The sequence below is a fragment of the Lepidochelys olivacea genome, assembly GCF_965140295.1.
Source record: "Lepidochelys olivacea isolate rLepOli2 genome assembly, chromosome: 2".
Lineage (NCBI taxonomy): Eukaryota > Metazoa > Chordata > Testudines > Cheloniidae > Lepidochelys > Lepidochelys olivacea.
Window position 1 is genome coordinate 180,202,440 of NC_140412.1, and position 72,089 is coordinate 180,274,528.

General features: G+C 40.5%; 1 protein-coding gene and 1 gene segment (V, D, J or C); one reads left to right on the forward strand and one right to left on the reverse strand.

Moving 5' to 3' along the window:
- The first annotated feature begins 1,016 nt into the window (after window positions 1-1,016).
- LOC311517165 (T-cell receptor gamma chain C region C7.5-like) lies at window positions 1,017-7,817 on the forward strand. The segment is given in 4 exons: window positions 1,017-1,107; window positions 4,971-5,276; window positions 6,799-6,852; window positions 7,684-7,817.
- A 592-nt stretch (window positions 7,818-8,409) lies between these two features.
- On the reverse strand, window positions 8,410-51,124 carry STARD3NL (STARD3 N-terminal like). Of its 3 annotated transcripts, none has more exons than XM_084621551.1 (9): window positions 51,036-51,124; window positions 33,378-33,675; window positions 28,801-28,878; window positions 26,050-26,127; window positions 23,988-24,041; window positions 23,786-23,903; window positions 19,035-19,133; window positions 13,436-13,507; window positions 8,410-12,280 (listed from the first exon to the last, which is right to left on the reverse strand). In XM_084621551.1, exons 2-8 carry the CDS (start codon window positions 33,600-33,602, stop codon window positions 13,455-13,457), a joined length of 705 nt encoding a protein of 234 aa, XP_084477677.1. In that variant the 5' UTR covers window positions 33,603-33,675; window positions 51,036-51,124; the 3' UTR covers window positions 8,410-12,280; window positions 13,436-13,454. The 3 variants fall into 3 exon arrangements, with proteins under 3 accessions (XP_084477677.1, XP_084477678.1, XP_084477679.1); XM_084621552.1 differs by lacking the exon at window positions 51,036-51,124 and adding an exon at window positions 50,517-50,919; XM_084621553.1 differs by lacking the exon at window positions 51,036-51,124 and adding an exon at window positions 40,413-40,826.
- Window positions 51,125-72,089: the final 20,965 nt, after the last annotated feature.

Below are 72,089 nucleotides of genomic sequence, written 5' to 3' on the forward strand. Positions count from 1 at the left end.
AAGAATGAATGTCTTTACTATCTAAATATGAGGTTAATGTACAGAGTTGAGAGTAAAACAGATGAGTGATCACGTTGACAATTATTGATATAGAGGGGTATTTTACTCATCCTGAGTCAAAGCTGGGTTGTTCTCTTGCGTAGGGGTCAATGCCTCAGACCACGAGAACATCCAGTGCAGGGTGCAAGCCAAAGAGGCAATACTAGGGTACCCCTGTAAACCAAAGAACAGTGGGGATCGGGGGTAGGGGAGTGGTGAGGGCATGGAATGGCTAGTGGGTCTGACACTAGTGAAATCAACTGGCCAAAACACCTGCTCAGTGGGTGGCCAACTGCATGGACTTTACTGAAGCTCCTGGGCTATGATGCTCTAGCTAGGTTGGGGGAAAGATTTCATCTTCCCATCCATCACGTAGCTCTCCTAGAGAAACCCCCTTTACTCAGCTTAGTGCGGTGACCAGGATTTAGCATCTCATATCACAAGTACATATTAGTCAGCAGATGTAAGAAGTTAGTGGGTGGAAAGATGTCATGACAATGTCTTGAGAAAAGAAGATATTTTACAGTAGACTGTGACCTGAGTATTTTTGCTAATGATATGCTTATTTACATTGGCATTTTAAAAATGCACCCATTTGACCACTCTGGCAGTACAGGGACAAAAACACTGAGCATCCAGCAGAACTTAACTGAAATACCCTTTTCCATCAATCCACTAGGCAAGAGAAAATAGGTACAAGTCCAACATTAGGTCTCAAATGTCAAACAGATCCTCTCTGTCAGTGACATGAATGATTTTTGTTTAAACAGAATTTAAAAGCTACCAAATTAATATTAATATACAGTATTTGAAAACACCAATGTAAGCTCACCCGGTATTGATTAATATTAATATATAGTATTTGAAAATACCAGTGTAAGCTCAATGTATTGAAATTTCCACCATTTCCTTGCTTGAATTAACTGGCTCTCAGTTGTGCCTATTTAGCAATATCTGTTCAGATCTGACCCCTCGGAATGGACATGCCTTGGGCAGTTTTTGTTGTAAGTTGTAACACTGTGGGAGCTGCGAAAATCTTTGGAACTGGCACAAAACTTGTCGTAACTAGTAAGTTTTCAGACAAACTATTTTAAACGTTTCATAATGGCAAAATCCATCAAATTAAGCTCAATCATTTATCTCGATGCAAGAATGTACACTGGCTAAAATTTTATTATTAGTGTAATAATTTATTAACAACACTAATGTTAATGAAACCATAAGTCACTGGCTAGCAACAGAAATGTCGTAACAATCCTTTTCTCGTTTGGGTGTAAATAATACCAGGTGCTGAGCACCCTCAATGTCCGTTGGCTTCAGTGGGAAATGAGAAGCGTTCCGAACTTCATAGGAGCATTCAGCACTTTGCTGGACCAAGCACATAATGCAAAATTAAAATTACAAGCATGCCATTTACTTATTTTTTAATAAATTCTGACGGCATAAAGGACTTTGTTCTCAAACATCAGCGTTATTTACGTATGATAGTTTACCTGTAAGTGGCATGCAGATTGCAAACGCACACAAAAAGAGGTAGCACTGAGTCAATTACAACTTAACCCTGCAATTCTCCCTTTAGAAAACCTCCCATTGAAACTAATAGGAATTTCCTTTGAGCAAGGAGGGAAGCCAAAGGGCCCAAAGTAAATTGCCGTCTTAAAAAAAGAGAAGTGATACTTAAAGTAGTAAGAATATATCATGTATATTCTTTTACAGCATGCCTTCCTTGTTAAAAATTCCACTTAAATAAATTAGACAAGCGAGGTGTTTTGAAAAGTTAAATTGGACCAAAACAACAAGTAGCTCCACACTGGAAATTATAATTGACTTGGAAATTAAGAGTCTTATCTTCTTAAAGTGTCTTATTCAAAGGCCATTGAAGCCAAAGGAAAAAAGCCCTTTGGCCTTAAGGGGTTTTATATCTCGCCTAAAATGAGGCGAGATAGTTAAAACAGATTTTGCCCACTTATGCGCACACACATGCTGCTTATATATGTACAAAATTCAGATTTTATATTGGATAGACACCCATCTAACCATGTACAAATACAAAAAACTACGTGCTTGTAGAAGTATCAACATGTAAACGTGACTCCAATTTCTAAAAACATCTAATGAGAAATGCCAGAAATAATCATTCGTTTTTGCAAAGCACAACATCACTGGGCACGAAGCTATGTAAAGGTTTTTTGAATACAAACAAGACTTGAGTGAGTAAATCATTTGGTAAACCTACTGGTCAAGCCCAATCCTGTATTCCTGGGTGCTTATGGTTTATATGGAATGTAAGATTGAGCTCCAAATGTTGAACTAATTAGTGCTGGAGCATGAGGATCGAAATTGAAAAGAACAGAAAAATCAATTCCCAAAATTGGTGACAATTTCCAAAGTGAGGGAGCTCTTTAATGAAGAGATTTTTCTTGGTTAGGTAGTCTTACATTTCAGCTATTTCCTTCTAATTTCAAGATATTTTAAATCCTTTTTGACACAACCCTAATTACAAGGGTATAGTCTGGTTCAGTTCCAAGTAGTTTCAGAAAACTCTAGAATAGCCAGACAGCACAAAAATAAGCTGAAACCATTTTAGAAAAGGAACCTTCACAAGCGTTGACATCAGGGGGACTACTCACAAAGCATAAAATTAAGCACATGTGTAAGACTTTGTGGGAGAAGGGCCTAATCTATTTGTGTCTCAGTTGACTAAAGACAATGGCTGACATTATCAAAGGAGCCTGAATTTGAAAGGGATTTGGGCACCTAAATCCCTTCTTACTGCCTTTAAAAATTCCAACTAAATGTTTTGTGGAGTATAGGCCAACTATTTTGTTAAATGGCCTCTAATTTTTCACCTGCAGTTAAGTGTTGGAACAAATAGAAAACGCACAGAATACATGGTGCCCATTTGGGGACCTTTGACACTACTGAAATATCAACAACCTTCCGTTTCTTCTTTGTGGTGCACATTTATAACATGAGAACGTTGCCTTGTTCTGCAGAGAATATTTCTTTGGCAGTTAGCTGGGTTGGGAACCTTATTCTCTTGGTTGTATCCCACAGTGACAAATAGGTATTTGAAATTAGCAGCAGTAGATGTGTTTTCAACCTGCTCACTTCTTGTGATTACTAGTAAATTCAATATACTGTTTTAAAAAATGTATCGTTTACTGTCAGCCATATAACAGGAGCAGACAGATCATGATTTTGGTAGGGAAGTCTTTTCTGACCTGGTTCAGTCTTATTTCATGCACTTACACAAACTTGGGGATGAAATAAAATTCAACATTCCCTCTATTCCAGGGGTTCTCAAACCGGGGGTCGGGACCCCTCAGGGGGTGACGAGGTTATTACATGGGTGTGGGGGTCGCAAGCTGTCAACTTCCACCCCAAACCCTGATTTGCCTCCAGTATTTATAATGATGTTAAATATATAAAAAGTGTTTTTAATTGATAGGGGGGGGGTTTCATTCAGAGGCTTGCTATGTGAAAGGGGTCACCAGTTTGAGAGCCACAGCTCTATTCCTCAGCAAAGATTTGATCGCTGAGCTCTGTTGAGAGCTCCATTGTTAATAATGCTTCAGAATCAAGATTTTCAAAAGTGGTTGACTAAAGTTAGGCTCCTAAATACTTATTTGGGCATTTATGTTTCTTGATTTTCAGAGGTGTTGAGCATTATGCATAACACTCCATGACACTGGCCAAATACATGAACAAAGTCATTTCAGGATGTATCATCCTTGCTAATTTTGTAATTGATATTTGTCATTGAGGGATACAGGTTACTGTATTTACTTAATTTCCCAAAATGGCATTCAGCAACAGTTTCCCCGAAGTTGTATCGGCTGGGTCTGCACTAGAATATATCTTGTGTGTTCTTATATCATTTTAAGGTGAAAAATTGATAAAAAATGTTTTCACAAAGGTTCAGTTTCTTAGTGTGGATTACTTTTCTCTCTTTTTAAAGGTCCTAACCCAGGTTCTTAAATAGTAAATGCAGATAGTTCAGGGCAAATTTATCTCCTGATAGAATATTCTAGTGATTCTTAAAGAGAGGCCTTAAAGGTTTGTGGAATCTTTAATACCCTTCCTTCTGGTACATCTACACTGTAATAAAAATCCCGTTACACCAAGTCTCTGAGCCTGGGTCAATTGACTTGGGCTCGTGGGGCTCAGGCTTTGGTGCTAAAAACTGCAGCGCAGACATTCAGGCTCTGACTGGAGCCTGGGCTTAGGCCACCTCTGTTGTTGGGTTTCAGAGCTTGTGCTCCAGCTCAAGCCTAAACATCTACACTGCAATTTTTAGCAGCACAACCCCAGCCCTGCAAGGCAGAAACAGGAGACTTGGGCCAGTTGTGGTCATGCCGCGGGTCTTTTACTGTGGGGTAGCTGTACCCTTCCTCTCATTATTGTGGTGTCTTTTACATACACATTTTGGGTAAATAAAGGGGAGATTTTCAAAGTCACAAATGTTTTGAAATGAACCAGAACATAAAGCTGTACTCAGCATTCATTCAACAAGTGTTTAATATATTTTCAGTTTGGAAGCTAAGTTAGTTGGCAGTTTTCTGTTCCACAAAAACCTGCATTCAATTCTAGCACGTAAACTTCTGCAATTCCAGCTCCCTAAAGCTGTATCCCATAAGTGGATAATTTACTCCTACCTTCACAATTTAATATGCAGTAACAATATATTATAGACTTAAATAGTTCAAATACATTTGGCAACAATATCGTTCCCATGCTGAACTCAGAGTTAAGATTGTGGGCTTGAGTGCAAGTTGGAGGAATTGGATGCAAGAAATGAAATTGCCTCTCTTCCGCTTTCAAATCTGTGAATTCTTTATTGTTTCAAAAGCACAGCATACCATGTATACTGCAATTCTTAATTTACTTAATTTCTAACACATTCATTTCTCTCTCTAAAATGAATCCAGAGACAGAAGCAAAACTCGATCCCAAGAAGATCCAGGTCCTGCCTCCTTCTACTGAACAAGATGGGAAAGTAACACACATATGCCTTATTGAGGATTTTTACCCAAATGTCATTAAGGTGACTTGGGAAGACGACAAGAAGAATGCAGAGGAAAATGCAGTGCATGGGGAAATTTGGCCCCCTGATGACAATCAACTTTCATACTCAATAAGCAGCTGGCTGACCGTAGATAAAAATAGCGGCAAGAATTATCACTGCAAATATCAACATGAAAGCAAAGAAGATTCTCTCCCAATTGAATCTCCAGGTATATACTATATTATGAAAACTAGTGCTATATATATTTAAAGAGTTCACTGTTTCTTTACAATAAAACAGTAAAATGTATGACTGTTCCTGAAAGGGTTTGCGCTCTCCAGGCCACTATTAGTTTCCATCTCTCCATAAGCTGGCTGTCACTGAAGCTTCTCCGTCAAAAGCTCAGTTTTGGCTCCTCTCCCCCAATTTAAAATCTTTCTATAATGACTGAAAATGTTGGCTGAGCTCCTCAGCTAGTGTAAAGCAGCAAAACGCCACTGACGTCAATGGAGCTCTGTAGATTTACACCAGCCACGGACCCGGCCTACAGTGTTTGGTTTTGAACAAGTGATACATATTGCAACAAAAGTAATAACACACACAGCATCTAACTTGTTGCAGCAGACCAGAAGAATTACACAAACCAAAATGAAAAAGATAATGCAAGAGAAAGAGAAAATAAATTAAGAGATTTGTTTAGTTCTTATCTCTACCAGATCTCAGATCTTTAAGAACAAAATCTTTCTCCATTCTTTTGACTGGATAGGTATTTTTCCAACTTCTGTTCACAGATAGCTAGATTCTCAGATGGTGTAAACTGGCATAGCTCTAGTCAAGTTAATAGAACCAGGCCAATTGACATTAGCTCAGAATCTAGCCCATTATCCTTACATTTCAGTTCTCAAAGTGCCATCTGATAAAAATATATTTTAAGGTTATTTATTGATTTGCAGTATGTATCTTACCCCCAGGTCTCAGTCAGCATGGAGGCAATTAATAAGAGCATATACAAATTTATCTATTTCAAATACAATGGAAAAATAGGCTTATTGACCACCACCACCCACCACCCCTTTGCACATCCAAAATGCCTAAAACATGGGCCTTAGACTGTATGCTGATCAGGATTATTTTCTTCTATCTCTTGTACAGCTATTAAACAACATCACCCCTACCCAGAATGCCAACAATCTCAGGCTGCCTCAGGCGGCCAGGTTTTTATCCCCCAAGTATACGTACACATTCCAAAGGGGCAAACACAACTGAGTAATTTGGTGGGACAAAATGCATCTGGCTCGACATGAACAGAAACTTGCATACACAGAAGGGCCAACGTCCAGAACCTGCAATCAGATCGGCTAGTCCAGACCTCTGCACCCATGCAAATGCCAAAGACTTCAAGTGAGCTCCTAACAGGCACAGAGGTTTGCACTGACTGATCTGATTGCAACATCAGTACCTAAATCTCAATATAAGGCATACAAGTACTCACTTGCAGGAGCATATGCATTTTTCCAGTTTTATCTCTAGTTGGTTTTGTACATCAGCTACGTGCTACAGAGCATTTACTCTGGATGGAATCTCAGTGCTCATTTTTTATATTAACTTTCAATATTTGAGTCACTGTAGTTATAATACTTTTACCATCTTTTTTTTCTTTGAACTTCTGTCAAGAAATGGGTGTGTTAATTTTCAACAAGAAAATTTGACAATTAAAGCCCTCTTTACATGTTATGCTTCTATCCTTGCAGACACCTCCGTAGTGACTCAAACCACAGCAGGCTGTACCAACAGACTTTTCACAGGTAATTGTGTCCAATTCTCATTCTCTCTACAATATAGTTAAGAATTAAGCACTATTTCATATGGTTCAGACAAAAATGAAAATATTCTCTTGTAAATAGTCCACACAATTATTCTCGATGTGGAACACTGCCGAAAGTTAACATTTGCAGTGTGTCCAATAACTAATGCCCATGGGCAGCTCAGGTTAAATACTGTAGAGGTTCTGCTGAAATACATGTTTCGGTGGGATTTGTTGTGCTCTGTTAACATGCCACGTGTGTCATTCTTCTTTAGCCAACACATGCAACTGTTCTTTAATCTAATACGTAACATGTTAAATTATAAAAAGTATCCAAGGCCAAAATTTTCAAATGGTGTGTAAAGGTGCTGAATGCTTGATGACCCAACTGATTTCAGTATAATTTGTGGGTGATCAAGAAGTCTTAAAATCAAACCACTTTTATTTAGCTGCTTGAATATGGATTTAGAAGAAACTTAAGCATCCAGGTTTGAAAATTTTGGCCTAAAATCATGGCAACACCCTTCTGTAAACTGTCAGTGCCAGAAGCACTAGCATCATGCCTACTCCTTAGCAGACAGTAGCGATACCAGCATTGAGAGTGCCTCTTTTCTACCAGCTCTGCTGAATGAGCAGGTATATTCGGAATGTAGACCTGGTTAGCAGACACACTCATTTATGCATAGTCTCTTTAGCCAACGTAGTTACTGCAATTGATTACTGTATAGACCTTCCACTATCAGACACATGGTTTTATACTTTTTTTTCCCTTGAGGCTGTAGAATATGCACCATTAACTGGGTTTTTTTTAAATCTTGTGTTGCTATTACAGTGAGTTTCATGCACAGGACGGCGTATTTAATATACATTGTCTTACTCCTGAAAAGCACCATGTACTACATCATCGTACTCTTCTTCATGTACGGAACGCGAAGTCCAATCAAGCGCCAGGGAAAGAAACCTTAAACTTCTTACACCTTCCAATGTCAGCATTTGTGTCTGAAATTTACTTTGCTTTGCCATAAGCCTGTTCATATGAAACACCTTGCTCTAAATATTAAGACATGCATTTCAATTTGATTTTGTTGGTTATTTCTCTGCACAGATGGCTTCTTCTGCTTAAGAGCGCACAGTTTTACATGTTCATTTTTTCTATTTTATTATTTTAATTTTGAAACTGTGGAACTTAAAGGGCTCCTTGATTTCAATGGGAATTTTGCATCACAAAGCAGTGCAGGATCAGTTTCTTAGGCTCTTATCCTGCAAAAACACTTGTGCACACAAAGAACTTTTTGGATGTGGATAGGCCAACTGCATTCAGCAAAGTCAATGGGAAGACTCGTCCCATAAATATTTGCAGGGCTAGAGTCCCAATCTGTAATTTAAAATGATTTGTCATTTCATTTCTATTAATTTCATTTATTTCCTTTATAAAACAAAATAAGGCTTTGAAATATGAGTAATTGTTTTAAAAATGGAAAGATTAATGTATTTTAAATAAAATTCAGCATTACAAAATATTCTGTCCAGTTTATTTATTTAAAGGAAATCTAAACACTTTTTAAACAGTTTTTTCAAGGCAGACATACACAAGTCTGGAAGAGAATGGTAAAGCTAAACACACACACCTGCCTTATACATGGCAAACTTCCATATTGTATCTTTTAACAACATACAAGTTACAATGAATGAAATACAATCTTCACTGGATATACCCTCTTCAGTACATGCCTAAAGAATTTCAAAAAGTGAAATACTCTCTTTAATGCATACTTTAAGCTCAAACAGTTCATTTTAAACCAATAAATAAAGGCAAGAGTTCTCGGATATCACTCTGAACTTTTCCGTGTCTCCAAACTCTGCAAGTCCTTATTTTCATTAATATTAATCTGTTCTAAAATTTTTGTCCAAGTCTGGGCAAATTATTGGCATAAGTACAACCACATTGGGCCCTGAATGCTTGCAGTATCCATATAGGAAAAATCATATTAGCTGTATTTTACATATATACACAATTAGCAGTATATCTTTAATAGCCTGTGCAGCTATGTTCTTAGTATTCCCACATCCTGTATGAAGATTACACAGGTTCTGCATACTTGTATTTACTTCTGAAGAGGTTAAAATTCTTTAAAGAAAACAATTGTGTTATTTCCCGAATCATACATAGGATGTGTTTTCCATTACTTAACCAACAAAACAATTTAATAAAAAAGTTTCCTACGGAACAGGGAAGTGGGAAAAACATACTGTAACTAAAATACTTCTGTTTTCAAAGGATGACAACATTTGCAGGAAAACTAAGTACTTTGTACCAAATTCACCCATTCCCACTCATTTTAGAGTAATTTGTCCAATGAAATCAACAGGATTAGTTATAGATTAGGATACTATGTACTGTTCAATATAAGGGTGGAGCGTCTGGCCCTTATTCAGTAGGTAATGTCTTAGCCTTGAAACTTTTCAAACATACTGGTATTTAAATTGTCTAGCTTGGCCTGCTTAAGTGAAAATAAATACCTACAAAGCTATCTTTGGACCAAATACTTTACATACAATTACGATGGACTCTAGTACACATTTATATTTTGGAGAAAAACAAAACGAAACACACCCCTATTGCTGCTGTTGCAGTCCAGAACACAAGAAGACACAGCACAATCCACTAACATTAATAAGCCAAGTTTGCTCTGACCAGAGCAGATCCTCAGCTGACGTAAATTATCATAGCTCTTCAGCTCAGAATCAGGCCTGAGTTTTAAAGAAAAATATTTACCAAAAATACTTACCATTGAGACTTATTTTGTACTATGATTTCATTTTGTTTGCACAACACCCTGAACATGATAGCAGGAAGAGGGGAAACTTTTAAAAATTAATTAGATTGCAATAATTAGATTTGTAGTGCCGATTCTGCCCTCTCTGTTTGTTTTTATGGGAGCTATGTTCATAGCCATAAGCAGAACATATTTTTATGTTTTTAAGCTTCTTGTGGAAAGGCCTTTGCTTACCCCCAGCCCTGAGTGAAGTTACCTTGTAGCAATTACTGAGGTTTATCAAGTTTGCGGTAGCAAATTTCACAGCTGCAATGGCTCATGAGCACCGAACGTGACCTCCTGCTGCACTTTTACATGCTGAACATGGGAGCCGGGGGTTGTTTTAAGGCTTGTTTATTTTTGAGGCTTGAGTTATTTTGTTTGCTGGAAGATGTGGTTATTTAGTGGAAAATTCTATAAACTAAGCTAGTCACTGCTGTTTCAGAAAAGGTAGCTTGTGATTGGTGTGTGAGATAACATGAGGACAGTTAAACCACAGCCGGTCCTGCGCCCCACCACATACGTATTTACAAGCCACAGCTAATGGAAATACAAAGTAATCCAAAGACATGCCTGAGTTACATGTAGAGAGTACAGTAACACTTCATAGTCTATTACCATGGTATCTGTAGAAATAGTGCAGTTTAATCTACAGTGTGTTGGAGGCACATTAATGCACATAGACTACCATTGCAAGACTAGGAGGATTGCAGGAAAGCTACATGCACTGATGTTCCTCCTTCCTACTATGAAGTCATTACATGAAGTTAGATTTTGTCTAGTGAGGTTAATACCATTCAGGAGATAACCATCTTGTCAACTATGAGCGCAAGCGTCCTACCATACTATATCCACACACACGGTTGAATATCTATTTTCTACCGGTTATGATTTCATAGGTCACAAGTGCCAGAATGACAATCCACATTCAATTAGGGCAACAGTTACTAAGAAATATGAATAATGTACAAATTCCACCCACCGCACATTGATTATAAAACAGCAATTGTTGATAAAAATGCTAGAAAAATGACAAGGGATTCACAGTCTGAAGGAAGCATGCGGTACTTCTAGAAATAAACACCATACAGTGACGTCTGCCAGTAGAGCACAAGTAAGATTCTTACACAGAAAACCTGAATAATGTAACGTTCACTACCAAAACACCGATACATGTTATGGCAACTACCCATGGATTATTCTCCCCCTCAAGTAAATGCTTCATGCAACTCTGGATGAAATATGATCTGCTAATGGCTGTTATAGAGCTGTGAAAAAAGCTACGGTTTCACTGTTTTTCTACTTGGTAATGTATGGCTAGGTTTTGAAACTACTGCTATCATATCACAGGGCACCTGCTACTCATTAAACCCTGAGTAAAGCATGGACACCCACATAAGAAGGTATAGGAGCATGGCTGTTATGCACCTAGGTGTTAAAATTAACAAACGGCACAAGATTCTGAAGTAACTAGTAATTTGGGGTTATCCAATTTGTGACACCTTAAGTGCAGGTGCTCAGCACTTTCTGAAAATCAGGGCCCCTTTGAGGTGTCCCAAGTTGAGCACCCAAAAACTGAGACTCCCAAAAATCACACCCATAGGTTTAAAGTTTCCTATTTTCTCTGGCTAATGCTACTTAAAAAGGAGACTATCAATAAAAACTGAATAGCTTTTCTGTCTATGAATAGTTTTCATATCCTAGGCCTTAATTTCATTTTAAAGTAGGTTACAGTTTCCACCCTCCCACAATCCACATAATTATTGTAGAAGCTCATTTCCTGAAACCCTTCACCAAAACAGAGTTGTTTACTCTTTGCATTGAAAACTTTGTCCAAAACATTTATTAGAATAAATTCCACATTTGCCTCCTGCTTGAATAAACAGGATTCTACTGTTGCACAGGCTATATTTAGAGATTACACTCCACCACACGAGTCTGTCACAATAGGCAGGAATAAATTAACTTTACAGTGCTGTCCCATAAAATCTATACAAAAATGAAAGTCAACATAGACCATTTGTTTCCCAGTGAGAGACAAGGAGGTTGGAAAGGCAGGTCTTCATACTACGTGAAGGGACAGACAAACATGTCGTAATATGTCACATTGTTTTTATTAACATTTTTCTTTATTTTACAAAGAGTGCATAAGTCCATTAAAAAAAAGCATGGAGTTTAAAAAAAAAGAAAATGTAAAAATTAACAAGACAAATATTTAACAATGTAAAATAAATTTTATCTGGTGAATTCAAACAATCATTAAATATACTTCCATCATACAGAAGTGTTACTTCAATATATTACCAGGTCTACTGATTAGTTACACAAGCACAACACTTTCTAGTAGCTACCTAGTCGTCAGAAGATCAACTTCAAGAATCACTGAATACAAAATGGATGAGTAATTTTTCATAACAGCCATGAGGCAGTCTAATATATATATGTGAACAGAACAACTTTGTGAGGTATTACAGTACACGGGAATCACTCCTCTTTCCTCGCTAATAAATAAATTCTTTTGTTAGCAGTTCCACCAATAAGTCAACTGCAGACATTGTCATTACAGTTTCAAAATAGGCAATTCCCTAATGGCCTTTGATTCAGATTTTCACTCTGTAAGAGATAAAACAAGTCAAGATGAATAGAGTTTGATCCAAGACAATGGACATTAAGAGAGAGAGAGGCTCAAAAAGAGAGACCAATATCTCATTACTACTCACAAAAAAAAAAATCAGAAATAAGCTATGAAAAAAAGACAGGTAGGAACTTAAGCCTCTTAAGAGGATTAATTCCCCATCAATTAGAAACAACATCAGTTTTAGTACAGTGAGCACATTTGAGGGAAAGACTACTGTGAAATATTATAGAAAGAATTCTGTTTCTTCAATAGTTAATAAAATTGATAGGTAAGAAAATAATTTGTACTAAGAATTAAGAGAGGGTAACACATAAAACGTAAGGCATACACCAAGTAGCCAAACCCTTTCCTGACCCTGGTATGGTCTCCTGTCCCTCTTCTTTCTGTTGTTTAAAACACTTTAACACACAGAATCCCCCAACATTCTACACTACGGTCATGTCTACACTACAGATACAGCACCATAGCTATACCACTGTAGCACCGCAGCATGGATACTACAGCAATGGAAGGGGTTTTTCCCCTGGCTGTAGAAACTTGACCTCCCCAGAGGACAGCAGCATTCTTTTATTAACCTAGCTGTGTCTACGTTGGGGGAGGGGAGCGGAGGTGCTACACCACTCTAATGTGTGGATTTTTTCACAGCAACTATGTTGACCTAACTTTTCAGTGTAGGCCCGACCTAAGAGAAAGGACTCAAAGTAACTTCTGCTCCTTTCTCTCTTCTACTCAAGATCCTCTAACTTCTTGTTCTTCCCCATCTTCCAACGTGAGAAACGGGAGGAATGTCAGGGGGCCAACAGATGCACACACATGGCTAGCCCACTTCCTTTTATGTGCTCCATGACAGTTCATCTCAGACCCTACCAGAGTACCCAGTGTGCCTTGACCTCACCTGTTGCTGTCTCCAGGAAGAGGAAAAACGGGGATACTCAGAACTCATTGTAGGTGGGTCCTAATTCACCCTTTCAGCAATCAGATATATCTGCTTCTGCTCCCTAACAGCCATCTCAGACATTAGAAACAGGCCAGTTCCAACAGCATTAACCATTTGGATTGTGGCTAATTCCTAGGTGATTAATAAAAGAGACTTTTTATGCAAGAGACATTTTCCCTAAAGAAGGACTTGCCTGTTATCTCTCATAGTTGCTATACAATTGGTTTTTCACTATCCTGTTTTTCTTCAGATTCTTCATCAGATCCTAAACAGGAAAAGAATAACATTATTAGTTTGGTAAGAGAAACTCAGAGTCTTTATTAAACAACCAGTTCAAATTGTGAAGATAAGGTTTTTCTAATGTAACCCACACACTATGGTGGGTGTGGTGTTCTGTCCCAGCTAGTAGCACCGAGACCACTTGAGAGAGAGAGATTAATGAGTCTGCTCTGCAGCCTTAGCTAAGAGGCATACGGCTTTTAGCTCACGCAGTAGAGGCTCATGCACTAAGCTCCAGAGGTCCCGGGTTCGATGCCACCCGCCGACGACCTGACCGGGGTCTGTTGATGTTTAATCTAAAATAAGAGATTTTTGTGTAAAATGGAAATGCTAGTAAAGGCCTAAGTAAAGTATTTTATAAGCATCAGGTCATTAGTAATCCAAACACCATTACTGAAATAATGGTATCCATTTATATGACGTGAAGACTGAACTAATCAGAATGATCACAGCACAGTTGTGACCACCATTGGTTAATTATTAACCCCATTTTAGAGACAGGAATACGTACTCGAGATCACAGAATGCATTAGTATCAGAGATGGGGTTAGAATTCTGGAGAACTTCACTCCCAGTCTTAAGCTCGAACCACTGTACTACACACATCTATAATCAGTAAACCCTTTAGAGTGGAGGTGGACCCTTTCTATACCCCCGCCTAGAACCTCAACCTACTGTGCCACATTGGAGGGAGTGTCCCTTCAGAATCTAGTGCCAACTCAACAGGGATACTAAACTGGTCAGATGCGGACCAGCAAACAGAAGTTCTGTAGCTATGTTTTGAGTTATAGATTCCTTTGTTCCCACCACACCTGGCACTGAACACTGCTTGCGGTCAGTGAGAAATTTCTCAGCCTCTGAACCATTCCAGCTTTGAGTATGTGTCTTGGACAGTTATTTTTCCTGTGAGAATCTCATTTGATTGTAACTGTTTATGATGAAAAATGCCTGGGAAACTTACTCTGGAGATCTGTGCCACTATCTTTAAGCCAGATTGTGGACCACAAAAGTAATGTTATATTTTTCACATGAAATCTGTGGTAAAAAAGTCACAGAGCATGAAGGGATTTTTTTTTTAAACTAAACTACTTCAAATCATTAAAATTCTTTGTCGTGGCTTAACTGCCTCTATTAATTTTGAAGTTGAATTTTAAAAGAAACTGTAAAAATCTAACTGCTGCCTGGCTCAGTTAGCACCTGCTCTCACCACAATGGTTACTCAGCAACCATTAGCTGCTTATTGAAGATAAAGGGGCTGTAAGTACAGTAAACTGAAACTGAGCTATTCCTCTTAAAGGGACACAGCTTTACATTTTTGAAAGGACTAACTTAAAACTATTCCATGTTCCACTAGGGCTTGTCTACACAGTACACCAGAACGGTGTAAACTGTAAAGTGCTTCTATGTGTTGTACTCTAACTGCCCTGTTGACTTGCTCTAAAAGGTCCCTACTGTGTGTTGATATCGTCCCATATGACACAGTACTGTATTAACATGCATTAAGAGGCAGAGTGCAATATTTTAGAGCACTCTAGAGTTTACACCCCTCTGGTGCATGTGGCCATGCCATGTAGACAAGCCCTAAAAATTTAAAACAAAAAAGTGTAAAGGGTTTTTCTGCTCTCCTATTGGTCTTTTTACCATAGGAGAAGCCGATTAGCAAGGGGAGTGTTGAAAGTAACTCTACGTAAAGCTATCAGACACACAAAGGAAATGAACTGATAGAGAAATTTTTTTTTTACCATCTTTTAGTTACAATAATCACTGGTTTTACTTTTAGCAATAGTAGGTACAGAATTTTCAAACGTATGATTTTCAAGTTAAGAGTGTCCCTTAAATTTCTATCAGATGTTTATTTGCCAGCTTTCCCAATGGACTGCAAACTATTTTGTGACATTCTAGACCACCACCTAGATATATACTGAAACATTCTGATTTATTATCTCTTAAATTAATTATATCCCAATGTTGCTCATTCTCTTTTTAGTCTCTCCTCATTGACAATGAAAAAATATGGTCATCAATTTATATCTCCAGTGATATTGTCTATACTATTTCTGACTTTAAATTTATTGGCTGAGCTTGCAAAGGTCTTACACTCAACTTGATGGCATTTCTGTGTTCATAATTCAATATCTTTCAATTCTAAAATTCCAAGAAATATTCTAGGCCAGACCCCTATTTATTTTGAGGAAAACTGGAAAACCAGAATGGGGAAAACAAGGAATAACACTTTAAGCACCTCTATAATAGTCCACAGATCAAACAACTGGTTGCTGGCACCGAATAACACCTTCCAGCACGACAACACCCTATCCAACCTCTGCTTGTCTTTCCAATACAGTAACATATTGACACCCTGAATGATACACCTCCCACAAAAATAATAATGGTATGGGAGGAATGGAGGGCATGCAGGTGGGGGCATGCACACAACCCCTGGTGTGGAGGGGACAATGGAGGTTCACAGAAAGCCCCTGGGGGAACTTGCATAAGGGGAGGGAAGAATGGTGGGCACATCATTTTTGGAAGAGGGAAATTGGAGGGACTTTGGTATGGGATGCACACAGAGCTGTTGCTATGGAGAGAATGGTGGACACTGGCATGGAGGGATAGAGGAATGGGACACACAGAATCCCTGTCTGGAAGAGGTTGGGGGAGTCCCTAAAACAGAGAGGGATGGGAAGATGATAGACAGGGATGGAATGGATGGATGTGGGATGGAATGAAAGAATGCAAGGATCCCCTGGTGTGTGCAATAAACTTGGCCCACACAATCTAAGGAAGCTTTAATCCATCACAGCAGTAAGGATCATTTCTAGAATGAGTATACTCTTCAGCAGACCTTTAAAAATCCCAGTCTCAAAGGCTGCTATCAAACCCCAATTCTCTTGTCTGTAGCAGTAGACTGGACAGCATATCCCTAATTTTTTGTTTAAAACTCAGCTTTTGTGCCACTAGATTGGATTAGATCTGGCTGCTTACTTCTGCCATTATTCCTCAAAATCTACTGAAAACCAGATTAAACCAGTGGACATTATAATTTTCTAAAATATTTTCTGATTTAAAGTTACCTGTATGACTTATTTTTACTCTATGCATCTTCACATGATTCTACAGGCAAGAAATAATGCAGCATTGTGGATTTCAAAATAAGGTTACAAGGGTAACGATGCAATACTTCCGATACTCAGCCTGTATTCTTAATGTCTCAGAATTACAACCTACTAGATAGATATCATCATCTCTCAGATACAACAGGTGACTAAGCATATGGGTACAGGAGCAATTAGCTGTTTTATTCTGTGCTCTAAATTGTCCTAATGCCTCTTACCACCACTAGATGGAACTATACGACAGCTATCTTTATTATACTATGATGCTAAACAGTTTAACCTTATACTAAATTCAGCAGTTAATATCCCTTCTTCAGTAATAAATCATCATAACAAGATCATCCTTGATTATATTGCACTCTTGCTCCTGAGTGATACTTCTACATTAACTTCCACATAACATGCAAAATAACTGTCAATAGTAGCCTTATGGACATAAAATACTGAATTTATCACCAGTACAAAGTTATTAAAAAATGGATATGTGATCTTCCCATGTAAGTTTCTCCTTTGTACAGAGATTGCCAGTGTGACCTCTACGTTGTTGCTCCTTATTACGGGTACCTCCACCCCACAGCTGGTTATTGAAGCTTTTGTTACCATGTCTAAATCCTGTACAAGCCTCTCTCTCAGCCCAGTGAAAGATTTCCTAACCTGTAACACTTCCTCAAAGCACCTGAGAACTGAAGCATTCTATGTAGATTTCCTTACTGCAGCAATACAGCTATGAATAACTGCAAAGACTTTCTCCTCTTTGTTGCACTTTCAGTAACAAAAAACAAAGTTTGATTTCCAAAAATTCAGGGTTTAATTTTAATGGCTTGGGATACATCCAAGGAACACCGTAGGTGCCCTGGGGCAAGCATGGAAAAGGCCTGCCACCGGAAGGACCAGGCTCACTCCAGTCACTGGGGTGACCACTGCATTGCTCTGATCCTGCTGCAGCAGCAAGATAGCAGCAGAAGGACTGAGATGGGATCGCTTCCAGGAACTGTTTTGCTTGGTGCCAAAAGCCATTCAGCCAGCTATCTACAACACTGTAACAAGACCAGAAGTCCAGATTCCTGACAGATAAGCTCCTCACAGAAATCTGACACAATTGTTTTTGTTCCACCCCCCACATCTGACAGATCAGAGAGCTGTGAAGTGTCCCTAATGGAACTGTAAGGGTAGCAACTCAATTAACCTGTGAAAAATAATGCCAAAGTAGACATTTATAAAGCACACCTTGCAAGATTACAGGAAGATATTTATAATATTTTGCAGATAACAATATTTGATTTGATTTCATATTTTAAAAGGTATGAACAGACAGCATGACGGCATGAAAGTGCAATCCTATTCTGAAAAATGACTAGCGTGGTATTGTGGGGTTCCATATTTGTTTCTTAAAGAATTCAGGTGTAGTTCATTCTACAAGTAAACAGATGACAGTATCTGCACTCCCTGCAAACTCATCCTTGAATCAGATAGTAAAGCTGTTTCTTTCTGGCTTGTATCTAGTCACCTCTTACACTGACCCAATTGAGGTGCACCATAAGTGTAGTTAAGATGCAAGTGAAGTTTGCCTCAACAAAACTCAGCATGCTTACACTTTATCTATCTATAACACTTCGGGCTAGTCTACACTACAATGCTACATCGACGCAGCTGTGCCGCTGTAGCACATCTGGTGAAGATGCACTATGCCAACAGGAGAGCACTCTCCCATTGGAATAATTACTCCACCTCAATGAGAGGCGGAAGCTATGTTGGTGGGAAAGTGTCTCCTGCCGACATAAAGTGGTATAGACACTGCTTTAAGTGAAACTAACTTACGTTGCCCCTGAACGACGTAAATTACATCAACTTAAGCAGTAGTGTAGACAAGCCCTTATTTCTGTTCAGATTTTCTGATGACATGAGAGCAGGAAACCCCTTGATCTCAAGTTCTGATCTGTTTTAAATTTGTTGGCCTTTCAGTTTAATTGACTGTCATCTTGCTTTTGTATTATGTATGATAGGACTCAGACCTCTCTACTCCATTCATTAGGTTATTTTAGATTATTTTAGTGTCAAACTGACCAGCTGACAGATTTCAAAATAAATGTAACTTCATATTGTAAAGCTTTATAGCAATGGATAAGTCTTATTTCTGCAGTGTTAAAATGCTACATGGAATTTTACTTGCAACAAGTGTCTTATATATTGTAGCAAAAATTACAACTGGGAAGCGTAAATTGCAAATTGATCAAATCAGATCGAACTCTGATAAATTCAAATCACATTTTCTGGACCCAAACTATAAAATTACTGTGTCACTGCCCTTTAGATTAGATATACGCTCTGTGGGAATCTTCAGGAAACCTAACAGCAACAGAAAATTATTCTCTGCATACACACTCTGAACAAAATTACCTGCTGCAGATTCAGGAGGAGAATAAAACTGCCCATCAGAGAGGTGTCCTGGCTGAAGAAGAGCTGCTCGCTCAGACGCATCTTGCACCAGCAAGAGCCCTAAAAAAAAGCAGTAATTAGAAATGTGCATCATTGTTACCACTATCAGTCAGAATGTAAGGTACTATATTATAAAAATTTTGTTTCCATTGTGGTCTGTGTAAGTTGTGTTACTGCAAAACATTATTTCAATACAAAAGAACTCACAAAAAGTTAGGACTTACTCTTTGATGGGTGGGATTTGGGGAGGAGGGACTAAGCATCGCAAGAAAAGGGCTAATATAGTGCCCATCTTTCAAAAAAAAAAAAAAAGGAGGAGGATCCTGGGAACTACAGGCCAGTCAGCCTCACCTCAGTCCCTGAAAAAATCATGGAGCAGGTCCTCAAGAAATCCATTCTGAAACACTTAGAGGAGAAGACAGTGATCAGGAACAGTCAGCATGGATTCACCAAGGGCAAGTCATGCCTGACTAATCTAATTGCCTTCTATGATGAGATAACTGGTTCTGTGGATGAGGGGAAAGCAGTGGACGTGTTGTTCCTTGACTTTAGCAAAGCTTTTGACACGGTCTCCCACAGTATTCTTGCCAGCAAGTTAAAGAAGTATGGGTTGGATGAATACACGATAAGGTGGACAGAAAGCTGGCTAGAGTATTGGGCTCAACAGGTAGTGAGCAATGGCTCCATGTCTAGCTGGCAGCCGCTATCAAGTGGAGTGCCCCAAAGGTCGGTCCTCGAGCCGGTTTTGTTCAATATCTTCATTAATGAGGTGGAGGATGGTGTGGATTGCACCCTCAGCAAGTCTGCAGATGACACTAAATTGGGAGGAGAGGTAGATATGCTGGAGGGTAGGGATAGGATACAGAGGGACCTAGACAAATTGGAGGATTGGGCCAAAAGAAATCTGATGAGGTTCAACAAGGACAAGTGCAGAGTCCTGCACTTAGGACGGAAGAATCCCATGCACCGCTACAGACTAGGGACCGAATGGCTAGGCAGCAGTTCTGCAGAAAAGGACCTAGGGGTTACAGTGGACGAGAAGCTGGATAGGAGTCAACAGTGTGCCCTTGTTGCCAAGAAGGCCAATGGCATTTTGGGATGTATAAGTAGGGGCATTGCCAGCAGATCGAGAGACATGATTGTTCCCCTCTATTCAACATTGGTAAGGCCTCATCTGGAGTACTGTGTCCAGTTTTGGGCCCCACACTACAAGAAGGATGTGGAAAAATTGGAAAACGTCCAGCGGAGGGCAACAAAAATGATTAGGGGACTGGAACACATGACTTCTGAAGAGAGGCTGAGGGAACTGGGATTGTTTAGCCTGCGGGAAGAGAAGAATGAGGGGGGATTTGATAGCTGCTTTCAACTACCTGAAAGGGGGTTCCAAAGAGGATGGATCTAGACTGCTCTCAGTGGTAGCAGATGACAGAACGAGGAGTAAAGGTCTCAAATTGCAGTGGGGGAGGTTTAGGTTGGATATTAGGAAAAACTTTTTCACTAGGAGGGTGGTGAAACACTGGAACGCGTTACCTAGGGAGGTGGTGGAATCTCCTTCCTTAGAAGTTTTTAAGGTCAGGCTTGACAAAGCCCTGGCTGGGATGATTTAGTTGGGGATTGGTCCCGCTTTGAGCAGGGGGTTGGACTAGATGACCTCCTGAGGTCCCTTCCAACCCTGGTATTCTATGATTCTAAGAAGCAAAGAGTGCTGTGGAAAAGAAGTCTGAATCTCAGACAGTCCTATTTGTTTTGATGATGAGGATAGGTAATTCTGAGTAAAGCTGAAGGGAGGCTATGAATACCACCCAGTAAATAGGGAACACCTTCTAGTTATTAATTTGTGCCAATCATACCACTTTACTTTGGACAGTTTCTTTTTCCCCTAAAGTGTGAACTGTTCACTCCAGGCAATACAATATATCCTTGCTAACTAAGTTCTACTTATGGGAATGAATTCAAGCCCTGGGGTAGCAAAGAAAGGAAAATCATGCATAATGAGCCTGCGTGGATTAGTAATGCTACTTGTTCCATTTACATTCAGCCAGTCTCAGAATCGCAGGTGTTAGACATAGAAGACATACTAGGGCTTTTAATGCATTTCCATGCCAATGCAGGAATGCTCCCTACTTTTATTGGTACTTGAACAAATTCAATTTCCCCATCTTTTATTTACTGTGGACTGCCCTGTTTTCTTAAAATGTTACTGTCACTGAATCTGTACTAAACACTGAAATAACTAGTGGCAAATATAGTGTGATAATAGGTTATTTTCTAACCAGAGCTGAACCTTGTTTTCCATCTCAGCCACTTATTTGCAGATAGCAATTTATCCTGCCAACCAGTTCCTTGGGAGGCAACAATCTAAGAAACCAAATATTAGTGGCAAGTGGGAAAACGGAGACCAAAATGGCTATCACAAGTGATGAGTCAATAGGAGAATAAAAACAAAGGAGGAATTAAAAATGGCTCTACAATTTAAAACCTCACCTCATGGGTAAACCTCAAAATTAGGCAGCTCAGTGCAGGGAAGCACCAAACACCTGGATGTTTACCTGCACTTCTCGGCTTACAAGACTGTTCTGAAAGTCTTACAAGAAGCAGCTCCCATGAGGTTTCCAGTGCTTTTACTTCTAGCATGTCTGGAAATTCTCTCCATATTTTAGCAGGAACCACAAAATACAGACATATGTGAGAATCAAATACAATACATAGAGTTAATCTCTTTTTTCAAATCTCAAAATAAATGTGGGTTCTGTTCAAATGGCTCAAGGTAGTTTTATCCAGGTGGTTAGCCCACGTCTAGTTATAATAAATACATGCATATGCATGTTCCTATTTATGAAAATATTTAACTAGAATCATAGTATCCTACAGTCCATCTTTTTCTAAAATACAGAAAAAGAAGAAAACTATTGTACTTTCCATAATTCTTGCTTTAATTTGGAACACACGACTATTTTTCTTCACAGCAAAGGAGTTCTTAAAAATATCATTTTTCTTCCCCCAAGTGGTGTAATTATAGAGATTTTTTCAGCTGTCCAGATCAGAATTCCTATTGTAGCAAGATTTCATACGGTGTATTATACATAAAAACACAGAACATATACAACCACAAACTTGGGGAGAAATCCCAAGACATACTGAGCACTTGGAATTCTCAAATAGAAGGAAAGAGCTCTGTGGAGTGTCTGAAGTAACTGCACAACAATGCTCTACACCAGGGAACACAGCATTTTCTTTAAAAATCTTAGTAACTCAAACAAGAGCACACTGTACTTCAAAACAATAGACTTCTATAGAACAAAACTATAACTATCTCCTTTAACCCACCAAAAATGGAAAACACATTTAGGTTTTCAACAATTTCTATGAACTGAACCTCAAAAAGATGCAGGTTGCACATGTGAAGTCTTTTCTTCGCTTATGAGTATTCATTGTAAAAGACGTACTTAAAAATCCAGGCTGCTAATTTTAAAACAACGCTCGACTTTGAATTCACCAGGCTGCTTAGCTGCTGGGATCCTGTGTGATGTAAGTGACAGAATAAAAATAACTGGCTAATTAGCAAGGCAAAAAATGATGTGTTACATTTTCCTATTTAGTGTTTTGGGTTTTTTTAAATAAACAAACCCTCTAATTTAATTATCTTCTTTTTGATGGTAAGGGAGATTGAGAGGGTGAAAAAATTTGGTGCTCCAATGTGCTGGATTAACTGTAACGTGCTTTGGTGAGAAGACACTGAGCTCCACTGTTGATACCACGATCAAGATTTATTGACCTTAGAGGCAAAGATTCACTTACGGTCACTTGTTTCAGACCAGATTTAAATTGTTTATGTAAATACAAAAGGTTCACTGTATTATTACCCAGTCTGAATCTTCCAGTGGTTGAAACTAGAGGATGTTTCTTGTAGAAATACGTGCACTTTTTCAAGATCCTGCCCAATTAATGTTATCCCTTACTAAAAACATATAAAAATAAAATAAAGTCGAGTAATGTGAATCCCTCTACCTTTGCTCCATAAGTCTGTAGGAGGTCTTCATCCTCCAAGCTCCTCCTCTGCCCCTCACTTGCCTCTTCTTGAAGGAGCAGCAGTTTATAGGATGCCCTGGTCCCATACTCTGACAGATACAATAGCTCCAGGAGCACTATTCTCTCCTTTCTCCATCCTTTTTCAAAAACAACTAGAGGCACCTGGTCTATTCTGAACTCTTTCGCTCCCTTCAAGAGAAGGAGCCAGCAGCTCAGCTCCGCACTCCACCCACCCAAAAATTTTACTTGCCCCAGCTACATACAATGTTTTTCATTAAAAGATGTAAAGATATATGAAAATAAGACACACTATTGGGTTTATGGCAAGTTGCCAATGTAGCCCTCCCATGATGTGTAATTTTGGCATTCCTGAACTAGATAAAACACACTTCCTTCTGTATAGAAATTCCTCCTCCTTTTGAAGATGGGAGAAAAGATAAGGATAAGACATTCAGTGTTATCGCAGCTGTGTTGGCCCCAGGATATTAGAGAGACAAGGTGGTTGAGGTAACATCTTTTATTGGACTAATAAAAGATATTAGCTCCCCCACTTTGTCTCAAGGATCAGATCCACTCAAAATCTGCTAGTGTGACGGGGGGGAGAATACTCTTTTATTGTAAAAGGTAGAAAAAAGTATGAGGTGGACTGCAAAAACTGAGGTGACTATAACAAGTAAACTTACTGTTTTCTTCTTCTGCTTCTTGTGGTAACACTTTAAAATCCAGGAACCAGGTTTCTATCCAGGCAAGTATGAAGGATATAATGGGCAGCACATAGCCAAAAGCACCTTGGGAAAACAACTTGAAAAAACAAAACACCACATTTTTCCTCATAGAAAACCATGATATTAAATAAATAAATCAGAATTTGATCTGAATACGTACCTTTGAGAGAATTACTTTTGCTAATAAAAAGGCACTGGTCACTGCTGTTGTGAACTGAAAAAGACAGTGTTAAAAATAGTTAAAACTGCACTAATAACTGTGGATTTACTTTCTCAGCACAATACAGTAATTTATTAATCGCTAAGGCATGAAATCCAATATCACAGCAATATCATTAAAAGTTACCCAACAATTAACAAGGTCACAGATTAATAAGATTGAGGTGACAGGATGTTGAAACTTCAACTCAAATTTGAGGGTCCACGGGCATAGCCATTTTAATTTGGATGCCTCAAAACACCTATTTTGATACAGCAGAGATGGTAACTTAGAAACTGTGCAGATACTGAGTTATTATAAATTGTAATTTAACTGCATATTGATGATACCTTATTTTGTAAATCATCACCCATTTAAAGATATACCTAATTCAGAAAAAAATAAACACAGCTATTACTCCAAATACCAACCCACCTACCCTGCTATTCATTTTGCGAGCCATTTTACAGAATCAAACACTCAGATAGCTACTATATTTGGGTAAACAACTTAGAAAAATACTTCAAGTGGTATGAATAGTGAAGTCTTTTGGGGGAAGTTGGGGTGGGGGGTTGCTAAGTGCAATAGGAGAGAATAAAAATAAATTTGTGAATGAAATTTGTGATCATGAAAGCAAGGGGCTAATGGTATTCACTTGCCCTATACATACTGTGAACAGATACTATGCATCCTTCACTACATGGCTCTATTAATGCACAATGGTCCAACATCTCTCTTGCAATTTACAGCAAATCATGTGGTTCTCTTCTGATGAGAACACAAGAGATTTAAAAGAGATTCACTTCTTCCAGAAAAACTCCTAATCTGTTTTTGCATCTCCTCTAATGCTTACCACTTGTGATGGTCTGGCTTGCTATCTCCCAGCCCCTTGTGTAAAGATGGAAGATGCAATCTACAAGTCAAAACTATAGGCAAGGGGATTTTGAGATGCACACTTTAGAATAAAAAAATCACTAGTCCCTCAAATTCAGCAGCAATTTCTATTCGATGTACACCTGTAGCAAGAGAACACTTACTTTTACTGAATCAAGAGACTCAGGCTCAGAATCAGCCTAGTGCAAGACATATTGTATATTGCTCCTTTGAAAACATTCTACATAGAAATGCAAACACAACCAATGAAACAAATATAGCAGCACAATATAGAAAAAAATTGCTTTCTTGGATCTACAATATAATGAGCCAGCAGTAGGTGCTTTATTATATTACAGCCTGCAGTATTCACTGTAAACCACCATACGGACGGAAGTATGAGTCAGAGCCATTAAATGTGTTAAATTCCCTCTCCTCTTCATACCAGTTACAGAAATAGCTGTGTGTATTTTTACTCCAATACACTCAAAACACCTTAAGAATTTCCCATTTTACAGGGGGCCTATGGGCAGCACTTTGAATCAGAGTACAGAACAAGATGAGCACAGTGAAACATGCCTAAAATCTCCGGAAAGTGGAAGTGAGTACAACACATGAACTCAAGAGTTTGGGGCGGCAGCATGTAATTGAATGTCTGCACGCTAACTCTGGTATCAATATGGCATTCTCCTTTCCCACAACCCTCCCTGAATAAAGCTGCCTAGTTTCCAGTGATTAACTGGATTTTTCAAACTCTGGTCTCAAGAAACCAAGTCAGATGGAACAAGAGGTTGTGAAGTGGCATGGCAAATACAGCAACATGTGCTAAGAGCATTATAAGAAAGTGTAAGAAAAAAAGGCACATCTATCCCCTCCCATTTTCATTTCAAAAAGGAATTCATAGCTGGAATTCTTCAAAGAACGGAAATGGGTCTTCAGGAGTCTCTACCTTGTACTATTTGTATACCAAATAATGATCATAAAAATTTTCGAGACCAGGACTCATTTGTTTGGCATGCTACCTGTTGCACATTCTTACATTTATTTTAATATATATAGACGCTTCTCAATATACTGTTTGGAGGCATCTAAAATTTGCCAAAGTTTGACCCATTTCTCGTTAACTCTGTTGTGCTTGGCTACTACTCACAGCTATTGCCCACCAATGGCGCAGTCTGCACATTGCATATGCAAGTATTAACACGTTAAATCGAAAGACTGCCAGTAGCTGTAGAGAAAAGAAAAAAATTGTTGGTTAATTCCAAATGTATAAAAAACAGCAAGATATTCAGCTATCTGAAAATACCAACTGCTTGTAATGTAAATGAACAGGACACCACAAAGAAAGGAATTTGGTGATTAGGAAAAAGTTTTGAAAGTGGATTTGCTTATTAAGATATAAGCTCAACATTTTGGCTTCTCAGTTATAAAACACTGCTGTCAATGAGACTAAAATTAAGCATATGCCTAAATGTTTGCAAGATGAGGGCCTCCAAGCACGCACCAGTATGACACCCAGCTGAAGTACATTAAATCTGCATAGGTACATGGTACATTTGTGTATAGTTCAGGACCTGAACATTTAAGCTTTTCAGTTAGTTAATCTGCCAAATACCTAATGGGTTATTGTGTAAGTATATTTTAAATATTCTACCTTACAAATGATGGGATGGGAATGAACATATTTATACAATGATTTCTGTAACTGAAGAATTTAAAAGGTTTACTGAAATAAAGGTTTTACAACTATTCATATAGTCATCCTTATTTGTTTCCCTTTAGAGAATGCCTGCAATTTTTCATTTGTGTTTTACTCTTATTTTCTGTGTCCAAAAAATTAGTCTTGCGCATTGGACATTTTCAAAGATCTATGTGAATAATTTTTCCAGACACAGAGTTACCCACATTTTACAATGGAAGAATTTGACGCAGAGAGCTTATGGAACCTGCCCAAGGCCAAAGAATAAGTCAGTGGCATAGGTGTGATTAGAATTCTGAATTAGAGTTCCCAATCTTCCATTCCCTATCAAATCCACAATCCATTTTGATCAATTTCATGGCCAGAGGGTTTTTAATTGGCCAATTTCACATTTTCAGATGTTTACACCTGAAATTTCAGTGTTGAACCTGTGGGGGTCCCAACCCAAAAGGTACCCGGACATGGGTCAGATCTCATTCTTGCCTCCCCGCAAGAGCCGCCATGCAGGTGAGGAGGAAGTCCTGTCCATTTCCAGCCCAGCTGAGACTAGCAGCTAGGAGCCCCTGGCTGGGGCGTTCCCAGCACCAAGGGGGAGTTCAGACCCACTTCCACAAGCCGCCTCCGGCTGCAAGAACCTCCTGGGCTGTTGTCCAGCCCCGGAGCTTCCTGTAGCAGGGGAAGGCACCCAGAGGTGGCTCTGATCTCCCCCTGAGAGTGGCTGTGCAGGGGAAGGGCAAGTCCTGTCCCTCCTCAGCCCAGCCAGGACACGCAGCTATGAGCCCCAGGCTGGGGTGCTCCCAGCAGCACGGCAGAGATCAGATTTCACAGAAAAGGGCTTATTTCACAGTCTGTGCCATGTTTTTCATGGCTGTGAAATTGGTAGGGCCCTACTTGAGACCATGCTACCTGTAAAGCATCATCTGTTCAAACGAGTTTACAAAAAAAATTTCACAAAACTTGAAACAGGCAAACACTTCAATTTAAGAGAATTGTCTTTCCCTTGGCAATTAAAATATCAAAGCTGAGAATAGCTTCGGAAGTACAACCAAGTCTAAGTATAAAGTTGAATAAGATTAATTACATTTGTGCTAGAGGCAGAAGTAGTTTTACTTGTAAGTTCTAAATCATTTATGGATTTCAATGTCTCCTATCAAGAGTTTTCCATTCCAAGTTATATGTTTTTCTACATAAGCAGCTTTAACTATAGGCTGGATTTATTTGCAGGATTATCATAATGATCAGATAGCTATTTTAGCTTTATGAGATGGGAGATACTGCAGGGGCACTGCTGAAGGTGGCATGGTGGGAGGCACCAGAGGGGACAACTCTTGGCTGCTGGAGCAGTTGAACATAACAGCCATGTCATCCAAAGTGGTATAAGGCAGCACCAGTATGGAAATGCGAGCAACATTTTACACTAATTCCAGATAAGTAGTCTCGATGCACCCATCAGTGGTGGAACAACTGGTATATAACAAATGCAATGTCAACAGTTGTTCTCTCTAGGATAGACAAGGCCTAATATTACCTAAGAGGAATGAGGGTTATGAAAAAGAAAGGGGGCACAGCCTACAAATCCTGCTGATTGAAAGACAAAAAAAGCATTTATTTGCATGTGAATATCTGCATGGTTCATGCTGTGGAGAATACTGCTTCCTGACTTTCACACTGCCACAAAGCTGCAGTCTCAAAAAAAAGAGAGAGTGGAGGGCTTCTGTCCACCCATATGGAGAGTGAATGAGCAATGGCGGTGCTGCTCCCCCCCTCCTCCTTGTTCCTAGTGCCTGTGTGTAGAGGGAAGCAGCTGGGTCATTATGTCTATAGTCATCCATATTTAAAATAGAATCTAAACATAGATTTTAATAAAAATTTAAAATAATAATTTACTTTGGTTGAAATACAGAAATCTGCAACAAACCTGACATATACAGATGTCAGCTATTGTCCTGGGATCAATTCTTCCCTCACTACTGCTGGATCTATTTCTGGAATATTGCCCAAACATAAGATTATATATCCTAATTTAAAGAGAGATGTGATTTAGAGTACATTTTCCCTCTCTTTTAAGTTACAAGAAAATCTAACCCTGGCACAGGACTCAGACTATGGGATAATAAAAGATAAGGCCTCTCTGGATAAAAAAAACAATCCCAATTCTTGCATTAAGCATGTTTTAAAGAAATTCTAAAACAAAATACTTACAAATATATCAAAATATGAAGAATGGTAGTCATACTGCAGGACTTCCTTTTCTAAGGTAGTCTCAATGCCCCCATTTACCTATAAAAGAACAAATTAGTCTTAGCATTTACAGCTTCAGAAACTGGGAAATTACTGAAGTCAAAACACTTGCCATTTGTAACTGTACAAGTAACTGTTTCAAAGCATTTCTCTGCCTGACTCCAAGACAAGAAACATATAGGCCAGAAAAGTTACTATTCTAGAAACATCATTAGAGGAGTGGCATTGTTACAAATGTACTTTTTTCCATCAAAATGCATTTAGTATTTTCAAAAAGTCTAATGGATCTAAGATTATCACTATTTTTAATTACTCTATGACCTACTGAGGCTGCCTTCCCGATTCTCACCCTGAGATAACAGTGAAGAAACTGTTAGTGGAAGACTTAGTCAGGCCTAAGTATTTTGCCACATTTTGTGATCAAGAAACCAAAATTCCTTGCATGTCTAATAAGCTGAATAAGTTATTTAAATCTATCAACGTAAAACAAGAAACCAATAAAAAATTACCTCCTATATCTGTGTTGGGACAACAAGTTCTCTTTCCATCTTCCTGCTCTCGAGATGTATCCCTTTTTTTGTTAAAGACCTTGTGTTCAGATTATTTTCTCTACTACTCTTTAATGGCCTGCTGCTATTTCACTGTCCCTTTTTTCCTTCCCTTTCTTAAGGCTCCTTTTATCATCACCTCATTCAACATTCCCCTGCCAATCATAAGTTGGCTAGTCCAAAGAACTTTCTCATGTAAAAAAACATTATTTTAAATTCTCTCACAAAGAGCATCAGGACAGAGTAACTTGAAAAAAAAATTGTCTTCCTCTTTCTTTTTTAGTGGAGTGTTATCTGTTGTCTACTACCAGAACACAACAGTGCTCCCTCACAGCAGTGCAGTGACAGCAAATCCTCATCAATTTGCACTACTTCCTTACTCCACACAGGGAAGCACTCACTATCTGTGTTCACGAACACCAGTTCTAAATGACTGTTTCAGCAGATAGCGACTTGCAAGTTTCTCAAAAGCAGGGGTCAGCTCCCCAACTTCCCCCATTTTATGATGATCATGATGGAGCTACAGAAAGCAGCTCTAAGCCATCTCCATTTCTGGCCCCATTAAAAGTCAATTCATTTCTAAAAATTTACCTCATTTTTTTTTAAATCTTAGGAGTTTATCTGTTAAAATGAGATCAAGTATTAATATTAACTTCTTGGGCAAGTCACTTGAGCTCTACCTGTTTCCCTATCTTCTTACCTAACAGGGGTGTTGAAAGACTAAACACTCTAGTGTTATTAAATGGCTTGGTTTTTCAGTTTAAAATATGGTATCAATATTTTAGTATACTTACTTAGTATTTAGCTTTTCTGTTGACAGCACCTCTTTTTAGATTTGCAACAAAACAAACACCTTTTTTTGAAAGTTGGGGATGAAAAAGATTAAGAACCCAAATTCAATACAATACAACCTCGTGAAAATAGATCACTATTACTTATAGAATACAAATACTGAATTTAATGAGACTTGCACAGTAACAGCTAACTCATGTATCGGAGATGAGCAAGTTACATGGCTACCATTATTACACTGTTCACAGTGTAAAAAAATTGGTATGGATAAACATGAACAATTCAGAGTGGGTTCTAAATCCAAGATTTGGAAAACCTAAAGTCTGTGTTCCAGAGAGTTATATGTTTTAAGGCCAAAACGGCCCAGTATGATCATCTGGTCTGACCTCCTTGTGGGTTTGGAGAACAAGGCTCTTTTTGCCGGGAAGGACAACATGCCTGCCAATCCAGACACATGAGACTTTAGATGTTTGACAGCTGGAACAGGATGCTTCAATTCTCACCTGAACCATTCAAGTGCAACAGTAGGTTGTTGCAAAGCCAAAGAAAAGTCCACACAAAAGACAATTATGTTAACTGCTTAATTTCTAAAGTAGCACAACCTGAAATCACAGAGGTGGTGCTTGACTGACAGGAAGAGTGCATTGTTACACTCCTCACATAGCCACAGGACCAAAACTAAAGTAGGGAGAGTGCACAGATATTACAGACAAAGGAGGCTAAAGGGCATGGAACCGAGGGAGATTGGATGCTTCCCAATACTACGTCATTGACACCCATCCCCCCTCTATCCCTCACAGGGGCCAATGCAACCCTAAACACTTCCATCTCCTCTCAATTTGAGCTCCAAAATACTCTTCCAATTCTCAGAGACAACTTGCCAAAAATCCTTCCTTCTGCACGCTGTCCTCTTGCATCTATTTGCCTTTATGATAATTAATAAAGATGCCATGTTTATAACATAAAAAAACTTGGGGAATGCTACCCAGCCTGAACAAAAGCCTTTGGAAAACAGAACTGTGTAAAAGAAAAAAAAACAGTAAGAAAAACAAGAGATAACAAATATGCCATTTTAATCACTTGACATAACCACAGCACCGAAAGTTTAAAAATATCCTGATGTGTAAGCACTTCAGCCTCAGGAAACGAACATGTTAATAAGGTCAGGAGAAAAACAATTTTAGTGTGTCATACAGAAGTAAGCAAAAAACAAAAAAAACACTTCCTCTTCCTCCTCCCTCCTAGCACTCCTACAAAGCAATCCGCTCTGAGATTTATATTAAACTACCAAGTGTTCAACAACTTGTGATGCTAACCAGTTCGAGTCCAAAAGTGGCAGAGAAACATTTTCTGGTTTATGAAAAGACTGGTGTCTTCTCCAAACCACACTAGTTGTTCACCAGTGAGGAAGCCAGAACACAGCAGATTCTGTATCAATTGCACCAACACCCAGTGTTTAAAAATCCAAGAGTTGGACACACACACACCCCCGAGTCATGAGACTAGTTTAAAAATCATGATATTTTAAAACTTTTTAAAAAAATCATGTTCTTTTTATCTTGTGATGTTGGAGTGTTCATGGGTTCTTTACATTTTTACTAGAGGAAGAATTACAACAAAACATTACCATACTATATCATACATCACTTATTCAGGATCAGGTTAATATTCAAAGAACCTGGCTAAAGATTCGGGTCTTGCTGGCTAGGGAGCCCTCCTCCACTGAATACACTAGAAAGGGCTACAAAATTTCTAAATATCTATCCTCCTTTTGGTGCTTCTCTTGCATATGCACTTGGTGCGCAGGCTTATCCATTACAAGGATAGTCCACATTTTACTATACCACAATTCCATAGGAGGAGGGCTCACATGTTTCCAGTTATGTGCAGTACAAAGATTAGCTGCCAACAATTAAAAAAAATAATTTGACATTCTATTTAAAATGTAGATCCTTTACTGGAGCATTAAGTAAACAGGACAGGGGATCTCTAGAAAGCCAGCATTTTGTCATAAGATTAATCTCTTTAATAATTTCCTCCCAAAACCATCTAATTTGGGACACAACCACCACATGTGCAAGTATGTTCTCCTTTCCCTAAAACACGTCCAGCAGAGCACCTCCTTAGTTGCAAAAATATGATGATCTTAACTGGGTAAATCTATACAGTAATTTATTAAAAAAAAGATTCATAAGCTATACAAATTGAAGATTGTATATCCTCTTTCCCACAAAGAGCCACTCATCTAGATCTATCTTTTCATGTGAGTTGTTTTCTTATTGACATATTTTAAAATCAAAATTGTATATCTCTAAGAAATTAAATCTTTTGTTTCAGCTTGCTCTTGGGTCAAACTCCTCAAAAATGTGGTTAAAGGTCTAGATAGAGACACCTCATATCCAAATTTCACAATAAAATGTTTCACTTGTAAATACTAAAAATATGGGACTTTACATTATTACATACCTTTTGGTATGATTTCAAATCCAGGACCTAGGAACAGCTGTTTGAATTGAGTAATCTCAGTGCTTACCCACAACAAACAGCCACTTTGATATTTCTGGGGATACATTCCAGATTATTAATCAAAGTAGTTAAGGGAGAAGACCTCAGCAACAGCAAAACTAATATATTTTAAAAATCAATCATAGAGTAAACTTGGCACAAGGCAAATATTTTATTTGAAAAACCAAAACAAACTTTGGCCGAGAGCACCCCTGAGGGGAATATCTCTCACAAGTGATGAGCAATGCAGGAAAATATTGTTTTCAATGTGTCACGCGGTAACAAGCCTAAACCCTTGTTAGACTGAAATTCACACTTAATATCCAAATTCATGAAAGCTTGAATCTTTTTGATTCTTTGTTAAGTACACTGCACTTTCCTTGTTCTAGTTTGACATAGTTAATAATTACGATTAAGATTGAAGTGTTGTCAGAAAAGATCTAACAATACAAATGGATAATAATGAAGTGTAAACCCCAGCAATTAAAAACAGAGTTGCCACTGCTGAGCTAAATGAGTATCTGTTTTCACTGATGTTAGATGGCAAGACATTTGTTATAATGTAACATGTCAAACCCGGGTGACAGTACACACTTTGAGTTGGAGGGAATGGTGGCAATTAGCCATTTCTGAGCCCACCAACCCCTGATGGAAAACAACAAATCTAAAAAAAGTTTGAAAAACAAGACTCACATTTAGCTCTATTATCCACAGCAAGGTTACGAATAAAAGGTCAAAAGTAACAAACAAACAGAAAGTCCTTCTGACATCTGATATGCCTTTCTTCTCTCTTCCTTCATATGATTCAATCCTTGCCATCAGCTGCGCTGGGTTGATAGAATGGACATCCTGCAAGGAAGGACAGGAGCCCCGACTGCTGCTCTGAGCATTTTCTGCATCATCTGGCAGCCGATTCATCCTGGCTGTGGTTAGAGTAGCCTTTTCCCAGCTTCACCATCACTAGCAGGTTGATCCATATAGGAGGAGAGGTCTTTAGAAAGAACAAATCCAAAATGTTAATCATAGCAAACTGACTGCTACTAAGCAAACTTAATCTAATCAGACCTGAACTGTTTTCTGTAATCCAACAGTTGAGTTTCTTTGGCAACTGTGTGCTGAAAAATGCTTTTAGCACATTTTCTAAGTTCACTTATAAATCCCTTTTTGAGACAGGATATTAATATTTAAATATATAGCAATGTGAGCCTTATCTCAGGAAACATAGTCTAGAGTTGTAAACTTTCAAACTCTAATCTCAGGTTTGCTACTGATTGATTGGGTGGTCTTGCGCAAGTTACTTCAGCTTGTCTTGCTGTCTCCAACTGCAAAACTGTGGTTAATACCTCACATGGATGTTGTGCAGACTGATTAGTTAATGCTTGCATGGTACTTCAAATTTAGAAAGAACTCTATAAATGATTAGTAAAAGTAGATTCTCTAGCCAGGCCTACTCTTTCCATCACTTTCATCACTGCTTCATGGAATGATTACTTGACTTTCAAACACCAGCATACTGTATCTAAAACTTTTATGCAGTAAGTCAAAGTACTCAGGACCAGGTCAAGCTTCAGATAATTTGAAGAAAGGGAATGAGGGACTTGCTGTCTGCAAAGTGAGGTCTGGTCCACACAGAGAGTTGTACTGATATAACCAAAGATGTAATGTTAGATTGATTTAGCTAAACCGGTCTAAATGTACACAAAGATCCACTGGTTTAACTAAACTGAAGCAACATTACATCTTTAGTTAAACCAGTGTGACTTCTGTGTTTAGACAAGTTGTAAGAGAACAGAGGTCTATTTGGTACAACTTCTTAAACGTAGGGTGTCTGCCATCCACACTTATCACTGGTCAGGGTATGACTGACTTGGCTGGGAAAGAAACAGGAACAAGTCAAAGGGTCATTACAACTATTGACATCTCTACTACTGGGTATCCTGTTCTATTGAGCCGATATCTTAAATCTTGCCCCATAGTTTACACCATGTTACATTACCAGTGTGTATCTCTGTGAAGCTATAATACATAGAACTTAATGGTAACATATAAAGGTCAACAGATGCCTAAGTCTGTTCACTACGCTGCATTTGTATATTAAGTGCTCTTGGGTGTCTCAAACTGATACATTTATTCATATACCAAGCAGCTGCAGGGGGTTTTTTCTACCACTTGCTGTTGCATTTTTTTCCGGAAATGTCCTCAAAGACAGCTGACTAAGGTGGTCATATGTTTCAACAGATATAAAAAACAGATTAGTTTTCTCCAACAGTATTAATAAAAAATGTGTTATATTTATTCCAAAACAATGTCTGCAACTGAAGATTATGCATCTTCTGATACAAAACAGTTGTAGCCGACTTAGGAAGTAAAGTATGTTCCCAATTATCTGAATAGCATGGGGGAGACCGATTTTATTCAAATAATCGGGCAGCTCAGATAATCGAGAGGGCAGGAGCCATTCAGCAGCAGGGTTGCCACCCCTGTTACTGGGGGCTTCTCCTCCTCCTCACAGTCCTGGCCAGGGGTCTCTGCTCTGCTCTGTTCCATTATTTTTCATTTGACTGGGATTCTTGAATATAACATATATATAAAAAATAGGAAGTAACAGAATCCATAACTTTTGAAAGCCCAATGACAAACCATTTCTTAAAAGCCACCCAAGAAGAAATAAAACTAGTGCAAGTGAAAATTCCCAAGAGGAAATCAAATACTCTTGAGATCCTCAAATGTTGTATTCAAGAATCCCAGTCAAATGAGAAATAATGGAACTAATTAAGTTAGTTGAGTCAGGGTTGCAATATTTTTTCAGTGTCAGATACATAGTTGTTAAATGGTCTGTTATACAAACTCTAACTTGGAACTTCATAAACCCTCCTAAAACCCACTTAAAATAAAGAAAAATGTTCTCATCAACTGCTGCCTAGTGACTACAAATGAACTTTTGCTTATGCTCAAAAAAATGACATCTGGTAAAATCCACGAACAACTAATACTGAAGAAAAGAATCACAAAAACAAAAGCCAATTAATAGATAAACCATGCTTAGAAAAAAACCCAGGTCATATTTTTATATACTTGTTCCCCTACCAGTACACCTCTCCCCCCAGTTTTTTGTCCTATTCACTGTACATGCATGATGTCTCAAGTTGGGACCTATAGTACAACTTCTTATAATACTAAGACTCTAATCTTCTACCATTCTGTCTCTTACACAAAGTAAAGGACACAATATTAAAGTAAATTAAAAACAGCCAGGAAAATATGTTCAAGCGTTTTTCATCAAATAATAAAACTATTACTATTTTTAGAGAAAGAAGAGGTCAAAGGACATATCAGCAGTTCAGTCAAGTGAAAGTAAAATTAAGTAACTATTCTAGGAGAGAAAGGAAGTGGTATTTAAGTATCACATTTAGATTTATGCTAAAAATACAAAAGTAACAACACTGCACAGAAAGGATGTATATATACAGTAAGATATCCAGCACTCATACAACTATGCATGTGAGAGTTTTTCTACTGCACTCCATGTCAGAGCTGCAGAGTACTACCAGAAAACAGTATCTGGGACAGAATTAGCAGGAGGAACAATGTGCTTGAGAAGGCTCTCAGGGACTCTTTGTTAAAGTTCCACTAACCAAAATGAAGGAAGAATTACAGTAACTTCTATGACTCTATTTGGAGAGAAGGGTGAGCTCTCATTACAGTGTTTCTTCTCTGTCAGAGATGTTTGTCTATTGAGGCTCAAAAAATTCTAGAGGACCAATTTTGTCTTTTCAATGCCCAAAATTGCACTAGATGTCCAGTACCTTAAAAAATATGGAATGAGGAAAATATCACACCTGCCTACAAGATTTTCAAAACCAACCCCTTCCTCTTTTCAAACAAGAAAAGTTTAATGTTGTGGTATAGTAGCAATAGACTGTCTCATTGTCTCTCTCTCTCTCTCTCACCCTCCACCCCACATTTGCAAATCAAACTTATTGTAATATAAGTTTGATTGCCAAGATATTCTCTTTAGTTAAGGGAACGCTTTTGTTTAAATTGGGGGGGGGAGGAAAAAAAAAGAAAAGACTCTTACAATCCTTCAACCCTTCTCTAAGGACACAGATTCTAGTGTTTCTCAAATGTGGCCACCAGTGGCTTTTTGTGCAGCCACAACAGTCTCCTGAGTGGTGATGAAGGGAGTGGAGCAAAGCATTGGCCCCTCTCCCTTCCTCCCTGTTGCTCCTGGCTGTGCCTCCCTGCATAGCCTCTGGAGACAGGTGAGGCACAACGCTGCAGGAGCAAGGTGAGTTCTCAATCCACTGGAGTCAGTGGGGGCATGACAGGGCTCAGGCTTCAGCCCTAGGGTGGTTGGGCGGCGAGCTCCAGCGGCTGGACTTCAAGATATTGGCCTTGGGGCTTTGGGCACCGACCCCTGACTCCGGTTCCTGTGTCCAACCATGTGGCCCCAGCCTCCAGCTGTGGGGCTTTGGACGCCGGCCCCCAGCTTTGGCCATGCAGCAGCAGGCACTGGTCCCCAGCTCCAGTCCCAGGCTCCAAGGTGCTGACCCCTGGCCACGCAGTGGCAGGTGCTGACCCTTGGCTCCAGCCATACTGCCCCAGCCCTGTGGCAGCGGGTGCCAACCCCTGGTGGCAGGAGCTGACCCCAGGTGCCGACCTTTGAGACGCAGCAGCAAATGCCAGCTCCAGACACGTGGCAGCAGGCACTGACCCCCCACTCTGGCAATGCGGCCCTGGACTCTGTCCCCTAGCTCCGGACCCTGGCCACGCAGCAGTGAGCTCTAGCCCTGGGTGCAGGCCCCCAGCTCCAGCCATGCAGTGGCGGGCACCGGCCCAGCCCTCCAACTCCAGCTGTGCGGTGGCAGACGCCAGCCCCCAGCTCTAGCCACATGCTCTGGCTCCCGGACGCACAATGTCAGGGCTCACCCCCCTGCCGATCACCCCAAGCCCCGCTACCTCCTCCATGCTCCTCCATCATCCCACATCCATCCCCTCATCGTCTCCTGACCCCACATCCAGGGCTTAATTTGTCCTGGGGCTTTCTGAGAAAAGTGATATTAACAAACATACAAATATCATTTTTCATGTGTTTATTACTGAGTCTCCAAAAAACCTACATAAATAAATTACAATGATTTGGATATGTATATGTGCATATTAATTTGTTTTTTCTAAAGTTAATTAAGTATTTTAGGAAAATCCCTAGCTAAGTTTTATGGCAGAAAAAGGGGGAAAGTGCATGGGCAAGTTTCTTATTAAACATTGGGACCACATCATATGTGACAGCCAATATAAAAACAAAGTAGATACAAAAACTGAAATGAGTTAGTAGGCTATATTTAGACAGATTTACAGTTGGTTTTGGTGCTAAAAATGAAAAGGTGAATAACTTGAACGTACCATCCACTGATAATAGTCAGCTAGTACTTTGGCCTCCTGAACTTAAAAAAGAATATAATAAATAACAGGAAGCACTATGATTTTCAAATGTAAAACATCATTCACATCTGCATAACAAAAGATGACCTAGTTCAGTGGTTCTCAACTAGGGGTACATGTACCTCTGGGGGGCACGCAGAGATCTTCCAGGGGGCACATCAACTCATCTAGATATTTGCCTAGTTGTACAAAAGTCTACATAAAAAGCACTAGCGAAGTTAGTACAAACTAAAATTTCATAAAATGACTTGTTTATCCTGCTCTATATACACTATACCCTGAAATGTAAGTACCATATTTATATTCCAATTGACTTATTTTATAAATTATATGATAAAAATGAGAAAGCAAGCAATTTTTCAAAAATAGGGTGATGACACACACATTTTTATGTCTGATTCTGTAAACAAGTAGTTTTTAAGTGAAGTGAAACTTGAGGTATGTAAGACAAGTCACACGCCTGAAAGGGGTACACTAGTCTGGAAAGGTTGAGAGTCACTGACCTAGTTAATGTAAAGAGAATTACATACTACACTGAAGTCTTAAACAATCAGCTATTATCTTTATTGAGGAAAATAACAGTAAAAAAAAAAAAAAGTATATGCACCTTGATAAACTGGCAGAAAGCTACCCAAAATTCACTGAGTATACAAAATGTGGATACCAGAATCCTTAGATCGTAGTAGTCATATACGTGAAATTATACAGGATGCACTGGAACTAGACATAGAACTTGCTGGATCATTTATACAAAATGTCATCTGTTATATAGATGTTGCTATCTTCTCTTTCTCCCAAAGCCACTTACCTGTTTGGGAAGGCTGGGTAATACTTGGGAGGGTGGAAGTGTTGAGCTGCGGAGGAATGCACATTTGGGGCAGCTGGACCATCTACTCTTGCAGCCAAGAAACAGACTATCAGCTCATTTAATAGGAAATGATGGTGTGCTAGATAGATGATTTTGTTTTGTATTAAAGACAAGGAGAAGATGGAGCTTCTCCCCTGAGGGTAAAACATACTACCCACATAGAACATGACCCAAAAGACAAAAGAACCTCGTGACTTTAAATGAAGGGTCTTCTATCTGACTGAGGCAGAACAAATCCAGGTGAACCTCTGAACTGGTAAGTAATTAACAACATTGATTTCTCAATGGGAAATTTCATAACTAGGGCCCTACCAAATTCACAGTCCATTTTGATCAATTTAACAGCCAGAGGGTTTTTTAATTGGTCAATTTCACATTGTCAGATGTTTACATCTCAAATTTCACAGTGTTGTAACCATGGGAGCCCAAACCAAAAGGTAGCCGGAAGTGGGTCTGAGCTCTCCTCCCTTCCCTCCCCCACCCCCTGCCCCGAGCTGCCATGCAAGGGAAGGACAAGTCCTGTCTCTCCCCAGCCCAGCATGGACTCACAGCTAGGAGTCCCCTGCCTGGGGAGCTTCCAGGAGCAGGGGGAGATCAGACCCAATTCCATGAGTCTCCTCCAGCTGCAGGAACCTCCGGTGCTGGGCAGGGAGCTTCCTACAGCAGGAGAAGGCACTCCCAGGTGGGCCATTTCCCCACACACAGACCAGAGACCGGGAGTGGCCATGCAGGAGAAGGACAAGTCCTGTCCCTCCCCAGCCCAATGGGGACTTGCAGCTAGAAGCAGGAGCAAGGGGAAGATTAGATTTCATGGGGAAGGGTTTATTTCATGGTCCATAACAGATATTTCATGGCCCTATTCATAACTAAATAAGTTTGCATTTTGTTTCAAATTGAAGTTTTCATTGTGTTTATTTTTAAAAACACTTTCAAAATTAATATCATTGTTTTTGCTCCCTCTGCTTTTTTTGCCACTGAATTTAACAGACTAAAAATCTCCCCTCCCCATTCAACTTTTTAAAATTTCCCCAACTTTCAAAAAGACAGAGTGGTAAAAGGAAAAGTTAAACATTATAATGAAGGCTATGAGTCAGTCACAGATTCCATGATTTTACATGATCTCCACAACTTCAGCCCCGCGTGGTGAGACTTCAGCTCCTGCCCCATGCTGCAAGGCTCAAGTTTCCATGATTTATTGTTTATTGCCCACGTCTTGTCCATGACTTTTACTAAAAATACCTATGACAAAAATCTTTGCTTTAATAATAACTTCACCTTTCTCATTTTTTCAAAAGTTGAGGAAATTGTTCCATGCCAAACAATATTTTAAACATATCTATAGATTTTTTTTTGCAGAAGTTGTTTTCATTCTTCCCCATCACCTCTACTTCAATATTTTGTCCCTCAATTCTACTTACTAATACTTTGTCCAACTGGATCATCTTACAACAGGATATGCATCATCTAAGAAATTAAGAGCTGGAAAAGACTTGGTTGTGTCTTGCGTGTCTCCTGCTGTGCAGACATTTCTTGCAGGTAATTCTACAGTGTTTTGTTTAGTTTATGTTCAGGTGTCCAAAATAATGTGAGTTTCACCATTTCCCTTGAATGTTTCATGGACTAACAATGTAGGTCTCACCACCAACAAAATCTTCTTGATTTTGCTTCTGATTTTTTTTCTGATGTCATCCCTTTACTTGATTTCTCCATCCTTGATATTGTTAACCTTCAGCTACACTACTGCAATACACAGCTCTTAGGTATTCCTCAGAAATCAAACCCTAATCATTTCTGATCCTCTTCTCAAATAATTTCTGAGTAGTCATTGTGGAACTGAAGTGCCTAAAAATGATAATATTATGAGTTATTACATCTTGTTATTACAATGTCTATATTTACCTGCTTATGCCTTTAGACTAAGTGCTTCAGGACAGGAATTTTGGGATGGGTGCAGTGGGGAACACTGTAAAATGATGTACAGTCATAGCAAAGTAAAAATGCAGTCTCACTAATCATATAAAAAAGGACTACTACTTCCCTTCCCCATGACATGCTTGTAACAATACTACCTAAAGTCACACTGGCCAGTTTTACTGTTATACGGCATTAAATAATTCCACTAGGACCCCATTTTATGGGCTAACTGGGGATTGTTTCCATAAGATCAAAAAGTTGCATCAAAGTTATGAATGTGTTCATAAGATCAAAATTGAAAATCTCATAATTACAGTATATACAGTGAACAATTTAACTTCTTAATCATTCAATGATAGTGTATATAAAGAACAGTAACAAATTTATAGTGTGCCTGATTTCTTTCTTTGAGAGAACTACCTCTCTTCTTTGCCACCAAATCTGTCTTTTCAAACCTGTACAGCTGCTTCAACGTTGGCTGAAGGACCGAAGGCACATTCAGCAGAAAAATAGTTTATAACTGTTCATTCAAATGATCTATGTTAATAAAATTGGGATTCTACTCTAAATTACTGTCTATTATCACATCGCGGTCTCTAAGCATTACTACTTTTCAGCTTGCCAGTGAATCTGTACTCCAGCCTATTATCTGCTATACTATTAGTTTGTTGCTTTAATTTGAATTTCATTTTGGTTGTTTCATGCCCACATTTCTCACCTCTAATTTGTTCTGTGTCGTTTATCTTCACTGGTATGGAGAGCACCTCCAAAAGTAGTATCTGTAGTAACACCTGTAATATTAATGTTGTGCTTTTTACCCCCTTCCAAATTTTAATGAAGTTGTTGGGACTGAGCCTGTCACCAAGCTTTGCTGAATCCCACTGGACAAATTCCTCTACAGTTCTATTCACTATTATCTATCAATAAGCCATTCTATGTTGACAATATTTTTAGGATGAGTGAAGAACTCATTTTTAGAGAGATCAGCTTATAGTGAATGGTAGCTACTAGTACCATTACAATAGTCACTTCTGCCCACCCCAAACTACATCTAAATCACAAATATCCTCTTCAAGACTCTCACCCCTTCCCCACTCAATACATACCACTTTCCTAGGCTAGTCTTAATCTTTATGGAAGGTTTTGACACAGCACTAGTTATGTGCTAAGTATTGTTTTCTCTTCCCCAATAACTGTTACTTCCTCCAAATACTTGATTTGCTTGCAAAACAATTTTTAGAAACAGGCTTCCTAAACTTAGATTCAATTTCAGTTGGTTGGTATTATAGCTTGACCATCAAAACAGAGAATCTAGTGATAGGGATGACCAAATAATATAGCCTACTCTGCAAATTCAGGTTTTAGCCTACATATGGAGAATATAACTATTCAAGTAGGAACAGATACTACACAGCACTCATACTGATCCACCTGGAAAGCTCCATGAAAGAGCAATAGAAAAACCACTAGAAGTATACAAAATGAAGACAATTACTGATAACAGCCTAAACAGAAGAGGGAATGAAAGCTCAAGCCATGCAAACTCTTAACAGCACAAAGAAGTAAACAGGTAACAATTACAGAAAACGGAGATAATCACCACTTGATCTTTTGTCCAGCCATTGATTAAAAAAAACCAAACAACAAAAACAGCTCTGTTGCAGGCATTCTAACACCTCCCTGATGTTTTTAGCAAAATAAAACTCTACAGGATTATACTTTCCAACATGTATGTTAACTTTGAGTTCATCAGTATGTCGTTTCCAAAGTAGTTTTAAATGCATTGGTTAAAACTACATTCTTCTCTAGGCTCTTCCTTGTTTCTTCCTAGACTTCTGTCCACAGTACCAAAAATACCGCAACCCTGAAGTAGTTTAAGATTGGCCTTTGTCTCACATTACAGTTTTGCTAGCAGAGGGAGGCAAAACTTACAAAAGTGTTGAGAACCATGATTACAATAACCACTATTTTAATATATTTTGCCCTGTCCACCTAGGCCAGTACCTAATCAAGACTTGAAAAACATTTTAGGCTACCATATACGAGTCAAGGAAGACCTCAAAACAACCAACATATGTGCAGCATGCACTTAGTCAGTATTTGTAAAGGAGTAAGAACTGGACAAAATGTTAATTCCAATCAGATTTTTGTACTTGATCAGACAATACTCTATCATCAAACCATGACTAGAAACATGCAAATAATTTACATACAGTTAAATACAACAATAGTTTTGAATCAGAATCCACTGGGATGGGCTAGTGGTGGAAGACAGAGGTGTAAGAATCACCATCAAGGTTCAGAAGATGAATCTAGTACTAGAGATTTTTATACAGTAGATGCCACTCCTGACAAATACTTCAGTCTAATGAGATTTTTTTCCCTCTGAACAAAAAGGAAAGATTTTCTGTATTTTATGTAGTCACTCAGTACAGACAAAGTTGGATTGCCCAGATTTTTCTGCACATTTCCTCTCCTGTTGTGACATCCCTTCTGTCAGATCCCTCCAACAGATTACTAGAGTTTCCCTTCATGCTGACTACTTTAAGGGACAAATCTGAGGTTTTACACCATTCCAAGAACACTACTGTAGCAATTTCCACAGTCTCCATTGCCATGGCGCTTTTGACCAATGAAAAGGCATGGTGAGGGACATTCCCCAGCCTCACCCATGCCTTTATCTTCCTTTATTCCTCAGTTAGCTGTTTATCAGTGAAAAATCTTTTAGGTGCTGATGCCCATGGGCCTGTGCATGCTACTTACACAAATACCCACACCTACCTTACCCAAATGAATCCAAAAACAGGAGCAGAAAGAACAGGTTAATGGAATACAGCAGTGGTTCTCAAACTTCCTTGCACCATGACCCTCTTCTGACAACAAAAATTACTACACGACCCCAGGAGGGGGGACCGAAGCCCAAGCCTGCCCAAGCCCCGCCACCCTGGGTGCAGGGGCCAAAGCTGAAGCTCAAAGGCTTCTGCCCTGGATGGGGGGCATGTAATCTTACCCCTGGGCGGCAGGGCTTGGGCTTCAAACTTGCTTGGGCCCAGGGCCAACACCAGCCTTGGCGACCCCATTAAAATGGGATCCCGACCGACAGTTTAAGAACCACAGAATACAGCACTGCAGGACATTACATGTGTTTTACAGTGTAAAACACTACCTCTCCTCAATCTTTTACAACCGTTCAATAAAGGGGAAAGCGTGGGGATTATTGATTACATATATGAAAAATTTAAGGAGGGTTTTTAAAAAAAGAGGGTGCTTGGCAGATGATAACAGGGAGACTTTTCCAGGAACAGAGCACAGTATGAGATGTAGTAGACTTCAGAAGAGTCTAAGAAAAGTGGTGGAAGTCCTATCACTTGGAACACTTAACAGTGAACCAAAATAAGTTACAAGAGTTCCACATGGAATAATCCTGCTTTGGCAGGAAATATGACATGTCTTTTTTATCTGTAACATCCTATGATTTAAGAATATTCCTTATCCAACACACAAAGTTTAAGTACACCCCACTGTGAGAATACCTTGTAAGGGTATACAGACCTTATAAAATATTTGAAATTTTATCTTTCAGATGGATTTCATCTTGATGAGATTTAAAGAAATTTTTCTTTATCAACATGTAGCTTTCAGAAGATAAGCTGTCTGACCTATAGCCCAGTTCCAAAATAGAAAAGTTATTTTAATTGCCTTGATTGTCAGAAGAAAAAGATAATTTGTTTTTAGATCATATACAGTGGTTTTTGTAGCTGTGCTGGTCCAGGATATTGGAGAATCAAGGTAGGTGAGGTAATATCTTGTATAGGATGAACTTTTGTTGGTGAGAGAGAAGCTTTTGAGTGTTCACAGAGCTCTTCTTCAGGTCTGGAAAACGTACTCAGAGTGTAACAACTAAATTCAAGGTGCAACAGATTGTTTAGCATAAGTAGTTAATACATTCCAAGGGATCATCAAGGTCAAGTGGGTTAGCAAAGAAGAAACTGGAGCAAAGAAATTTGTCTTAAGACTCAATTTATTTTATTTTGCTGATGACTGAATGCTGAGAACCTGATTTTGCCGTGCTAGGGTTTTTCCTATTCATTATTTTCATAGGGTTTCATGTTGAATACTTTTGTAAACTTGTAACTTAATGTCTTAAGACCACATCAGCTTCCAGAATGTGATCTTATGTGTCTAGGTTTTTGACATTTTGGGGGTGATTGCAGATGCATTGTCTCTGATGTGGACCACAGTATTTTTTAAAATTGCTGCTTTAAGTAGGATTTTCCAACTTGATAAACAAATGATGACCTATTTTAAGCTGAACTAAACAGTTGAATGTCTCCATGGTAAACTTCACACTTGATTGGTCTGAAGACCTTGGAGGAAAGAGTTGCACGGTGAAGCAAGCAAAATTTGTAAACCATAAGCATCAGTGGTAAGACTGAGAAACCTTGACTATCAAATTAATAAGGCATCTAAGGGAAGATTGATATTCCAGAATCAACAAGGCTGAACATCTTGGGGAGAGAAAGTCACAACATCATCAAACAGCCTATACCAGCCTTTGACTAACCTTCCCTGCATCCAAAGGAAGCCCACAAGTGATAAGCTCTGAGCCAGGAGATCACTGTCTGGCTCCTCGTCTTCAGTTCCAGCTCCTGTTCTACAAGAATCTAGAAGAATGTGGGAGGTAAAGAGCTCACAAACCCGTTATCTTAATTATTTTTTTTCCTATTGTCAGCTTGTTTTTTATTCACTGGGAGTCATCCTTTCTATTTTTGAGGCGTGAGCATGGCTGTGTATGCATCTGTGAGAGTGCACCCATAAAGTCCACATGGGGAAAGAAGTTCCCCAGGTTAAACAGACCTCAATGCCATCACACAGATATGCATTAAAGCATGTTCCATGTTTACAAGTCCTTGGAGACTAAACTGTCATATGTAATTTCTGGTAAATAAGAGTTGTTAAACTTCTGTTTATCGGGAACGTTCTGTTGAAGTCTGTATTATAATATTTCTGTTAGGATGGGGGGAAGGAAAGATTAGCCACCACAATAAAACTTAAGTCTAAGAAGGCAGCTTTATCATTGGCATTGAGGTTCAGACAATTTATTTTCACTATTACAATATTTAACTCTTTTCAAAGTATAGATCTGATGGACTTTGATAAAATTCTTTAGCTGGGGCTTATTACCAAGAAGACAGCCACCTTCATCAACTCCTGAGAATTTACAAGGACTGGTTATTCTTGGTATTTATTTGATCCCAATCTAATACTGAGACTAACATGCTTGATTTTATCATGATTTGATTCTAATCTGATAGTGTTTTATTTTTTTAGGTTTGGTGATATGTTTGCTCAATTTTATTTTAGTTTGACTTTAAATAAAATTTATAAAATAGATACTGAGCACGGGTCAATATCTATTTTATAAATATTTTTATGAGCAGCATGGGCCAAGAACCATTGAAGGCTTGAGGTGGTTACCTGGCTAGCTCCCCCTTATAAGCCTATGGTTCTCAAAATATACAGACAACATAAGGCAATAACTACTCATGAAGCTCATAACAAGCACCGAACAAATCAGTCTATGCAGAAAAATGCCACAGACTTCATTCTAGTGAATAAGAAGGAATTCCAGAATCCTGTGTTTCCTGCAGTACCTCTCTCTCCTGTTCTTTCCCAAAACTTCCTTTTTGACTGACTATGATCAGTTTCAATCCATCCAATCACAGTTGAAACAGTTGGTCCTTTTAAGGAAAATGGTCCATTAAGGCTTTAAATGTTAAATATTAATTAGTAAAATCTTGACGTGCACACAATGAATTAGCAAAAATTAAAGTAGTAGTAGCTTTCCTCTCTATAACTAAAGCTATTTTTCTTTGCTATCACTACGCCCTGGTCTAAACTGGGGGTGGGGAGAGGGAAGTGATCTAAGTTACACAACTTCAGCTACGTGAATAACGTAGCTGAAGTCGACGTACTTAGATCGACTTACTGTGGTATCTTTACCGTGGTGAGTCAACTGCTGCCGCTCACCCGTCGACTCCGCCTGCGCCTCTCGTGGAGCTGGAGTACAGGAGTTGACGGGAGAACACTCGGGGTCAATTTATCATGTCTAGTCTAGACATGATAAATCGATCCCCACTGGATCATACCCTACCACATGCTGACCTGACAGGCTATATTCCTCAGAATGTAGATTAGCCACCAGTATTTTTTCCCCCAGTATTTTTTCCCCAAGTGAGCCAAGTTAGTTGTATTCCTACTTTCAGATATTCATGAGACTGTACTCATGAACTACTTCAAATTTAGGAGTCCCAGGCTATCATCCAAACACTGTGTGGGCATAAGAGGCTTTTATTGTATTTTCCTGAGTAGGATTAAGGGAGTCTTCAATACAGCAACTTTTACATTCACTAGGAATTACATTTTAGGGGCATAAGGAATCTCTCAGGCTCTGTCAGATGCATTTTCCAGGAAACCAAAGAATACCTGTGGATTCTTTAGAACCTTTAAAGAAATATTTGATTTTAGAAATTCGGAGTCATTTTAAAATGCGATATGCTTTTGCAAGCATTTTCACACTTAAAGTCATATTTTATAGCTATGAAAGAGATCCCTAACAATAACATAGCTGTAAGATAGCCCCTTTTATTTTCTGGCAACTTTAGCTTTACAACAGACTATTTGCCATGCCGGATAAGACTTATGGTACAAATTGAGTACACTGTGCCTGGCAGAGGATTATGCCTGATCTTTAGAGTAAGATATTACCACCATCACCACATCCCAAATAATAATGTACCTGGCTATTTTTGCAATGCTGCCATAGGGAAAAATCCTTCCTGACCTTGCAGTAATCAGCTGATGCACAGAAGCATGATGTTTGATTATGCAGTTTTACAACAAATTTATTGCTCAGATGATTTTTAAAACCTGCTAGAGTATCTCTTACATATTTAATTCACTTTTCAAAAATAATTTTAATTGTTCTTATTCCTAATTGTGAATTTAACATACTGCCACAGTAAAAGTCATGTCTAGGTCAGTGGTTCCCAAACTGGGATTCGTGAACCCCCGTGACAGGGGGTTCTCAGGAAAAAATTCCCTAATGGCGGACAGAGCCTAGGGCCAGCAGCCCGGGGCCCCTGGACTTCCAAGAGCTAAGCAGATCAAAGCAAGCATATCTATCACACTGTGGAGATTTAAACTTCAAGACTCCTTATAAGAAATGGAAAGGGAGGTGGATATATTTTGCTGTTTTTAAAATTAAATAGGCATCTAGTATTGTTTTTAAAATTATCATGAAGAACAAGTTTAAGCTTTGTTGTAATGTGCGTTGTTTGCCTGGACTGATCAAGAGCTGAATGCTTGTGTAGGAGGAACTCTTTGAGTTGGCTTCTTAAATACCTTCATGCTGTTTCACATTTGATACTCCTTGATGAAACATAGGAGCCTTGTCTTATAACAGGCTTATTCAAAGTGTCCAAGCTACAAAAGTGAGATCTTGGAAGAGTGTTGCCGTTTTCATAATGTAATAAAAATTCTGTAATGCTAAATAATAATTCATAATAAATAGTGTGTAATAAACATGTCATAAAAACAAATTTTATAGTTCCAAGATCACTGCTTTTATAATTTATACTCAGGTAAAGGAGAAAATCCACGGAAATATTAATTTTTAGGAGGGGGTTCGCGAAACTTGACATTTTAGTGAAAGGGGTTCACAGGTTGTTAAAGTTTGGGAACCACTGGTCTAGGTTCTCTCACTCACTAGAAACCAAATCTGGTTATATAGAACGTTTCAACAAATAAAGTTGTTAAATCACACATCAAACTTCCAGGCAGACCACTAGAATTCACCTGGGAAAGTCAAGTCTAAAAAGTTATTAGTATCCAAATTAGCTTATGGCCCTAGATAATGATAGAGAATGGACTTCAGAAAGTTGGGACAAGAACTTCCATGAGATTTAATCTAGTTAGAATACATCACCAAGTTAAGGAGACGACATTTAATTCCAATGCACTGATAAATGAATTCCAAGTCCATGTAAGACTAGTTCAAAGCTACAGAAGTTACACAGTTCAGCTATCTTGACTTACTCCTAAAGAAGTCAAGAGGCTTATTTTTCAAACACTAACCTATCAGCAAGCTAAGGAACAGTAATACCAGGACAGACCACTCGTCCATCTAGTCAAGCATTCTACCTCCAGCACTACCAATACATATGTTTCAGTGTTCCAGTAAGAGTAAAAAAAGATTGTTTTTAATATTGATTAAATCTTGGCATTATGTCTGCTCCCCACCTCCAAAGTGAAAAAGTTAAATACAAAGAGACATTTATGATGGAAAATGAAAGCAAAGATATAATATATAAATACTAAAATGGATGGCAACTCAAATGCTTAACCACCATTCAATGCACAGACAGTGCATTAATCTATGCTTCTAGCTCAGTAATACTTTATTTTAAATTTTCTTCAAGGATAAAGGTTACCAACCATCCACACTCAATTCAATCAGTGTATTCACTTGAACATGGCTGTCAGAAAGTAGACAGTTGACAAATGTTGCTGATAAAAAAAAAAAAACCCGAACATACAGACCTCCTCTTTTTTCGATTCACTGGTATAAGTTAATTGAAATTTATGTTCAGCTCTGTATAGCTCAACTGACAACCTACTTCTGAATCAATTTTGAACTTTCCTGATGTTGAGATGAGAAAGCATCTCTCAGCAATTCACATAACTATTAAATGGGTGTAGTTTGACATTAGAATTATTCACTTTATATGATCACACTGTATGGAAAATCAAAGAGTTGCCCACATTAATTTGTTTTCGCTGTTTTCAGAGACAATACACTGAGACACAGAATTCCTGTGGCATTGTATATCAGGCCAGTTGTTAAACCAGTGGTTCTCAACCGATTTACCATTGTGGGCCACAAATGCAGCTCTCTATCGCATCCACACAATAAATATACTACCTATATGAGCCTGAGGATGTCACATGGTCTGCAGCTGCGTGCTGATTGGGCTGCAAGTGGCCAGCGGGTTGAGAACCACCTGACACCGGCCCCTCGCTAGAACGCACATCTATATAGCACAAATTCGCATATAATGCAGTCATGGCCATGGATCCCAAATTTAATTACTTTAATTGCAATTCATTTTAACACGGTACTGCACATGGATCCCAAATCCCATGTTCTAGTGAGGCTTGGGTGGTGTTAAATTGACATCCAGGGGCGACGGAACATGGGGGGGGGTGGGGTGCAAGGGCCCTCCCACTTTTTACTGTCTGTGAGGGTGACCGGAGCCACAGGGGGGAAGGGGCAGCACAGAAGCGGGGCCTTGGATGGGAAGGGGCAGTTCAGGCACTGGTGGCCCCACCAATTTTAGGAAGTTTCCACCGCCCCGGCTGACATCCCCTGGAAAAAAAAAAAGCCCCGTAAGCTTTAGTTGTACAGCACGAAAACCAGCTATGACCGATCTGCACATATTACAGATGTTTCAGCGAATGCAGGGCACAGCGCTGGAGGTTTCTAGAGGAACCAATACTTTGATGAGCGGACTGGCCCCTCCTTTATTCAACGCTGATTCAAAGCCTACCTGCTCTCCCATAGAAACGCCCCGAGGCAAAAAGCAGGGGGTGGGTCACTGGCACTTCAATGACACTTTCTTAACGCTGCTGCTGCTGCTGCTGCACCCCCCGCCGCCAGCCTGACTTTGAACGGACACAAAAATGAAACAGCCCCAACCAAGCTACCCAACCACCCAGGCCCCAGAAGTGGCGGACCCCCGCCCCCGCCTGTCACAGCTTCCCTTGCAGGCAGCCGGGCGGAGTGGGCCAAGGCCCGGGAGCGGCCGGGGGCTAGGACCCGATCCAGCCCCACCGCACAGCCGGGCCCGGGCCTGCCCGGCCCTCACAGCCTAAGGGGCCTCCGCTCCTGGATAGGCGGCGGCGCGTCCCCGGGGCCTGGAGGGGGCGGGTAAGACAGGCCGAGGGCCCCGGGGGGCGGAGCGGGGGCAGATCAGTGAGGGGCGCGGAGGGATCTAGTCACCCGGGGGGGGGGGCGCGGGAGCAGGCCAGCGGTGCGGGGAGGGGGGCGGAAGAGCGGGGGGGCTTACCTCAGCCGGGCGGGGGCGGGGCCGCTGTGGCAAGGAGCGGCCCCGGCTGAGGGGGGGGGGGGCGGCTGTACGGGGCCGCGCACTCCCAGACGCCGCCGCGGGGCCTGGCAACTGCCACACACACAGTGACGAGAGCGGCAGGGGGCGGAGCCCGCGTCGGCAGCGCATGGGGAGGGGGAGGGCCCCCGAGCGGAGCATGGGCGGGGCTTCCTCCTCCCTTGGCCGCGTCGGGCCGGGTGGGCGGTTGGGGGCAGGTCGCTGAGGAGGCGTTCCTGGCTCAGAGCGGGCGGGCGGGCGGGGCGGGGCGAGTGGGTCATCACGTCCCTGCTGTGGCCGGCAACCCAGCCACGAGAGCCGCCTCCCACAGGGACCAAGCTCCATTTTAGAAGGAGATGGGTTATCAGCGCCCCATCGACGGCTGAAACTGAACATATCCGGAGCCCAGCAGCTAATTGCCACCATTGAGGCCCCTTGCTCTGCTGCGCGAGTGCGGTCGCTTACACAACCCTTAAGTGTCGCTGTCTGCCCCTTTCCTTGCCCCCCCCCCCCCCAATTACCAGATTTTTGAAAAACCAAGTCATCAGATTTTAACCTGAAGTTGGCAAGTGCAGGAACGCCCCAGACCTAGGGTTGCCAATCCTCCAGTATTTGCTCTGGAGTCTCCAGGAATTAAAAATGAATCTTTAATTAAAGATTACGTCATTTGCTGAAACCTCCAAGGATGCGTCCTACCAAAATTGGCAAACCAACCCAGACCTCCATCAGCCTCACAAAGGCCCTGCCCGCCAGCACAGCACGCCTGAGCAGAGGAGGGTCACTGCCAGTGGGTGGCTGCTGGGTGTGGGGGAATGAGAGGAGCAGAGAGGCAGGTGATTGCCACCATCTGCTTTCCCTGCCTGACAGATGCCTCTCCTGACCCCAGCCCTTCAGCACAGCTGTTTCGGCTTTCCCCAGTGCAGTGAGGGGAGGGAGATGAGTCCCAGTAGCCAAGATCACCCGGCCACTGCAGCAATAGGCTTGTAGGCAATGGAAGGCTCCCTCATGCCACCTCCCATGAGTAGCAGACATCCCTAACACACCCCAAACACTGGCCCTTCATTTTCAGTTTTTACTGATTTTTCACCTCTTTTTTAAAAACTGACATCCCCAGGACACAAAATAAAAACCAAAAATGAAGGGCCTTAAATTATGTATAATCCAAGACACAAAGGTGCCCCACAAGTTGCTGATACACCACCCCAATTCTACTCCTCATGCTGCCAAAGTGGCCCCTCCCTATGCCACATACAGTGCCATAGCATCACCTTCCAGATCTGCTGTAACCAATGAGAAGACCATCCCATGCCCCTCCACTACCTCGCACTGTACAAATTCCTGATTTGATTTGAATAGGGAACTAAGAATTGAGTATGTATAAATAAAGTAGTTCTCAGGTGTCTCCAAGTCTAGTGGCCACTCATCCTATATCTATAGCTGTATATTAGTTAACATCTCTTATTAGTGTCTAATAGTCTGCGACTTGTCTAATAAGAAGCATTTGCTCAGATAATTTTGTTTTCAGGAACTGGTTAGGCAAAGTGATACACATAGTTGTTCAAATGTATGATTTTTGCAACATAAATAAAAGATTGTAAAGTGGAATTCCATTTAAAAAAAGTCAGGCTGGTCTATTTTTTTCATGTAGTTACATTTCAGTCTTTGAAATATATAAGAGGTGTTCGCTCGAACCTTAAGAAACGTGTCTACAAATTTTTAAGTTAGCCCAATTGTCTAAGAATCAGCTAAGAAATGACACTCCTGCCAATGCTATTTTTCTGTACAAAATACTGTTCTTTAACAGCCCCATCCTTCTTTATGCAATTGCTTTGTTATTTGAACAACTGGGATTTGAAAATCAATATATATCTAAATGTCTCTTGGGTCACCTCAGTAATTCATCTTCTGAAATCCTTAAAAGGTTCCTGTCCTGACCTATATTGCGTTCTCTCACTCCACATTCGATTACTGTGCAGCATATACCTCCACAGTTCAAAGGCTTACTGAATAAGTAACTGGGGTTTGAATATATCAGTGCCAAAATCACTCCTGCAGCACTGCAACTAGTACATGTAAAATAGGGATAATGATACTGACATTCGTAGTAAAGCACTTTGAGATCTACCGATAAGCACGATATAGGTATTATTATATCTATGCAATCCTTAGACAGCTAAGTCCTCGCATAAAATGATGTGTCTGTAAGCAAAAGCCTAATTGGAAAAAAACTGTCTCAAGTAAAATTGTACTCAGTTTTGCTTATTTTGCTTTATACTCCATTTTGCTAGCTTTGAATTAGTAAGAAGAAATTGTAAGAAGAAGTGGAAGAATTCTACCGAGAGCTCAAAAGAGCCCTCGTGCAAAAGTCCATTTACACTGTCACGATGGGAGATTTCAATGCCAAGGTCGGGCGAGGGAAAGCTGGCGAAAAGTTCATAGGGAGATATGGCAGGGGTGAAAGGAATGAAAGAGGAGTAAGGCTGGTAGCGATGGTAGAAACGAAAGAACTTTACGTGGCAAACACCTGGTACGAAAAGAAGACCGCAAGAAGGTGGACATGGATCGCGCCAAACGCGAAGAGCAAGAATGAAATCACTATATTTTAGTCAATAAAAGGCGCATCGTTCAAGACGTCTCTGTGGTGCAGCCTTTTAACACTACCAGTGACCATCGCCTGCTTAGAGCAAAGTTGATTTTCAACTAAGCGGTGGAAAAGAAGGCGTTACAGATGGTAAACAGGAAACAGCGGCCGAAGATATACAATGAAGCAACGCTGAAGAAAGCGATTTCTGGGTTTGACTGGAGCCAGACGGAAAAGTGTGACGAGGACTATAGTATCTTTGCTGACAAGCTGAGAAGTTGCATAAAAGCAGCTGAAATTGAAAAGCTGAAGAAGGTGAAAGGAAGAATCTTGAAGAAACAAAAAACTTGTTGGAGAAGCGGAGAAACATGAAAAGGAGCTCGGATAACAACCTCGAGTACTCCATTCTGTGCACGCTTATATGGTGAAAACTGAAGGACAACTTTGAGAACTTCCAGAAAGAAAAGCTCCTCAAAACAGCTGAATCACACAAGAGCCTCAGGATATGCAAGTGGGAATTGACACAGTATAGATTGAGCATAACAGCACTGAAGAACAAGGACGGAGAGACAGTAATCAACAGAGCAGGGATAGAGGAGGTCTGCAAGGACTTCTATACAGAACTGTTCAAATCAAGAATCAACGTCCCTTTCCCAATGCTCCAAGAGTCAGAAGAACGCGTCGCCCAAATAATCATCAGCGAAATCTGAAGTGCACTAGATCAGATGAAGAAGGGAAAAGCTCCAGGCAAAGATGGAATAACGTCAGAAATTATTTCTGCAGGAGGCGAAAAACTTTGGAAGGCCCTTGCTTTAAGATTTAGTAGATATCTTGAAGAAGGAAAAATACCATCAAGCTGGAAGGAGTCGAATCCCATCTTGCTGCACAAGAAGGGTGATCGAGAAAATCTTAAGATCTACCGCCCTATATGCCTGCTCTCTCACATCTACAAGTTCTTTACAAAGGTGATAACGAACGACTCTCACAGATTCTGGATGAACAACAGCCGAAAGAGCAGGCAGGGTTTCGAAGAAATTTCAGCATAATCGACCATATATTTACCCTTAGCCAGCTATTAGAAAGAGCGATGGAATACAAATTCCCACTGTGCGTTTCTTTCATTGACTATGAAAAGGCCTTCGATAGCGTCGAGTTTAACGCAATATTAAAGGCGCTCGCAGAGCAGGGCATTAACATGCAGTACATCAGTTTGTTGAAGGAAGCGAATACTGGATGTACAACAGACATTACTCTCCTCATAACTCCCCTCCGCATCCCAAATCGAGAAAGGTGTAAAGCAAGGAGATACAATTTCACCAAAACTATTCACCGCCTGCCTCAAAATGGTTATGAACAAGATCAGCTGGAGGAGCGGTGTCAACATAAAATGGAGAACGATTATCCCATCTAAGATTTGCGGATGACATCGTACTAATTGCCGAAAGCACCAACCAACTGCAGAGCATGCCACGAAGACTCGACAAGAAAAGCAGTCAGTTCGGCCTGAAAATGAACTGCTGCAAAACGAAATACATGCAATCAGACATCTTACGAAAAGCCCAAATAACGGTAACAGGAAAAGAAATCAAAGAAGTGGAACAGTACATATATTTGGGCCAAGAAGTTAATATGCACCAAGACCTGAATGGAGAACTCTCGCGAAGGATTCGGGCAGGATGGTGTGCATTTAATTCCATCAAGGATGTCCTTAAAGGAAAAATCAACAAGACCACACGTACAAATATCTTCAATTCAACAGTGCTGCCAGCCATGCTGTATGGCAGTGAAACATGGCCACTGACGAAGAGAGAACAGCAGCTGTCGGTAGCTGAAAGGGCAATGGACCGAGGTATGTTGGGAATTTCCCTTCTGGATCACTTCCCAAATGAAATGATCAGAGAACACAGTGGTGTGAAAGATGTTGTCATGGAAAGCAGACATAACAAGATGCGATGCGCGGGCCACACAGCACAGCTCACGGACAATAGGTGGATCGCAATCATTGCTAAGTGGTACCCATGAGAACAGAAAAGACCACCCGGTCGGCCTCCAAGAAGATGGGAAGATGACATCGTTAAGTGTTTCGAACGAATGTGGAGAAGAAAGGCAAGAGTGTGAGAAGAACGGTGGACTTTTTGTGATCAGCGCAGTCTTAACAACAGCTGAAGACCGTTCGGTCCAGGTGATCCAGGTGAAGAAGAAATTGTAGCCTTGAATTAGTAAGAAGAAATTGTTCTGAGTTTATTGTTTACTGATTGTGTTAATGATTGTTTTTAGAAGGATACAAGTTTTATGGCTGTCATTGCCTTATTTACTGTTTGGTGTGAGTGAAGAATGTATGGTAATTAATTGAGAAAGGACAGCTAGGCCAGATGGCCAAGAAGGGAGTGGAAGAGTGGAGAGGCGCCAACTTTCACCCGGATGGCAGACTGATGACCCTAAAGCAAAGGCATACACCCCAAGGACAAGATAAAGAGTGGAGCCAGAGGGATGAGATAAGAAACAGCTGCGGATAACTCCCAGTAACAACCCAAATAACGCTGATTGGAGCAACCTTGAACAGCTCCAGTGTAACACAGCAAGCTCCAGAGACTTGTATGGGAATTTATCACTATAAAAGAAAGGTGTAATGCCCTGGGACTTTGGGTTCGTTCTGCATCAACATCGGAGCTTCAAATATGTTCAACAGAGGCCCAGCTCCCCTTTCTCCTGTTCAGTTTCAGCTGGCCACTGAAACTGACCGAACAACACTAAGGACTGTTAACTATAAAATCCAGCTGCAGAACCTTTTGGGGGGGGTGTGTGTGTGAATAGAAGCATGCTTAAATTTTACAGATGCTTCCAGGGTTACGCAAACCAGACTTACGCAAATCCAAGTTTACAGAAAAACTTTGGTAAGCTAGAAATAGGAGGGGGGGGGGGTTATTTAATTTATTTATTTATTTGCGTAATGGCCGGAGATATTTTTCCGACTTACGCAAATTTTGACTTACGCAAGGCATTCTGGACAGTACGCTTGCATAAGTCGGGGGCGCCTGTACTCTCAATAAAAGTGGTGTATTGCCTTATCCCCTTTAAAAGATTCCGTGTGCTTTTTATAAGAATAACATGTCAACTCTATCAATAACCTGCAGTATATACACATGATAAAGCATATTAACTCTACCTTTGTCTGACAGACATATGTTTGTACAACCCAACCCAGTCCAGTGAACTCTAATCCCAACTGGGGACTTTAGCTGCTACCATATGTGATGCTGGCAAACCAGGTGCCAGGTCATGCCAAAGCTCCAGGACTCACTGAACACTTACAAATACATAGTGGGAAGCCAGGCTGTTTGACTTGTGTATTAGTATAGATCAAAATGATTGTTAAATGTCTAAAAATATATTTGGTTTTAAAACTTCATGAAAAGTAATGGGATGTTACATGAATTGTTTTCACTTATCTGTATTCTGTTAGAATGTAATAGCAAACATTTACATTGTGTAGTCCTCTGTAACTAAATAACCCATCAAACAAGAAAGAGGCCTTGTGTAACACAAATGAAGAACTTTAACAGGAAAGTACTAATACTTGTGCATTTGAAGGCAAGTGATCATCGTGTGTGATGATCTATTCCTCTCTCTGCCAATCAAAGAAAGAGCCTATGTAGATGGTCACCCCGTCAGCTTGTTTTCTGTGAGAAGAAACTGTAAGTATGGACTCAGCGAAATACCCTTCATCTCTGGACTTTTTGGATTCTAATAGGCCAGAATAACTGAACAAGAAGATGGAGCTCCCCAGCCCTGAGAGACTTTTGGGAAACTGGCAGATTACTACATCACTGCTACCATTTGGAATTACAGACTGTGACTCACCTGTACATATATTTTCACCTGCTTTAACCTCTCAATAACTCTCATTCCCTTTTCTTAGCTAATACACTTTTACTTAGTTTAGTACAAAATTGGCTACCAGCATTGTCTTTGGTGCAAGATATAGCACGCAAATCGACCTGCGTGAGTGACTGGTCTCTTGGGAGAGGGCGTAACCTGGAATACTTGTGATTTTTTGTGTAAATGACCATTTATTACATAGTCCAGCTTGCCTGAGTGACAAGATGTCTAAGGGGACTGTCTGTGACTCCATTATAAGACTATCATAATATTTCAGGAGTTCACATTTGTTACTGGTTTGTTGAAATCGAACGATAGAACATACCACCAGTTTGAGGTATCTGCCCTGCTTTTGACAGTCTCCCTAAGGTAGAAATTCTCAGTCACGAGCCACTCCAGACAGTATGATACCATAATATAAATATTTACTACTACTATCAATCCAGTTACACTAAACATTGTTCTGTTTGTAGTGTAGACAGGACCTTTTTCACAGCTCTTCTTTTTATTTGTATATACTGTACATATGTCCATAACCTGAGCCATACACATGTAGTTTCAAAAGTATCAATAGGAGAACATTAAACTCTGCCAGGCCTTTACTTGTCTGTTATCAGTACTATCACAAAAGCTAACAGAATTTACTAAAAACAATGACGTTTATTAAGCACATCTAAACATATTTACCCCCTCCAATAAAACAAATGGTTTTCTGCACATTTTCATTAGAAAACAACAAATCCAATCAACAATAATGTAGCATTAGCAAAATGGTAACATAAAACAAAATCTTAAATATTGTTTTTAATCTTTTACCAGTAAAAGTGCATTCTAATGGAGAAAAATAGTTCCAAGAACATTTGCCAATTATGATTATTTGATTGTTGGTTGGAGAATAACTGATTTCTTGGCTGCAGTCTTCTCTATGCAATAAGTGAAGAAACAAGTTCTCACTATTCAGAGTTGAATACATTTGTTAATGTTTATATGCCTGCAAATGTATGAGTAACAAAGTGAGCTGGTACTCTTGCTCTATGAGTAAATTCCAAGACAATCTCTTGTATTATTAGGCTAACTCCACCATCCTCTCCTTTTGCATCCTAAGATGTCATTTCAGAAAATAAGCCCACGTTCACTGTAATCATGCCTATAGAAACAGGCAAAACTATTTCCAGCAATGCAGATGAATCCAACAACTTCATACCTGTATAGGACCTTTAAAAAGGTAAAACAATATACAAATATGTTAATATCCTCCAGTGAACAACTCAGTATTAGCACAGAGATTATTTGGGGAGGAAGCAAAACTCTAAATTAATGGGGCACCATCAATTTATAATTTTTCAGATTAATTTATTTCAAATTATGAATTATTCTATCAGAAAACCCTTGCAATTATATGGCCTGATTTTTCCAGTACTGTTTAAAGGGTATTTGGGTAGGACCAAGAGCAAACATGTTTGGGTCCACTCCTCCAGCCCTCTCCCTTTCAATCTAGGCACTCACCTGCCTGCTGACCCTTCTGTTTCATGTTTGCTACTACTATTACTGGTAAGCATTTTCTTGCAGGGCCCAGGCTAAAAGGTTCATGAGAACTTTACCCTGGCCCAGCACAATGCACAAAACAGGAATTACAATGGACCATCAACAAAACAGTGAAAATGACTAAACACAAAGTGTAAAATCCAGGCCCTACTGAAGACAACGAGAGCTTTGCCAATAACATCAAGTAGGGCCAAGATTTCCCCCAAAGTGCTGTCAAGTGTACAATGTAAGCAAACTGGAAAAACAGAGACTATATGTAACAATATTATGTACAAAATTTTGAAATGGAAATACAATTTTCAAAGTGATGGTTTGCAACTAATAGGAACAGTTGAAAGGTTTTTTGAGGAGTTGGGATAGAAGGTGGGGAAAGAATTCACTTCTCTGTCCAGGGGCTACGTTATCTGAAAGGAAATTTTTCCTGAAAATTAAGCATTTTGAAATAGAAAGTACATTTTAGTTATTTACTTGTTATTTATGCAAACCTATGATAAAATTGCCACTAGGTGAACTTATCCCATGGCCAGACTTAATTGCAAATGTAATTAGTATGATCCATGGTTGCTGCCACCAATGCAATATACTCATCAACAAACTCCATTGTACTTATTCCTTTTGACTCTGGAACTGCAAAACAAACACAAAAGGCCAAATTCAGAGGTGAACGTAAATTACTTCAAAAGGAATCTGTCAATATTTATTATGTTACAACTTCTAGCCCCTTTATGTGTATTTTATATTGACTTACACTCCCTCGTACTTGCAACTGCCAAAGCACACCTTCTGAAAAGTCAGTGTTGGACTGCACCATGGTTAACTGAGAAGATGTTTGAGCTAACAGAAGAAACTATGCAGGGTGAAACAGAATGGCCTGGAGATGGAAGAACGTAGGATAGAATATAATGAAATTAGCAGACAGATTCATAGGCAGACTAGATGAGACAAGAGCAAATATATGAGGGCCAAAGTATATGGAACTTGAGAATTATAAAGAGAGTAAAAATACAAAAGATATATTCACAGTGGTCAGACTTCTTACCGAAAGGTTTTCCCCACAATCAAACATTATAAAAGATCACAAGGGCAGAGTTCCCACAGAGGGCGATGATATTAAACACACAGAGAGATTATTGTGCCATTCTGTGTGCCTCGCCAAAGCCACTCATAATGACAAAAGCATATAGAATCTGAGCCATCAATCCTGTGAGAAGTAGGGCACACTATTATGAAAATGAAGGGTGTGAAAGCACCAGAAGTAGATAATATACCTTCAGAATTGTTAAAAGCAATTGATGAACACGGTACTGCTCTTATGTGGAAAATTTGTAGTGATATATGGCTGACTAGAAATTGGCTGGAGGACTGGATAAAGGGATTTTTCTGCCCTTATTAAAGAAGGGAGTGTAGCCAGACAGACAGCCCCCCCCCCCTCAGACCAGCATTGCTGGAAACACAGGAGGAAGCAGGAACAGGGCACTTAACATATATTCCAGCACAGCCTTTGAAGCTGTGAAAGCACAGGTGTGCTGCTACAATGTGCCTCTGGGAACAGATACCACGATTAAGCTCACAGCAGGCAGAGGCCCTGTGACAGACATGGCTCTTAGCCCCAACTAAATAGCGTGATGCACACACACCAACATCCTAGGTGGGAAAATATTTACCCTGATAAAAGAAATGTCCAGTAGTCGAAACTTATTGTTTCTCTCCTTTGCAAGTGTAAACTACTCTTGTGAAAGCTGGCGTCACCCCGACAGACCAGCCTCAATTTGGCATAAGAAAGGAGAAAGAGAATAAAGGAGTACAGAGGTATAAGTAGGGGACCTACAGCACCATGATTTTTGAGTGCTTTTCACTATCTATCTGCTGGTCAGATAAGTGACAGCCTCCCAAGGCTTCTGCAGCTAAGAGGGTCCCTACGCCTTGTCCCTTATTCGTCTTTCCGCGGAATTGAGTGACCGATCCTGGCTTGGCACCGCTGGAATCGAGAGATGCAAGGAGGGTAAGAAGCACCCACACCTGATCTCCTATCTTTAGTGTACACATATTTTGAAATAGAGCTCTATACTTTGTTTTCTTTCTTTGGGATTGTGGCTTCAGTTTTGTAACTTGTTTGTGTGTGTAACATCTCTACATTTAAATAAGTAGGCACTAGCAATTTTGTAACCACATGATTAGAATCTAGCTTAATAAATTTTGGTAACCATTTATGCATAAGCCTGACTTGTTTTCTCTGGTTTACTGTAAAGCAGCCAACACAATTAAAGAACCACAGCCGTTTTGGCTCTAAAGCCTGGCCATTAGGTGAGAGTACTAAGAGCCTAGCGTTGAGTTGTGCCGCCTCCACGGGACAAACTCTTGGGGCACCTGTCAGTCAATCCTGGCTGCCCGCTGCGAAGGAGCTCTGAGCTCTAGCAGTTAAAGTCACGGGTGTGGAGAGGCTCTTAGTGCTGCCATTGGGGCACCTGTCAGTCAGTATTGACTGCCCGCTGCGAAGGAGCTCTGAGCTCTAGCAGTTAAAGTCACGGGTGGTTAGGACCTTGGGGCATCCATCAGCCTAGCCCGGGCTGCCCGCCGCGAAGGGACAGTGCGTCCTAGCGGTTAAAGTCACAGATGGTATAAACGGGCATAGCTGGCACCTCACCAAACATCCTTGGCCGTTGGCTAACAGGGAGACAGAGTAAGTAATTACTGTACTATCTCCCTGATATTGCATGGCAGCAAATTTCTGCTCTACATAATCCAGGATTGCATGAAATAAAGTTTAAAAGCAGAACTACCACCACAGCAAGCTGGTTTTAGGGAGGGCCAATCACATATGACCAAATCACAACTGTTACATCATTGAAAAATACATTGATCATGTGCTTCATTGACAACTCAAAAGCATTCAACATCATCTGACATGACCATCTTGGAGGATTCTAGAAAATATGGGGATTGCAAAGCATCTCATTGAATCCATTGCAAGTCTGCTACCACCAGACCACGATGTGAGCAAACAATGAGTGGTTTTCCACTGGGCAGGGTGAGACACAAGGATGTATTTTGTCCTCCAGACCTCTTTAATATATACAGAGAAATTATTCTGAGACAAGCCTTGGAAGGTTTTGACAAAGTGGAAGGAGCTGGGATCTCCATTGGTGGATACCTCTTAACTGACCACAGATATGCTGATGACACAACACTCTTGCTACAACTGCCAAGGAAATGTAACAAACGTTGGAGTCTGTAAAAACAGTTAGTGAGAAATATGAACTGTTCTTGCATGCAACGAAAAAAATGCATGTACATTTATAAGAAAAACAGAATGTTAGTGGACATTATGATTATTGGACAAGCTGTAGAAGTAGCAGATGAATTTAATTATCTGAGATCATATATATACAACCAAGGAGGCTGCTCCAAAGAAATCGTAAGAACACTAGAGTTGGCTAACTTAGCTATGGCCTCTCAAAATGTACAAAAGTGTGACTGGTGAAAAGCCTAATTTTTTCTATAGTGATTTATGGATGGGAGTCATGGGACATTAATGCTGCCAACAATAATAAAATTGAAGTTTTTGAAAGGTGGTGCTGGTGAAGATTCTTGCATATTTCCTGGATTGAAAAAAAAAAAAGACAAATGCCTACATTAGAAATAGTATTGAAGAGAAGCAAACCTTGATGCTGGAGAAAAACAGATACAAATTTATGTACTTTGGCCACATTAGGCATAGAGATGGAAATAACCTTGAGAAAGTTATTGTGCAGGAATGGTGGATGTTCATCGTAGTAGAAGACAACCAGAGAGGAGATGGATGTATGGTGGTGGCAGATCACTGGAAGGTCAGCTGCAGCATGCTCAAAGTGAGCGATGGATCATGAAAGCTTCTAAAATTTCTGCTATGCTATCACCGATATTCAGTCATGAATACATGGATTTATTTCCTTAAGGCTCACTCAGACACTTACTAACACACAGTTTATACCTGCTGTGATAAACTCAGGACAGACAGCTGTAAGGGTGGGGTAGAAAACAGTCCCAGAAGGGTAAAAGGCCCTCCTCCCTATCAACTGAGGAGGGGTGACTATAGGTCAAGCAGGTTCATCTGAGAAGGGGTTACCAGAGATCAGTTAGGATCAGATGAGAGGAAGTTACCTGAGGGCAATTAGGATCAGCTGATTTCAACTAAGGGCTGCATGAGAGCTTTTTAAACCCTGCGCAGTGGGGGAGTCAAGCTGCCAGTAGATGAGGAACAGCAACATAGCAAGCCTCACCAGGAAGGGAGGCTGCATTCCCTCCTATAAGGGAGAAAAAACAACCTAAAAGACTGGCTGAGAGAAGGAGCGGACTGCCCCGTGCAGCCAAGAGGGACTGTTTTACCCCAAGCCCGTCTTACTAAGGCTAAAAACAGCTGAGGCTGGTGAGACCGAGAAGGTGCCTTGCCACACTGCTTTTACACAACTTAATATTTGGACTGCAAAAAAGTTTAACTGAAAACAATAGTCTAATCCGATGTAACCCAAATACAGAGGCAACACAAAGGAACATGGAAAAAAAGAAGCTAACAGAAGGGTGTAACAATGTGTAAGTTAATGGAGGTCAGTCTCCACTTTGACTTCTTACACTTTCTTGTTAACACCAATATACTTTCTTCTGTATAAATTACACCCCAGCTTAGACTCTTACACATGAGTAAGTAAGTTGTAACACACACCACCCTACATGCCTTTGAATGGGCCTTCGTTTCTGCCTATCAAATATTGAAACAATGATCAGTCTGGAGAGTGTGTTTTAACATACTAAAAACAAACACAGACACAGTATGCTTGGCCTAAACAAAATTCATGATAGAATCACACGGTCTAACATGAATATGCAACCTCTTCAGCTGTATTCTTACATCAATTTGCAAATATATTAACTGTCTTTTCAATTCTCATCCTATCATAGAAAAATGGATACAAGTACGCAAGCAATATGATTAGCTAGAGGGGGCTAATACAGTTTGGCACACAGGTTACTAATTGCATCCCCTAGCAAGCAGGATGACATTACTGCATTGACATTTTTATTGGTTCACAGCCCAGATTCAATGTCAATGTGGATGTCAACTGAGCCTTATCCACATCAAAGAACTTCCCTCTACACACAGAAGTTCAGAAGTCATACAGACTTCAGAATCCAGTAGTAGTTAAAAACATTAATTTATGACAACCTTTCTAAATTTAGCAACAAGCTCCCCAAAATGATAGGATGGCCAAAGAACAAACTATTCACTACTTGGGAATAAAATCTGTTCAAGCTGTTAATACATTGGTCTTCAGCCTCGTGTCTTCTTAACACTCACTCAGTTGTAATATTCTCCACTAATGCAGCATCATGTCTTTTTACTCAATTACCAGTTTATGTATTCTGTCTGTATAAGATGTCTAGTGATTTGTCCAGCTCACATTATGAGATCACAAAGGAGCAGGCAGCCTGACAAAGCTAGGCACTCCAGCACTCAGGGAGCCCACTGCTCTGAGTATGCTGCCAACACCACCCATGATCACACTTACTCTCCCATGCTCCCCTCTCATACACATATACCTTGGAGAAAGTGAGTGGGTCAGGCAGGCCCTCCAATACCGGCCCCTGCGGCCTGTTCTGAGTACTGTGTGCTGGATCTCCCTGGAAGCATTCCAGCGATGTTTCCCTCCTGCTCTTCCCCGTCTCTGAGCAAAACACATTAGAAGACTTTACAAATTTTAAAAACAGTTCATAGAATGAGGGCTGTCTTAAGAGAACTTCTTAATCAAATGAGCAGATATTTGCACCTCATACCCTGCCTGGGCTCCTAACTGGCATACCAGTATTCAAGGTGCTCCAACCTTATATATTGATTTTACACAGGTTTGAAGATTCAGCTTTAAACAGGAACTGTGTTGTAACCTTAATGATGGGGCTGCAAGTACATTCTTCTCATAAAATGGGCAGGGTAGTGTTGTACAGTGGAGAGACTCCAGGACTTGGAATCAGGGGACTTGGGTTATATTCTAAAAACTCCGGCACTGACCTGCTGAGTGACTTGTACGTCTGTCTGTTTCCCCAGCTGTAAAACGGGGAGCACTGATCCTTTTTTCTCCTTTGCAAAGTGCTTTGATATTGATGGATGAACAATGCTATCAAAGAGCTAAAAAATGTGTATAACATAAGTATTCGCACACCAAGTGATAAGAGAGTGACAAAGTGGAACTGCAATGCAACACTCTAATAATCCATTGAGGAGTTAGATAGAAATAAGACTGTCATCTTGAAGAAACATTCACAAGGATCACAGCAATGATAGCTACTTAATATTCAATGCTGTATCTGCGTAGCACTGCTCAGCATGTTTTATAGTAGTGCAATGTTTAAACAGTTAACTAACATGCTATTTTTGCCATTTAATAGGATTCACCTGGATGCCATGAAATCAGAGACTTCTACATAAAGTAACAGAGATAATGAAATTTAGAGGCTATCATCTGGCCCCTGCACCATCTAGTGGCTGGTGTTATTTGAACAACAGAAAATGAAGGTAGTAATTGTTACACTTCTAACAATGAATGAGAGAAACAGGATTAATACAGAATTTTTGAAGAACTGGTTATTGTTACATCTTAGAATGTTTGCATATGTCCATTCCACTGTAGGTGCCTACACACCTTGTACACAGTTGGAGAAATTTTTCCCTCAGCAGTGTCCTTGGACCTGTTTGCAGCAAAGACCAACAGAAAATGCCCTCAGTTTTGTTCCTGGAGAGGTCTCAGCCCAGGCACACTGACAAATGTTTTTTTTTATCCTGAAAGAAGCTCCTCCTGTTGACCTTCCCGCCGATTCCTTTCCTAATTACAGTCTTGTTCAAAGCAAACAAGACCATGCTCGCCTCATCCTTCTAGTACCAACGTGGCCTCATCATCACTGGTACTCAACCCTACTAGCCTTCTCAATCAAGCCTCTGCTATCTCTCTTGTTGGATCCAGATGTCATTTCCCAGGACCACAGTCGCCTGCTCCTCAGACCCCTCCATCTGACAGCATGGATGCTTCATGGTTAACACCATTTGAGAGATCCTGTACAAAGGACATTCAGAAAGTGCTTCTGAATGACAGAAAACCCTCAATGAGGAGCACTTACCTGACTAAGTGGAAGCGTTTCTCCATTTGGTCCCATCAGAAAGGCATATTTCCGGAGTGCATCCCTGGAGCTCATACTGGCTATTTTCTATATTAAAAAAAAAAAGACTTTGGCTTTTAGCACTTTGAGAGTGAATCTGGCAGCTATTTTGGTCTTCCACATCTTGGTGGATAGTAGATCATCATCAGATTCCTAAAGGGTTTGGTCAGATTGTATTCACACATGCAAGATCCCATCCCTCCTGGGATTCTGAACTTGGTCCTGGCAAAACTGATGGGACCACCTTTTGAACCCCTTGCAACTTGCCCTCTGCTGCAGCTCTCTTCAAAGGTAGCATATCTAGTGGCCACTACTTCAGCCAGAAGGGTGGGAGAGTTAAAAGCCCTAGTATCTGACCCTCCCTATACAGTTTTCCATAAGGATAAGGTTTATCTTTTCCCTCACCCAAAATTTCTTACTAAGATAGTCTCTAATTTTCATGTTAATGAGGCACTCTATTTGCCAACTTTTTTTCTGAAACCTCATGCTCATAGAGATGAGGAGAGACCGCATTTGCAAGATGTGAGAAGAGCTCTAGCTTTCCATCAAGTTTATGCTAAGTCACTTAGGCCCTTTACTCCACTGTTTTTGCAATTGCAGATCAGTGTTTACCCAAAGGATTTAATCCTAGCTCTCTTTGTGCATTTGTTTATGCAGCCAGTTGGCTAATACAACCCCACCAACTAGGGCATTGTTGCATTCTACTAGAGTGCCGGCAACATCAGCGGCTTTCTTGGTGCAAGTACCTATTATAGACATTTGTAAAGCAGCATCTGTCCACGCTTTTGCTTCACATTATGCCATTTCCTATCAGTCCAGGGATGATGCCAGTTTTGGATGGGTTGTCTTACAATCACTGTTCATGCAGACTCTGAGTCTATCTCCATATTTGTCTGCTTCTGAATCACCTACAGTGGAATGGACATGTTAAGCACTCAGAGAAGAAAAACAGTTACCTACCTTCCTGTTACTGTCATTCTTTGAGATGTGTTGCTCATGTCAACTCCACAACCCACTCACGTTCCCTTCTCTATTGAAGTCTATCCAGAACAAAGGAACTAAGAGGGGTCAGGGATGGCTCCACCCTCTTCTACCAGCACACAGTGGCACATGGCAACAGAGAGCACTCAGACCACCCCGATGGGCACTGCACGAGGCACGCACACACCTACAGTGGAATGGACGTGGGCAACTCATCTTTAAAAACAATACTTACAGAAAGGTAGGTAACCAATTTTTGTTGTTGTTGTTCTCACTTTGAAACAGTGAATATTGCACAGTTTGGATGACAGTTAATGTCTAGAAGTCTCCGGGAACATGAGAAACCTTCAGAAAAGCAGAGTGGTTGAGAAATTGCAGGGAGCTCACTTAAGTTTAACTTAAGAATGGCCATACTGGGTCAGACCAATGGTCCATCAAGCCCAGTAACATATCTTCCAGCAGTGGCCAATACCAGATGCTTCACAGGGAATGAACAGAACAGGCAATCATCAAGTGATCCATCCCCTGTCACCCATTCCCAGCATCTGGCAGTCAGAGGTGCAGGGTCACCCAGAGCATGAGATTGCATCTCTGACTATCTTGGCTAGTGGTCATAGAATCATAGAATATCAGGGTTGGAAGGGACCCCTGAAGGTCATCTAGTCCAACCCCCTGTTCAAAGCAGGACCAATCCCCAATTAAATCATCCCAGCCAGGGCTTTGTCAAGCCTGACCTTAAAAACTTCTAAGGAAGGAGATTCTACCACCTCCCTAGGTAACGCATTCCAGTGTTTCACCACCCTCCTAGTGAAAAAGTTTTTCCTAATATCCAACCTAAACCTCCCCCACTGCAACTTGAGACCATTACTCCTTGTCCTGTCCTCTTCTACCACTGAGAATAGTCTAGAACCATCCTCTCTGGAACCACCTCTCAGGTAGTTGAAAGCAGCTATCAAATCCCCCTTCATTCTTCTCTTCTACAGACTAAACAATCCCAGCTCCCTCAGCCTCTCCTCATAAGTCATGTGTTCCAGACCCCTAATCATTTTTGTTGCCCTTCGCTGGACTCTCTCCAATTTATCCACATCCTTCTTGTAGTGTGGGGCCCAAAACTGGACACAGTACTCCAGATGAGGCCTCACCAATGTCGAATAGAGGGGGACGATCACGTCCCTCGATCTGCTTGCTATGCCCCTACTTATACATCCCAAAATGCCATTGGCCTTCTTGGCAACAAGGGCACACTGCTGGCTCATATCCAGCTTCTCGTTCACTGTCACCCCTAGGTCCTTTTCCGCAGAACTGCTGCCTAGCCATTCGGTCCCTAGTCTGTAGCTGTGCATTGGGTTCTTCCGTCCTAAGTGCAGGACCCTGCACTTATCCTTATTGAACCTCATCAGATTTCTTTTGGCCCAATCCTCCAATTTGTCTAGGTCCCTCTGTATCCTATCCCTGCCCTCCAGCGTATCTACCACTCCTCCCCGTTTAGTATCATCCGCAAATTTGCTGAGAGTGCAATCCACACCATCCTCCAGATCATTTATGAAGATATTGAACAAAACCGGCCCCAGGACCGACCTCTGGGGCACTCCACTTGACACCGGCTGCCAACTAGACATGGAGCCATTGATCACTACCCGTTGAGCCCAACAATCTAGCCAACTTTCTACCCACCTTATAGTGCATTCATCCAGCCCATACTTCTTTAACTTGCTGACAAGAATACTGTGGGAGACCGTGTCAAAAGCTTTGCTAAAGTCAAGAAATAATACATCCACTGCTTTCCCTTCATCCACAGAACCAGTAATCTCATCATAGAAGGTGATTAGATTGGTCAGGCATGACCTTCCCTTGGTGAATCCATGCTGACTGTTCCTGATCACTTTCCTCTCATGTAAGTGCTTCAGGATTGATTCTTTGAGGACCTGCTCCATGATTTTTCCGGGGACTGAGGTGAGGCTGACTGGCCTGTAGTTCCCAGGATCCTCCTTCTTCCCTTTTTTAAAGATTGGACTTACTGATTGGACCTATCTTCCATGAAACTTACCTAATTCTTTTTTGAATCTAGTTATAGTTTTGGCCTTCATAACATCCTCTGGCAAAGAGTTCCACAGGTTGACAGTGCGTTATGTGAGGAAATACTTCCTTTTGTTTGTTTTAAACCTGTTCCCTATTAATTTCATTTGGTGACCTCTAGTTCTTGTGTTATGAGAAGGAGTAAATAACACTTCCTGATTTACTTTCTCTGCATCAGTCATGATTTTATAGACCTCTATCATCTCCCCCCTTAGTCGTCTCTTTTCCAAGCTGAAAAGTCACAGTCTTTTTAATCTCTCCTCCTATGGAAGCTGTTCCATACCCTTAATCATTTTTGTTACCCTTCTCTGTACCTTTTCCATTTCTAATATATCTTTTTTGAAATGGGGTGCCCAGAAATGCACAAAGTATTCAAGGGGTGGACGTGCCATGGATTTATACAGCGGCATTAAGATATTTACTCTCTTATTATTTATCCTTTTCCTAACGGCTCCTAACTTTCTGTTAGCTTTTTTGACTAAAAACAACGGCCAACCAGCAATAGCATCACTCCAGGCCATGGAGTGGGCTGAGCCCACAGGTATAATAAGGAAGGAAAACAAATCTCAACAGCGGTGGGACAAAACCCCTGGTCCCCTGGATGAGACCCTGCACCTGCAAGTTATGGAGAGGTAAGTTCACATTGTCCCCACCCCACTCACTTGCAGCACTGTGCTGTAGCTTTATCCGCACATTAGGGTAGAGACAGGACAGGAAGCGGCTGTCATGCCAGAACGGTGGTGGATAAAAGGACATCAGGGAGTCTAGTTCACGACTGTAGATGCCAACCTGACCTGCATCCAGAGCTGGAGATGGCAGACTGATGCACAGGAAGGGAACACAGCCCCCTCCCTACCCCAAGCTGGGACATCACCATAAAAGAGAATCCGGAAGATAAGCAATGGGGCAAATGCACAAGTGAGTGAGTGCTGACTAGGGGGGGAGCCACTACATATACGCAGACCCACCACTTCCCCAGCCACATCCCTTCAAATTGACCTTCACCCATAAAAATCCCTCCTGTAATAAGTGAGGTAACCCCAGTGCATAGGCACACCAAAGATAAGATGGGGTCAGGTGAAGTAACTAAGTCACATGCTGTTAGTTCCCTGCCCTGCTGATTCATGTCCATAACCTGGCCATTCTCTCCAGCCACAGGCTCCTAGACAAGGCCCTCCTTCTCCCAAGACAGGTCCCAAAGGTGAGCCATATTGTGGAGATCACATATGTTGCTGTCACACCAACAGGCACACCTTCCCCAGCTGCATCCAAAGACACCCTCCAGCCTGACAGAAGCTGTGGAATCACATTTAAAAAATGCTGTTCTTAACATCAACTACCTGGCTCTCCTTTGAGCCAAGCTGCACAAATGTTCACTTGCCAGCACCAGCCTCCTAAAGGGGAAGAAAGCAAACAGATGACACATATTGCTGTCGAGGCACCTGCAGTGTCACAGATCATCTGTCAGTGGAAGACAGACATAATGGGGAAGTGCTCAGTGTTCCAGTGCGGATGAGTTTAGCAGACTCCATCCATCCTTCTGCAAATGCATCACCTGTGACCACTGTCATGATATCTGTAAGGTGGTTGTTGACCATGAGTTAACCTAAGTAGGGCAGGGTACCCGTTTGAGGCCAAGCTATTGGACCTACTCCTGCTATGCCCTTTTTTGGTGATATTACAGCATGGTTGGAAAAGGAGGATCACCACCCCTTGGGAATGCTCCTGGGTTAGGAGACATAGGGGAAAAGCATCAAAGCTTGCCACATTGTTGTTCTGCCTGAGCTAGCAAATCTCCCAAACAATGGAAGAGTGATTTCCAAGGGTGATGGACATCCAGGGGACTCTAACAATGTTATCAAACAGAGGGCAATCAATTGGTCTGGAGCTGAGACCAAAACACTGGTGAACATGATTATGAGAACATAAAGATTGTCCTCAAATATGGTGGGAGCAGACAGGAAATATTCAGACACTGGCTGATGTGGCAATATCACCCTCAGTGTGTCCATCTTTGAGTGGGGATGTCTGCAATGTTAAACAACAAAGTGGTAGGATTTGGCAGTGCAGTCTTGGTTAAATTCCAGGTAGCACACAGACACCAGCAGGACCAGCAGTGGCCTTCAAAACCCTTTCCAACTGTTGACTGTGCTGGAGATCCTTAGGCTGAGCAGGTAGAAGATGGCATATGGTGAGTTCTTTACAGGGGTCTTGTGAAGCCCATGCTGTGGTCTCCATGGGACACAATGTGGGGCTCCATCAGGCCATGCAGTGAAGGAGGTGCATGGAAGCATGACCAAGATAGTGATTGCAGCCAGCAGATGCAAAGTCACAGTCCAAGAAGCTTAGCAGCAAGACTGGGTGTATACAGACCACTTCTGTAGGTATGTGTGTCCTCTTCCATACTGGGCACAACTGGGGATTTGCATTGGTGGGGGGGTCTTCTATATTCTTGCATTATCCCTTGTGTGCCTGGCAGGATCAAAACATTAAAGAGATTATTCATCAATTAGTGCAGCCCCTCTTAGGCTGGTTGGTCAACAAAAGATGGCTCCACTGGCTAGCCCGCTCATCACTGCGCTTGGGAAACTGTGTGTTGCCTCCCCAATACTCTCTGGTACCCTCTTCACTGCACTCTGGATTTGGGAATGTGGAAAACAACACAGCCCCAAGAAACAACAGTTTTAGCTAAAGGCAACTGAGATTGGTGGAATGTTTCAGTGGAAACATACAAATGCCTGTGTGCAGTCTGAACAAGGCGTGTCCTCAAGAGA

Excerpts from the sequence above, each read along its gene's own strand:
- STARD3NL (XM_084621551.1), bottom strand. The coding sequence starts at position 33,602 with ATGAATCGGCTGCCAGATGATGCAGAAAATGCTCAGAGCAGCAGTCGG. Across the intron at positions 26,128-28,800 it reads CTTCATATTTTGATATATTT|CTACTGGCAGTCTTTCGATT; the intron begins GTAAGTATTTTG and ends TTTTCTCTACAG. Across the intron at positions 13,508-19,034 it reads TCCTCCTGAATCTGCAGCAG|GATCTGATGAAGAATCTGAA; the intron begins GTAATTTTGTTC and ends TTTCCTGTTTAG.